Raw genomic sequence first — 68,686 nt, 5'->3', positions numbered from 1 at the left:
TGACATTTCTGCCAGAAAGAAGACAAATTGTCTAAGGTCAGCGTGCAGATCAGCTCAGAGTGTAGGAGGAAATTGTGGCGGATCAGGTAAATTGTGGCGGGGCTGGCGGGCAGCACGCCGACGGGCAGCGGCAGCGTGGCCCCCCTGGCACGGCAACGCGCAGAGAGAGCCCCTCGGCTCCCGAACGCCGTCGTGGTGTACTTTGTCCAGTTTGGGCTGGTCTTGAGGTTGTAGGGTTTTAACCAGTGATCAGCGTAGCTATCCTTCCAGCTTCACGTTGACACGTTCGCGGGTCCCCCAGACTCCTTGTATCAAACCTGGCAATTACCCGGCCGTATCCAACGTGGTCACGTTTACTCTGCAGATGTTACAAGGTGTAATTTTCCCTGCACCTTCCTTCCCGCTCATTCCTGCAACCTTTGAAATTGTTGTCTCACAAATAGTTGGGAGCCGGCACCTCGCAGCCGAGTCTGCCCTCCTAACTGCCCAGCGGCTGCGATGTTGAGTTTGTTTCCTGATGTGCGGCATCGGGGGACAGGACCGAGGGACCTGGCGCAGATCCCATCGTCCTGCGCCCCGTGAATTTGATGCCGTTCTATACGCGTGTGTGTATGTATATACGCGTGTATTAGAACACATTATGTTCTGTATAACACATGTTAAATAGAACATGTTATCTCTATTACATATAAAATATATTCCTTGTTTTACATATATATAAAAACATAAATATGACTTGATGGAGAATGGTTCTGCTGATGTTAGTGGCCTTATATCGCATGAAATTTATGGTAGGAGAACCATGAGGGCTGCAGGCACGGATCAGAGTGGCACCAAACCTGTGAGTTTTGCAGAGTTCTTAAAAAGCAAAGCTAGAACTTGCCTCCCGCCTGTCTCATGACATACTCCGGTCGTGGAGGGGGGGTTAGCCCGCTCCTCTGATGCCTCGCTCGTTGCTGCACCGTAGCCCTAGTTAAAGTGCACCTCCAAAGCCCCTGCGCACGGGGGGGAACTAAAGCACAACTGCGTCATATTTAAGACGACGGAGTTAGCTTTTCCCTTTTCAAATTCTTCTGTTAATTCTGTGTTCTACAAGAGAAGAAATATAAAAGTCTCCTTTTAATTAAGCTCTTTATCCTTTGAAGTGAATTTTGGATTTTTTTTCCACGTTGGTGATGTAATTTATGTAAATAATCATCTATCTATGAAAGGAGTGTGTCTGTCAAAAGCTAAAATAAAAAACATCCGTCATTTTGAAGTGATTAACATTCTCCAGATGTTTAAATCATCAGATTTCAGGAGTTTCCCTTTGTTGTGATAATGATATAGTATCCAGAACAAGAATGTTTACTTTTTTCTATGGGTCAAACACAGATTTTTCACAATCCTATTAAAGCATGCAGTTTATTGTAATTGTATGTGCAGATGAAAGCATATGCAGTTATTATTATTTCCCTTAATTGTAAACTGCTGCTGGTAATTTTACTGTAAAGCTGAAACAAAAGGAGCGTACTTGAAAGGACCACCACTGCCCGCTTATGTGATCAATTTATGGATGTCAGGGCTGCACAGCGATGGTTATCCCTCTGCGAGGGGACCGGTGACACGCTGCCACCCTGCAGCGCTCCCCCCGCGCTTCGGGGGGTTCTCGGGCGTACAGTAGATGTAGCTGATAATATTAAGTGACAGTTCTGAAACGCTGTAGTCAAATGTGTTCAGCTTTAGACTTTGGGGAGGAAATAAGACGTGCATTCCCCTCTAATGCCGTGGACCTCGTGGCTGATCAAGAGAGCTTGGCCCGGCCCCCGCCGGCCAGCTCGCTGTGGTAACTGGAGCCACAAAGCCCTGCTGGAGGAGAAGGGGGGGTTATAGTCGAGGAAAATGGCTACACATGTACTAAATGGATCGTTTCCTTTCCCTTCTGCAGTCCTTGCAGAGCAACACCCTTCAATTCGTATAACCCAGAAACGTGGGAGAGGGATGTACGGATCTGGCGTGTCACCGCGCTGGCGAGCTTGTCTGAGAGCTGACAAGGTACACCTGGATAAAACTCTGAGTGGGCTGACACATGATGGCAACTAGCTGACATGTTTGGTTTTAACAGAATCTCTCCCAAAATACAAATTTTGAAAAAATTTCCACAAAAAATAATGAATAGTCGTACCAGATAAATAACCGCATTTTCTTCCCCAAGATTTCATTTGAACTGAAACCTTAACCAAACAATTGTTCAAGATTTTTCATTTTTTTCAGTTGGTGGAAGGTTCTTGTCAAGCAAATGGGTGCACGGTGCGGGAAGGGGGCGTTGGGTGGCAAAGGCGGCGCGGGCTGTGGCCGGTCCTGCCCTCCAGCATCTTCCCCCGGGGCTTCTCTGACCCCCGTCCCTTCAGCAGCTCCCTCCAGGCTTTCCTTGGAAGGAGCCCCGAACCTGTCGGAGTGATTTCTTCTTTGTCCCACCCAGAACTCGCGTTTCCCTACGGCTGCGCTTGGCTGGGGTCCGGGCCGGGGGAGCGCAGCCTGTGCCAATCTCCAGCGCCTGCTGCGGAAAACGCGCTGTTTCCCAAGCATTATCTCATCCCCTCGCTGGCCCCGACACCGCTGCGGAGGGGGAGATAAGTGAAAGCTACGTTTTGTGGAAGATGAGAAACCAGAATTTCTCTCTGTTTCTCTCCAGGGGGCCCCTAAGACACTATACGTGATTAACTCTCTAAAATGTTTGTCTGATGGTTTTTTTTTATCTGGCTCCTCAGATCTGATCTTGCCTCTGGCAAGGTGAAAGAGAAATCTCACCAAAGTACGGCTTTTTAAAGGTCTAAGCTGTTCCAAAGTAAGTTTTCTGTGGCATGCGACCTTTACAGGGTCATCGGTGTACTTGCTTAGGGTGGCCAAAATAATTTATTAAGGACTTTAAGATGTATTTGCAAATAAAACAGCTCATTCCACCAGAGACTCGCTCTGCAGCCAAGGGGCTGAAATGGTGAGCCAGATCGGCCGAGGAGAAAAAGTACACACATGGGCTCCAACCTCCCTCCGGGTGCTGCTCCCGGGCGGCCGGAGAACAGCGGGGACATGGGACGGGGTGGTGGCACGGGCAGGAGGGTGGCAGGACATGGGGACAGCAGGGGGATGAGGCACAGGGAGACGGCGTTGGGTGGGGCTGGGGGAGCCACGCTCCTCTGGAGGGATGGCCTGTCCCCCGCTGTCCCCACACGGCCTGTCCCCCGCCGTCCCAGCCCCGTGCGTGTGGCCTGGCTGCAGCCCTGGCAGCATGTCCCTGCTGCGGGGCAGACCTGGCCGCGCCACCCAACCGTCCTCGCCAAACGGAGACTGCTGTGGCCGTGGGGTGTGGGCAACACGCGTGGGGTCGCGTTTTCAGAAGAAGGTGCAGGATTTGGCTGGGAAGGAGCCTCCGGCTCGGGGCAGACCCCGGGGTCTTGGGGTAGCCTGGGAGAGCCTGCTGCTCCCAGCCAGCTCCCGGGGCTTCTCAGAAGCGCTGAGCAAAGCCTCCCACTGGGAGTGTCGGAGCCTGATGCTTCTTCCCAACCACGTTGCGACATTTTGATTGCTCTTACGTTATTTTTGTTGTGCCAAACTTGCTTGTAATTTTAATTACCTTAGACAGGAGAGATGGACAAAGGGCAATTCTTCTGCGTCGTGTTTTGCATCATTTTGCATCGCTTTTTCTTCTCCAGTTCTATTGGCCTGATTGTAATGGATGCATGAAGCTCGTAATGAACGTCTGGAGCTGGCTGTCGGTTTCCTGAGCCCTTGCACCTGGGCGAGACGCTGTGTCGGGGACCCCGGCAGCAGCCCCCGGCTCTGCACTGCTGCCCATCCCCAGAGCTGCCGGGGGGCTCCGCTGCTCCCCCAGCCCCGCCAGCACTGAACCCTCCCCAGTGCGCGTGGGCACAGGCAGCGGGCCAAACTCGCCCCTCCCAGTGTCCTCCCTAGAAACCAGCGCACTTCAGAAAATACGTAATCAATTATGCAGATGTGCCCGTTACAGACTGGGTGAGCCTGAGCCGCTCCATGGGCATGTGAAACTGGGCACGTTTATCTAAGTACAAGGCAAGCGGGTGGGTGGGTTTGGTTCTTAGCGCTGGGATCGGCTGGGAATAAACCCGTTCTCAGCTGGAGAGTTGTGCTAGCGCTGTCTCCCGTGAATGAAGGATGAGTTAAAGCCAAGGGCTCTCTCCTGTCTTTGTCCTGCCTTGGTATTTTCACATAACAGTCCTGTGCGGTTCACTCCGCACTCTGTGCTAGCTAAAAAGGTAAATGGAATCGTAGAATACGATGCAATGCAGTTTTTCTGAGTCTGTATTTTGGGTTTAGGCGTGGTTTGTTAATTGCATGTAATGTCCTGGTCAGAAACGTGCAGTTTTTCATCACTGGGTAACTACGTACCCGGTTGCCTTTTCCCGAGCTGGTTTGGGGCTGCTCCCCACCCCTCCTGACTGCGACGAGCTCCCTGCCCTTGTGATCGCAGCGGAGCCGAGCCCCGGCCCTGCCTGGGAGCCCGGGGGTGGTGGGAGCAGGGTGGGATGGGGGGCGATGGGGGTGGCGGAGTCCTGGGGAGAGAACGGGCTGCGCGCGGGGGGGGGCCAGAGGGGCAAACCCAATGCTGCTGGGCCTTGGGGGGAAAGTGGGTACCTGGGCCGTTGCTCACCCCGCTGCAGAGATGCTGTGGTGGGATGACTGTCCCGGTCGGGGCAGCGGTGATGCCGCACCGGGGGTGGGATGCCAGGGTCCCCCCCCGCCCTCTGGGCAGGACACTGGGCGGCAGAAACGCCCCACTTCCCTGGGCAAATATTTCACCCTCGCCCCCCGCTGCCTGACGCTGCTCTCGGGGAAGGTGCGCGTTGGAGCTCTACCAGAACCTGCTGTAAATGCAGGGGGAAGAAAGCAAATAATTCCTGTCATTGCATTCTGGCTTCGCCGCGCGTTCCCTGTGCGTCTGGCTAACGTGGGTTTTTCCTGGATAATGCTGAAACAGATTCTTCCCGTTTCTAAAGTAATTTCTTTTTGTGAGTCTTCCATTACCTCATGCACATAAGCTTGCTAATTGGGCTGAAATAGGAGCTGGTTGTGTCGCTAATTTTCCCTTTGATATACCGGACCCTCCAAAATGACGGCTTTGGAAAACAAATGACTGCTAAGCAGAAAGCGAGTTACAAACCCCCACAAAAATACTGTTCTGCTGCATTTGCAGTCTCTAGCACCCGGAAACATTAGTTCTGTTATTTTTACTCTTCCTGTTTGTACACCCGGTAGCGAGTACTACCTTTCTAACGCAGCATTACGTTACATAGCACGGCCTGGCTCTTGCGCTCCCGAGGGCCGTCACACCATTGCCGTCGTGGATTTGGCAGCAGTTCGATGCTGAACCACTAGTTCTAGGGATAAGCCAGTGGACCATGGAAGCATGTTCTTCTGCCTGCAAACGCACTCCGAAGCAAAATTCATCTATTTCAGGGCAGTAGCAATTAAATAAATAAATGTATTTGTTTTAAAGGTAATTGTGGCTTTAAAACAAATCACCACGGGTGATTGTATGAGTGTGGCTGTGTGTGTTTCTGAGCCCAACGTGGTTCTGTGCCGCCTTCTCCCTGAGGCGCTGCCCACCGGCACGGGCTGCAGCAGCCGGGGGTCCAGTGGCCTCATCCCTTGCCCGGGGCCCTCCCGCTGGGCTGCACACCTCTGGGGCAAGGCTGGGAGGAGGCACAAAATGCGATATGCCGGCAAAACGGGTGATTTCTGGAAAGACATGGTATAAATCTGGTTTTCAGGCAAACAAAGCTCTAAGCGCCAGCACCCAGATGCCCGTCGCGGCTTTTGGTTGACTCCTTTGAGCAAGTCACCTCACCTCTGCTTCTGACGTTACTGCAGATCCGGTATGTGCTGTGGAGTCCGGATGACACCCCGGCCAGCCTCAGCTCTCTTCTTTCAACTTCATACTTGGAATTAAAGTTCACACAATATTTTCATTTCTCCCCTCCCCAGAAAAAAGGAAGGGGAAAAAAAAAATGAAAGGAAAGAAAAAGGGTGAGGAAGGCAAGGGGCGGGAGGAGAAAAGACAAACACAAAATGCAGTTCACTTAAAAATATCTCTGCTTGATGGAGGCTAAAAGGTGGCAGCTGTGCCAAAGTAGTGGACCCTAAATCGCTGAGCAAAAAAGAGCAGGGAAAGCTCTGATTGCTGCTAGTACAGTTGTGAATGTGCGCTCTCAGCCACAAATCAAGCAAGCTTTAAAAAAAAAAAAAGACTCAATCAAGGCAATAATGGCCTCCACTTCACAATCAGACAAGTGCTTCTACTTCAGAAATCCTACCATTTATGGCTGATTGCTAACCCTGGCCTCATTTCTAATCTAAAGGGCGAGTAATAATTTGGAAAAGGAATTATAACAACTTCCCAACCATTTGGTAAATCGTTATTATTTTAAAGGGGTGTTGGGAGGCTGTTGCTGTTTGTCAGGTATTTTTTTCCTGCTGCTGCTCTACCGCTTCCACCGCACTGGTTCTCACCGATGTCGTACTGGAAGGAGAGTCATGTACAGTGAAAATATATAAGAAAGAAAAGCCCGGGGCGATACTCCGATCACAGGGCTTGGGTGCGTTAGAAGTTTATACAAAGGCTCACAAAGAGGTGAAATGGCTCTTTGCCTTCGTTATGGCAGTGGTGCCCAGCGCCTCGCGCCGGGACTGGGGCTGTGCTGAGCAGGGACGGGGACACTGTCCGCCCCCCAGGAGCTCTCCCGGGGATTGTCTCAGGTGGGAAGCCCTCTGCCTTGGGCGCTTCCCGAAGGAAGGGGCGAGGGGCAGCGCTGCCCGTGCTGCTGCGGGAGCACGCTGCGGGCTGCGTGGGGGGCGAGGGGCTCCCTGCGGAGGGGGTCTCTGGGGAGAGGCTCCCCACGGAGCGGATCGCAGCCCCCGCTGTGCTCAGGGGCTGCCCAGCCCGACGGAACCGACGCTTTGCTGTCCTAACCCTACCCGCTGTGGGCAGCGTCACGCGAGACAGCAGGAATCATGTCACCCCCAGCGTAGGTGCGGGTGGTGTTAGTTTAGAACCCTGGTACCTTCATTGCATTTACTGCACTTCTTTTCCTGCTCCAAGCATGCAGAACTGCATGTCTCGGTATTTATGTAAATATTTATTCAGACACCTTCTGCAAGGCTGTTGTGGTTTTCACATATGCATTTTGTAGGCAGAAAACACGGAAAGGGAGGATTCAGACAAAGTGCCTCCATCCGTGAGCGCGGGGAGGCCACAGCGGCCCTGGGCCAGAACGCGGGGTGTTGTCCGATGCCTCTGTTCTAAATGACAAAGCGTTTAAAAACGGATGCAATGTGACGCAGAGCGAAAAAAGCCAAGGGGGACCCGTGCGTGGCTTCACCTGGGTTAGCTAATCCTGTTGAAATCATGGTAGTGTTTTGATAATAGCAGGCATTTGTGATCAAAATACCTCTTATTTTAGTGAATCAAGGGCAAAATGGGATGCCGTCATTTCCCTCGTGTGTTTTATGAAAGGGACGATCAGTGTATTTTGGAGGGTGGCAAAATTTCATTCACTGAATCGGGAGGAAATGCAGCAACAGCTTTAATGCAGTGTTATTTGTCTTCTCCCTGGTTTGTGTTGGGGAGGTATCTGTTGCCGCAGTTACTTAAGTCCCTATTTTAAATATGATTTGAAGAGAGACTGATTCAAAAATTTTCAATGACCCTGTGAAATCTGAACTACTTATTGCAAGACAGAAAGTATAATGCTTCAATCAAAATAACCACTTGGAATGTGTTTTATTAAATGGAGTTCATTTAATATTACCCTGGAGTGCTGTGTATTTGAAAGCACATTATTGAATTGGAACTTTCTAGGTAATAGGAACGAGGGGAAAATGTTTGTTTGTAATATTGCACATTTTGGGCCAAATTCTGATCCCATGTAGAACTAGCCATGGCATTCCTGCGTATATTTTCCAAAAGTGGCATGTCCCTGGGTGCTGTTGATCATTCCGAGGTGAAGACGGTGCAGGGAAAACACATAGAATCTGCACAGAACTCCACATAAAATTCTGCTGTATTTTCCTTTCTCCTGGCCGCTGTATTTCTGCGGTATTTCTGAGGTGAGTGTATTTTCAGTGAGAGAAAACAAAACCAGGTTCAGTCTCAGTGCAATCGAAGAAAATTCTGTCTAACGTATGCCACCGAGGGATGAAAAATAATGGGGGAAAAAAAGTAGATTATATGCATAAACTGCGGGTGCATTTCACTTGTAGATATTCCTTAATTTTTGACGGCAATGTTATGCAAAAATATTTAAATTAGCGTGTTATAAAAGAGCAGTACTGTCAGTTTAACGTTGATACGGAATTGATCGCGGAGGGGGGAAACTTCTTAGAAAGCAATGGGATCCATTTACATCTCTATTAGTGGAAAATTGGTGGTCGTTCCAAGGAAAACAGGTTTTTCCAGTCCAGGTGTTTGCGGAGTTGAAATGACTCCTGCTGTCAGCAGGCAGCAGCGTGACACAAATCACCAGGACGGGTTTTCTCCTCGCAGTCGGGGGCGGGTAAAACGGGCCCCAAACCGCCGGTCCGGCACCGGGCGACCCCGGGTGCGGCGGGTCTGGGTCTGGGGCGGCGACAGCCCCGCCGTCCGCGCCGGGAGTCCCGCCGCCAGCCACGGGTGTTCCTGCCCCGCGCCCGCTGCGGGAGGGACAAGGTGGCATCGCACCCTCCGGGCACCGCGAGCCCCGGGAATTAGAGCGGTTTCCGTGGAATACACCCGATGAAAAACGTGCCGGGTTATGGAGGTGGCAGTGAGTCACAGACGCCGGCAGCCCCGGCTTAAAGTTCCGGTGTCGCCCGTGAAAGCGCTCCCCGCGGCTGGGTTCAGGCGTTTCGAGTACCAAAATGCGCTCCGCGAGCGCCAGGCTTCACGTTTTCTGGAGGCGCCTTTTCCATTTTCCGCGCCGTGGGCGGAGGTGTTATTCCTAAAAGTCTGTCCCGCAACGAAACTAAAGCCCCGCACGCTGCTGCCGGGGGCTGGGCTGCGGTCTCTGGCGGGCGGCCCCGGGGGAGGCACCAGGCACCGGCCGGGAGCCGAGCGGAGCGCCGGGGACGGGCCGGCCGTCGGGCGCGGGTCGGCGTGGGGCGGCCGAAGGACCGGGCGAGCCCCCGGCCCAGGCGTGGGGGACGGGGCCAGGCACGGCGGCACCGGCCGCGCTGGGCGGCGTTCGGCGGCCCCGGAGCTGCGCGGGTCCCGGTGCGGGTCCGTGTCCCGCCGAGCAGCCCCGTGCGGCACCACAAACCCAGAAAGTTCGGAAAACTTACGGGTGGCACAAGGAACAGAACAAACATCTGAAACCTGCGCTGTCCCGGTCGCGGCGTTCCCTGTACGATGTTAAAAATACTCAAAAATGGCACGTACTGAAAAAGCGATGCCTTAGAGAAACGAAAACGCCGGTTCTTTTCTGTTCGGGGCACGCTGTGGGGCACACGCAGACGGTCCCGGGCTGTGCGCTCCGGCGGCTGGTGGCAGCTCTCGGCAGCGGCCCCCCGGCGGGCAGGGGCTGGGTCCCGGGGCGCGCCGTGCGGCCCCCCCGCGGCACCGGCCCCCCGGCGGCACCGGCCCCTGCCGGGCTCCCGGCGGAACAACCGCCCGGGGGAGCGCTGGGAGCCGCGCGGCTGCCAGCGGGGCAGCGACCGAACCATTACGCAGTCAAATTGTCGGCTTTTAGGGTCCCTCTTCAAAAAAATCTAATTGCAATAAGTATAACATTCCATTACAGTGTTATTCGAGGAAAGGAATTATGTTCTCTTTGATAAAAATTCAATTGGCTTTGAGAAAAATATTTCTCTCTTCGTGGTGTTATTCAGAAAATGAAAACAAAATAAGATTATTTTTTTTTCCCCATAGCATAAAATTGACCGAAGTATTGTATCTGCTCAGTTACCATAAACAAACTGCATCCAGAAAGCAGAATAAAGGCTTATGTGTAATTTCTATATGGAATTTGGATGTTGTTCTGTGGTTTTGAAAAAGAGCTGAAGATAATCCCATCTTGCTGTTTAGATAGTTGCAGCTCTGGTGGGACGCAGCAGGCAGGTTTCATACAGTAATTCCTACAGGCTTTACTTCCTCTTGGTGTAAAGGTGTAAAGATATTAAGTGGGCAGCTAGGAAAATTTAGGCACGTGATTATCTATTTCTTTAAAGACTCATATTTCCTTTCAAAAGGTTCTTTTAAAAAATGCCCAGCATGCTGCACTGGCGCTATTTTCAACTGCTGGTACCTCAGAAGTTAAACATTCTCCTTAGTATCATCACATTATGTAAAATCAAACTGACAAGATATTGTGAAGTAATTGCATATTCTCAGTAACCAGAATTACCTTCTAAAACTCCAGGACACGGTATATTTAATAGGACAAAGTTATTTAAAAAAAAAACCAAACGAGATTAAATTTTATGTATTGCACGTTGTTGTTCAGGGCATAGCAAATGGAAGGAAAGCATTAGCGGGGTGGTGGCTGAGGACTGATGGGCCGCCCTGCCCTGGGAGTTTGGGCTCCTGCGAAAGCACCGATTTCCACTGCAGTCTGATGCCGTTACTGTTGGGCTCTTATGCGCTCATTTACGGACTTCAGTTTCAGAGGAGGAAGCTGTTCCAAGCAAATACTTGTGCTTGCGACTTGCGATTTGCATGTAAAGAATTATCTTGGCGAATGGGTGGGGGGACTGATGCTGAAGCGCTGCGGGCTGCCGTTTCTGAGCGCTGCGGGCTGATGCTTTGCCTCTAATTTGGGGGGTGATGACTTCAAATGATTTTCTGGCATGGATGCTGAATGTTCTGGGTGAAAAAAGACCATCAGTTATTGGAGTGAATGAATACATCTGCCTCGCCGCAAACAACTGAATGCAAAGTGAACAAAACTGTAATTTTGAATGTCCCAATATTTTAACATAGCAAAACAAAATATGAAAATTGGGCTGAAAATACCTTTTTGTTAATCAAGTGGCTAAGCACACTTACAAATGGTAAAGATTTGCTAATTTTAGGAATCTTGTGGCTTATCAGTAATTTTTTCTGCTGCCGTGAAGCCCGGAGTTACTGGGAAGCTGCTGCCTTCAGTTGCGCGTGGCCACGGGGCTGGTTCTGCCCAGGGTGTGCCTGCAGTCCGCAGCTGGGTATTTCACTGGACGCGTAACCGGATGCTATAGGAGCTGGAAATAAAACACAGCTTGACAAAATTGGGCTCAAAAGGAAGTTGTGAAGCTGGGGTGAGGCTGGGTGAAGCGTGGCCGTCCCTGCTCTGGGCAGAGGTACCAGGGGAGGGCGGCGCCAGCGCTCACGGACAGCTAAAAAGCTCAGAAAAGCCTTGCGAAAACTGTTCAGTATGTTAAGCAGTGAAGTAACACGATTCCCTAATCTTTCACTGGGAATCACACAACAGTTTATTTTTCTTGTTGTAGGGTCTTGTTTTGGTTTTTTGTGTGAGGTTCCCAACAGTCTTCAGTAATTGGAGTGAGCAGGCATAAAGTAACAGGATGGCAATAGTCAGGGTAACCTTTCTACTTTAGACTGACAAAAAATCTCCCTGAATTTGCTGTGATTTTTAAGAGGAAGGCGGGATCATACCACACAGCAGTTTCTGACAAACCGTATTTCTAAGAACGTAAATCCTGTACATGCTGTTACACACTGTAAAGGTTTGGGCCATTATTGTAGTGCCTGCATTGAATTAAAAAAAAAAAAAGTTAAAAGAAAAAAGAAGCTTCCCCCAAAATGAGGTAGTTGCACTGAATACTCCCAATACATGGCCCCATAGCTCTGCCCTTGCGAACACACTGAAGTCCTGGCTTATGCACAAAGCGCGTGTCTGTGGTGGCATTCGCCCCTGCACGCGGCTGGAAATTAACCTCTGAGTTCCGAAACCACCGCCTCTGTCCCAGAAATATGGACTCTTTGGGCTGGGGTTCAAGTCCGATGCAGTTTTGTTGCATCGCTGCTTTTTCGGTGCTGAATTGTATCTTCCCGGGCGCGGGGCACGCTCTGGCTGCCGCGGAGCCTGTGGCACCCGTACAGGGTCGGTGCTGGCACCTGCAGCCATCGCTGCTGGGCTGGGCCAGAGCCCCCGGGGACCACGCCAGCGTGGGAGATGGGTCACGCTGCTCCAGAAAATCTGAAACCCACTCCCTGCTGCCCCCTCCGCAGGTAGGAGCTGCCCCCCGGGCGGTGAGGGGTGAGCTGGGGTGGGACCCTGCCAGTGGGGACAGGGACAGGGACAGCCAGACAATGGGCTCCACAAGAAGGGAAAAACAGGAGCATGGAAGGGCAATTGTATCTCCTTCACTTGAGTAACTGGAGAGGGCTGAAGTGGTGCTGTGGAGCTTTCCTGTCGTTTGTGCTGGAGGACGGACCTGGGCCTGGGTGTTTGGGATGACTGTGCATCCGCGCACCTCGGGCTGCGGGTTTAACTTCACGGGTCTGCGTTGTGCCAAAATCCCTTCTCCATCCTTGTCTTTTCCTCTCCGACTCCATCAGCCCGGTGATGGGAGCTTCGGGCTTCGGTCCAGCTCGGCTCAGAGGGCAGTCATGCCTCCCAGCGAGCAGCTCTTCAGCATCAGACACGATCCCTTGAGCATTAGACATGACTGCAACCTTCTCGCAAGGACGGAACTGTGTTGGCCTCTCACCTGCCCAAACCCCAGCCAGGTGCCGGGGTCTCTCAGGCCACCAGGACCAGGATGAAGGCACCGAACCGTTCAAGCTGCCGGTGAGTAACACAAACAAGCAACACAGAAGGCTCAGGTTTCTTTTTTTTGGCATGCCTGTGCCTGGAAACACAGCCCAACAGGTCTTTCTGAGGCTATTTAAAGCCCCCGATTACTTTTCCCTTTAGCTGCCACCTAGTATGTCAAACTTTTACAGTGGAATGAAAATGTCCCCAAGACACAGGCTGACGTGATGGAAAAAACGGCGGCTCCCGGCTGATGTGAGCCGGGAGTCACAGTACCAAATAAACCAGTTCCTTCAGCCGGGGTCTTGTTTTCAGAGTTCACCATCACGCAGTCATGAGAGGAAGGGCTCAGCATCCATTGTTGCTAAGGTTTATAAATTCATTATTTTTTCTGAAAAATACGAGTATGGAGTGACTTTTCCAGTGGTACAGTACAGGAATGCACAAATTATTGCACTGCTGTGTATTTAACATTTATTGCAGGTCAGTGGTTCGTAGGCTGGTGGGAGCCTGTTACTGCACACCTTGGGGGCCTTTCTGCCCAACGCTGGAACTGAACTGGGTGCTGGCCGCAGAGCGATACGTCAGTGCGCTAATGAACCCCACGGAGTCAGTGTGCTAACGAACCAGCAGCACACGGCGCTGGCTAACAGATGCAAAGAACAGTAACACTTAATGGTGTCCGGTCGAGGGAAGCAGAACACACAAACACAGCGGGGCTGGAGCCCGACATGGAGCGAAACGTAGGAAAACAGCAAAACCAGCATCAGCTTCGCTGCCCAGCGCCACAGCCACGACGGATCCTGGATGCACCCGGCTGGAGCTGGCAGAGCAGCGCGTACCTTCTGCTCCTCCGGTCTCGGCGTCGTACCAGTCTGCTTCTGGTGAAGCCAGAATACCTGGCTTTGTGCCATTCTGAAAGGGCCATCGATATTGGGGCACAGTCTTGCAGAGGTCCTACAGGGATTAAGAACCTTCAAGGACAACAACCCAGTTTTTAGAGTTTCTCTGCTCTGTAAAAATCAGAAGGCCCAAACCCAGCATTTGGAAGTGAAATGCTTCCACAGAGAACATGGCCAAAGGCAAACCAGTTATTTCTGTGATAACTGACAGAGTAAAAGACTGTTAATTCAACAGTGCTGTTAAAGAAACCCCCAAAACATTGTAAGGTTTTGTTCTTTGTGCTTCTGTGGCATTAAACCTGCTCGCAATTCTGTTTAATTAACCTGTTTTTCTGGTAAACATCCATGACAGTGTTACTACTTAGAACAGAGCAATATTTATATCTCTTACAAAGAGCATTACAATAATTATTCAGTTTGCCATTTGCTTTCAAATGCCTTAGTCTATATTGTGATTTCAGCAAAAATATCCAGATTGCTTTCTGAATCATCCTCCGGCTCCAATTCCTCATTGCAATCCTTTGGAGAGGCGTCTACGTCTCGTTCTTGAATGGTCTTCCTCTTTCTTCTGCGAGTGTACACAGAGCGACTCTTCCCTGTCTCCTCACGGGGAGAGTGGTCTGCGCTGGCGGCAGTTTTCAAAGCTGACTCCAAGTGTGTGTAGAATCTAGAAAGAAACAAGTGCATAGTTATTATCTTTGTAGGTTTGCCCAGGATCCGCAAAACTACTCTGAGAAACTAATGGTTTTGTAATATAATCAAAATGTGCTAAGAGAAGAAAATCATTACTAATGTTGAAGTGTTCTAGCCAATACTGTAAGAAAAAGAGAGAAGTACCAGCACGCGTGCCAGTGCATGCCATGCCACTGCTCTCTGCAGGGCTCGTATGTCAGAAATCAGGTACTGACTTTACTTACACGCCATTAAGACCCTGTTAATCTTACAGAAACTACAAAATGGTATCAGGTTAACCGGCTGACGAATGATAGCATTGATGATAGATGGACTGCTACTATCAGCAATTACTGTTAACAACAACTGCAGAGATTTTCAATGGACATAAAGAACGAAGCGGTGTGAGTGCGCATAGGTTCTCTCCAGCGTCCTTTAGACCCTCATGCTCTTTGGCTCTTCTGCTTATTCCCGTCCTTGGCTGGAGACAAATGTAAAGACCCAGAGAGTCTTCAGAAATCGTCAGTTTTGGGAACTCTACAAAGCATTTAGTAGAGTAAAGCATGCCCTGCAATCTGCGTACTCCTGAAACGCTTACTGTGTTAGAATAACAAATGCTGGTATCATTAGAAAAAGGAACTTAAACCTACTCAGTAACAGTCTGCAAACTCATGTTGTTTATAGGTTTTTGCTTAAACAGTTTATAGCCTTCAGAGCTCAAAAAATTAACTGAAATTGTATTTTAGACTTCAGGGGGGTTGTCTGGTTTTGGGTTTTTTTTTGTTTGTTTGTTTTTTTTACATAACGTGTCTCGCTTTTGGATGTAGATGTCATGAAAAGGATTGGTGCGCTCTTACAAACCTGTCAATCCTCCTTATGTTTTCTTCCATTTTCTGATTAGCTACATGTATCAGAAATTCAATATATTCTTCGGAGACCATCAATTTCCCCTTGTGGCTCAACGGAACTTCTAAGCAATGCGTGCTCCGGACAGCCTAAAAACACACGGAGAAGGATTTATCTAGAATGAAGTTTTTTACTTTATGAGGTTATTTAAATAATATGGGGAGTTCGGTACAGGAAAAGCAACACTTATCCAAACAATTGGTTAGTTTGCTGTCAACTAAGGCAGAAATAAGCTACAGCATGCCCTGTGATAGCTGTCAATCACTTTACAATGCAGATAGTGCCTCGTAAAAAATCAAGGTTAACAGTAACAGTATGATTTTGTTACATTCCTTATGGGTAAGTAGAAAAGTCCTTACCATCATAATTTTTCCTCCTCTGCCGACTGTAATACCAGAGTTCCTGAATCCAGAGTCGATAGCCACTGAATGCTGCAGAACACATAAATGCCTTAAACAGGTCTTATACAACACTTTCACAGCCAGAAATAATGATGGATGGGTTGCAACGCAGTTTACAGTCTCAGTTTTGCAAAAAAACTTGTCCAAAAACATCTCCCCAGATTAATACAATAACAGTTCCATTACAATGTTTTTAAGATGAAACTCACATAGTATCACAAATTGTGGCTGGTTCTCAAAGAACCACAGTCAGTATCGATTGTCTCATCTTAATCCGTTTGTGCAGACAGGACATTAACGCCCCTCTGGGCATGGTACTATTGAAGAGCTGGTGACCACACAGACAGTCCTGCAGCACTTTATAGCTAGGAGTGCAGCAGTACTACAAAAGCAGCTCGTCAATGCTCTTCTACATTAATGAAGGAACAAATCCATCGGGCATTACTCTCCGGAGTCACTCTGGAAAAGCAGAAGGTGAATGTACTACTCAGTTGAAACACTGGAACCAAATGACCTGGCGGCGTCCAAATGACATCTAAAGAACCGTCGCTTTCAGGCAGCGAGAGCAACCCAGGCTTACCGGGAGAAACTTTTTACCAGGAAACCCGCTTCAGCTCAAACACGGAATTGTAGTTGGGTAATTTTGTTTTCTAAAAAGTACAGCAAAGTCTCTACTAAGTTTAAAGCTGTGTTTTCTTCATCAGATTACTTTTACTACCCTAGTTATTAAACGTACAGCACATCTGGGATTACTCCTAAGAGCTAACGCTTACTCAGGAGCCAACACTTGTACTTTTCCAGCAAGGAATATTAGGGGACAACAATGTAACATTGTTAGTTGATGTAATTTTACCAGAAGCTGTGCATCTTGCAGCTCTTGACATAGCACATGAAGAACAAATGGTTCAAACTTGAGCACAACGTCACCAGTGGCTTTCTCTAGTGCTGTCATCTGGAAAATACACCAAAATATTTATATTAATACCACAAGTGCCTACTGTTACTACAAAAAAAAAAAAGGAAAAAAAGAAAATAATAGCTTGTGTGTGAAACAAGCATTAAAAATGCAGCAAATGAGTTCCCCGTCAGGTTTGTTCATCTGCTTTTGATTTTTCGTTGCTCATAATACGTAGAAATTCCATGGATTTCCCTGATTCTATTTGCTAGACTGATTAGGTTTGATAGAAATTCATTGCAAGATAGACTTTAAAAACTTGAAAAAGTGTGCGTCCCTGTTTATTTCTTTGTACATCCAACCAAATCGATACAGTCAGTGCAGCATGGGAGGAGGAGTGTTTTACTGCAATCAGATGAAACCTGAGCAGCTTTTCTTAGTGTTTTTTAACTGTTCTTTAAAAATCAAAGACATTTAGTTTCTGAAGTACGTTCCTCAACTTCAGAAAACTTTCTGGGGTTCAGCAGATTAAATTCATGGCCTAACATACTTGATCACATTTTAATCCTAGTGCAAATAATAATGCATAGCCTACTGTATGAGTTATAAAGATAAAAAAACACAGAGGTTGAAATTAGAGGCATAAACCCACAAGACGAGAAAAAAAGAGTAACTAATTATTAGTAAGTAATAAGTAACATAAATATTTATAAGAAATAATCATAAAATTCAAGAAATCGCCTTCAGACCCCTCAATTCTGCTAGAAGACCGAGTTGGTAGTGGTAATTTCTCCTGGATTTGCGAGTGTGGAAAAAGGTATGTGACATTCTGCACGGCTTACTGTTACGATTTCTCTACTGTTCTGTGCTCTCTTTATGCAGAGAAATCTTAAGGGCTAACATTACTTTCTTCCCTTCAGAAAGGTTGCTTTGAGGCAGTTTTATTATTTCATTGTATGATTATTTAATCATAAGCGCTATTTGCTTCCCCTTCTTCTTTGCTTTCACTTGCTTAATTCACAGCACTAAAAATTCGCTATGTTGAGAAATTTCAGTTGTTTGCCCATACTCTTCTGTCCTGTCTAGCTCTTCTCATCTTTCCCGTAAAGTGAAAATATTCAGTAAAATCTTCCAGGAAATAATCAAATTCATATGCTTTTTTTTAAGACATGATGGTATAAAAGAAAACTCTCTCCTTTCTTTTCAACATCGAAAAGTATTTAAATGTATTTATGCAGCATCTCCTTCATAAATGTTCTTATTTTAGGTTGAAAGGAGGTCTTTCTGAATGGCTAAGTTTGTAATTCGTGCGCCAGATTTTACAAAAATGCTCAAGTAACCACAGCTGTGCTAAAGCTGATGAGAAACAGAAACCATCACCGTTGCACAATGCGGCGTTGTGCAGAAATACCTGAGGTAACTTATTTAGCGTTTGCCGGGGCCTGGAAGTGAGCGGTGCTGACACAGAGCTCACCGAGGTGAGTTCAGCTGCCCGAGAGCAGGGTGCCGCAGTCCCACACTGCCGTACCGGGGTGGGCTCTGCAGGTCGGTGTGCTGGCTGGCTGTGTGCACCCCGGAGGCCCCCGCCCTGCGCCCATGTTCCCTTTTCCAGCGTGTCTCCCTCACCCCTTTCCAGACGCTTTCCTATGCTCGAGCACCTTGTCCCAGCCATCTGAGCAATTCCGTCTCCTGCTCCAGCAACATCATCGGCGTCCGTTGTGGGTGGCAGCCGAGTTAGACAGACTTGTCTCCGAGACAAGCAGTGTAACAGAGAATGCATTATTAGCTGCCTGCGATACCGGTGAGGGTGTTTGTAAGGGTTTCTGTTTCTGAAAAGGCTAAGCAATTTAGCAGATTCTCCAGAGGTAGCTTTGCAGCGAGAATACAAGTAGTTAAGAAAGTCAAACTGACTGAAATAATGTGTGCACGTTAGCACTGCCCCAAAGCTTTCCTACAATATTTGGTTCCTTAAAAAGCTTATTAATCAAACAAAAGATTTTCAGTTAAGTTTTTTTTTATTATTATCTTACTGTATCTAAATCATTAATTTCCTGTAAACTCAATTTAATAGGGCAGTAGTGAAAGTAATTTTCTATTAAGTCTATGAAGTCTGAGGCCCTGATTTGCTCCCAGTGAAGCTGATGGGAAAACTCCCAATGGGAATAGGATTAGGCCCCTCATCTCCAAAGAGTGAAAGTCGTGAAATGACAGAAAGTACCTGTCAGTGGTGTGTAAAAAAGATCACACAAAATTCCAGTTTTACACTACTGTGTAATCATGGGATTATATTTGTGTTGTACCAATAACCTTGCAAAGAGGTACTTCGCAACATGTGATGCTTTTTCGCTAAGCATTGGGGGGATAAAGGGATAAAAATAAATTTCAAAATAAATACCCCAATAGTTGAGGTTAATAAACACAGTGCGGTCAAATGACCTGACAGCTGAAAAGCACAACACACAGCATACGTGATCCCGACTTCCCTTCTCATGTCCCAAATACTGCACTAGCAAAGCTTTACTATACGGTAGAGTGTAGTAGTTTAAAAATTAATCAAAGACATTTTTCTTACATTCGCAATTCACACACTTTAAAAAATCCTGTCTTCCTGCTAAAGGGAACAGGAAAAACGATGAGTATTTACTCTCAGCAACAACCTAATGCATCCTACTCGACCCGAAATTTGCTGGTGGAAATTTCAGCACACTCTGCTTTGCTAGAGCAAATGCTAACAAAGACAAATATTTTGGAGGAGATTTTTTTGTGCACGCGTGAGAACGCATGCACACAGTAAAGTGAGCTACGAATCAAGTGAGAGATTTTTGAGCTTGTAACTGCTTCTTTTTTGTGACAGACAAAGCTAAGCGATGTATGCAGAGAGCAGACTGTTTTGAAAGCACGCTAAAAGAACCTTGCTAGGCATATTTTTTTTTTTTTAATTTCAAGGATTTTAAGATAGTAAAGTGCAATGTGAGAGATTCACTGTTAAAACTAGTTTCAGGTGTCTGTAAATGAAAAGCTGTTAGCACAGCAGCTAGGCTCAAGGCATTTGTAAACTCAAGACAGGTTTAACTGTCTTGAAGGAGTTATTACTTACAAAATGGACATGCCCACTGGCATGCTTACTGCAACACATCTGCTTTTAACGGAAACAAAGGAATTAATTTTGGTCACTTCTGGAATTGCTGACCAAAACAACAAAGCAAGAATGGCCACGGTTTACAAAACAGGTAATGAGGACAACACAAAGTATTGGTGAATCACAACTGACCCATTCTGAAAGAGGTGTTGCAATTACTGCACTAATGTGTACGTCGGGCTCCAACTGTTGGAGAACCGGATAAAGACCATGTTACCCTGGACCCACAACCTGCAGGAATGCTGCTGCTGGAGCAAGCACCTCAGGTGCTGCCTGACCCAGAATGTTTACTAGGAGCATGCTGAACTTCAAACAGCACTTGTACCTCGGTATTGACAAGGAATATACAGCTTTCATTTAGCGTAGTCTGCTAATGACTACATCAGCACTGTCCAAAGACCAGCAAGTATCCTACAGAAATTAAGCTTATTTTTACTTTTGGACAGGAAGGCTTTTAAATCAGATCTAGTCCCAAGTTGATACCTTGCTGGCAATCCAACCAGAAGGGAAAACAAAGAGGAGATAAAAAGCTGCAGAAATGAAAAATACTTTGTTATATTGACAGTAATTCTTCAGGAAAAGATCACTTGCTTAGGAAAGCATTATTCTTGCTTATTCTGAATAAGGGTTGCAAAAATAAGAATCACTGTACGTTAGATTTTCAGAAATTGTTTTTTGAAAGACAGCCTGCTGTATTGTCTAGAAGCAACAGTAATTACTGACATAGAATCACAGAATTCTCTAGGTTGGAGGGGACCTTTCAGATCATCGAGTCCTACCACGTCTTGTTGAGCTGTTGTGAGGTGGAGATTATGTGCCGCCAGACAGGAAGAAATTATACAAGTTTCATATTAGCTGTGCTTACAACTATGCAGAGAATTTGGTATTAGGATTAAAAGTATTCTCTTCAAAATGGGTCTTAAGAGTTTATTAAGTAGAACACCTGAAGTTTATTTTGAAATCAGCATCATTTCACCTAAGTAACAGCAATGAAAAGCCTAAAAAGTTTATGTTTTACGTGTTTTCCATGACATTAGGCACATTAAATTAAATAAATACAAAAGTTGTATCGCATTGTCCTCTTACCACATCACCTTTGCTACACAACTCGTGCGTTACCATGAGCCACGTACAGCTTTTCTTCGGGATCCCCCCGCTGCTTATATCCTAGCAATGAAGAGACAGGATTAGACCGGTGGGTATTGGATTTGAGGTTGTATAAAAAAAAGAAAATAGAATAATAATATTCCCGCCTCGGCCCGGCCCACTCCAGAGCCGGGGCTCCCTCACCGCGGGGGGGCCCTGCGCCAGGACCAGGCGGCCGGAGCAGGAGCTGGTGGTGCAAAACTGTGTCCGCCCGTTCAAAAGGTGCACGACGCCAGCCGCCCTTTCGTCCAGGCCGCCTTTCCTGCTGCCGTCCGCCCGCCCCAGCCGCTGGGCCTTGTGCTGAGGGAAGGCCGCCATGTTGGACGGCGGCCCGCCAGGGACAAACCTCGGGGGGCGGGGCAGTCGGGGGGGCGTGGCGCGGCGACGTAAGGCGCCGCGCCACGCCCCCGACTGCCCCCGCCCCCCGGTGTTGACCCCGCCTCTCCACACGAAGGGGCGTGTCAGGGCGGGGCTTAGCGTCTTTAGGGGCGGGGCTATGGTGGTCTGACAATGATGGGCTTGGCAAGGGGCGGGGCTTGGCGATGAGTGGCACGCGAGGGGCGGGGCCTGAGGGCACGGGAGCCCCCCCAGGGGGCGTGTCTTGGGCGGAGTCTGGCAGTGAGAGGCGGGGTTTAGAGGCGAGGGGTGGAGCGAGGCGCTGAGGGGTGTATCCGCGGCGGGGCCTTCCTGTGGCGCTGAGGAGGTGGCGGCCCCGCTCCGTCCCCTCGCCTCGGTACTGGTCTGTGGCCGCCTGTCCCTCCTGAGTAGCCGGTGAGCCTCTCCGGAGTTGGGACGGACCTCTCTCGTCCTGCCGTGCCGATGTTTGTGGCGGCGGAACGGGCTCCGCTTCTCGGCCGCCCCGCGACCTGCGGTCTCGGTGGCTGCGCTGAGGTGGGGGGGGGGGACCCCGGGCGGGCTGGGGCCGCCGCGCTCCCTTCCCCTCAGTCCTTCCGGGCACTCGCCGGAGTCCATTGCGCTGCTTCACTCAGCCCCCGTGGCCCTCCCGGCCCGCTCTCCGGTGCGCTCTCGCCGCTCGCCCTCTCCCGGCTGGTCTGTGGTGGGCTCTGAGGGAGCGTGGGGAGGCTGGTCCTGGGCTGTGCCCGCTCTCGGGCTCCGCTTCGCCCCGCTTTCCCCTGCCCAGCTGCCAGCGGGCCGCTCGGGAGCCGCCTGCCCGGCCCGTGCCGCCGGCGGAGAGCGGGGCTGCGGCCCGGCCTCCCCGTGAGCGCTCACGCTGCAGGGTTCCTCACAGAAACCGCCGGGTCCGGGTTTTTTCCGCGCAGAACAGAGGTCTGCTTTTAATTTGGTTTGTTATCGCTACATATAAAAGCGACCTATACTGCAGAAATTCGCAGTGTAGGTTTTTGTCAAGGGAGATGTTAAGAGTCTGTCCTCGTGAGTGACACTTCTCCTGACTTGGGACAGGCGACTGGACGCGTGAGGCCTTGCAGACTGTATCAGGGGAAAAATATAATGATTAAGCCAGGTAGTTCTGAAAGCTGTAATCATTTCCATGAAATAGTCCACCTCTGACTGCAGCCCCAAAGCTCTTCGGCTGGAGCTGGCCGAGAGCAAGACCTCGCGGTGTCTGGGAGCTGTCTGCTGTGTGCCTGGTGGAACTCCGCTGTCTGAACCCATCAGATCCCTGAAAGAATTGTGTGTAACTTTCCCTGTGTCAGGAGTAACTTGCTCTGGCTGTTTTTGTCAGAACGTAATAGTAACGTGCCAGTGTTTTTCACCAAAGTGCTGCACATCTCTGCATATGCGATAGCAGTGCAGTGTTTACAGGAGCTGCTGTAGAAATACTTCTACGGATATATTAATTGCATGTGATTCTCCTGATACCCATAAAGTTCTGCAAAGGGTAGGGTTGATTTTCTGCCTTTTGCAAAATTTGGGAAAAAAAAGCCCAACCCCCCCCCATCCCCTGCCCCTGGCTAATTTAAATCAGGAATGAGGCTCTGTTTAGTCAGTTGCTTGACAGGTGGTTGTTTGACTTTTTTATTTATTTTGACTGTGTAAAGTGAGTTATGAAGGCAATACAATAGTATTGTTTGGTGGTTTTTTTTCCACAGATATTCTGATCACTATGGCAGCCACAAGAAGTGTGATGAGAGCTGTCAGAGTTTTTGAATTTGGTGGCCCTGAAGTGCTTAAACTCCAGTCAGATGTCTTAATTCCTCATCCAAAAGAAGATCAGGTATGTATGAGTTCTGTGAACTGAAATAATGGTACTGACTGATAATAGGTACACTTGAAACAGAATGAATAATACAAAACAAAACTTTTTGTCTTGAAGACGTAGTTTTTTATTGGCGTATTTGTACTACCTGAGGCATCGCATTTAACAAACGTGGGCTTTTTACTGTTGTGTGGGCTACATATTCCATATGAAGGATTTCCTGAAAATAGTTTCAGCTCAACACTGAATTTTTGCTGACTCTATTTAAGAATTAAGTTAAAATGCCACAATACTATTCTGTGAATTCAAGTTCTAAATATTTTTAATTGTTGCTTAAGAAGCATCTTTTCTTTTAGGTGTTAATTAAAGTCCATGCCTGCGGGGTAAATCCTGTTGAGACATATATTCGTTCTGGAAATTATGCTAGAAAACCAGCGTTGCCCTATACTCCTGGCTCAGATGTAGCTGGTGTAGTAGAAGGTGTTGGGGAGCATGTGACTGCATTCAAGGTATTTATACATTGGATTTTAATTCATTATTGTTTATTGTATCCTCTTTGTATGATTGCTATACTACTGTTCCTGGTTTTATTGCTCATAATCATGTAGTCTATTCGGGGGGGAAAGTCACCGTCATTGACTGGTAGAAGCCTGCAGCAGGATCATATTGGCCATCCAGTCTGCAGGTGGAACTCTGGGGAGGACTTCAGGGCTGTTGGCCTTCAAGAGTTAAAAGGGCTCGGAAGAGGCACTTTGGTTTCTCTGCTTAAAGCGATGATATCGGGCGTACAAAGTTGTGGTTCAGAACTGTTTTTATGGCATTGCAGAAATATTTGAAGTTGGATACTTCCTGCTTGAGGTAATAATTTCACGCAGAACTGAAAAATTTTCTGTAAAGTTTTTTTTGGAAATGGAAATAGCTTTTATGTTACTGACTTAGAAAACCCCATAAATTACATATTTGTCATAAAAACTGTTCAAATACTTTATTACTCCAGTCTAGTAATTTTACTTAGATTTTGTCAGGGGGAAAATCTCAGGACAGGAGAAGGCAATTATCAGTTTCCTAAAAGATATCTATGAAATTTATTTCGTTTTTAAATCTGTTCTTCCTTTCACGTCACTAGACTGTTGGTCTCGGACAGGCAAGAAAAATGTAGTTAAAATAGTGTTGGAGTTTCCTGACTTGGAATTTATGTAACCGTTGTGGGAGAGACGAGAGATTTGGGTATCTAGAGAGAAGAATCATGTTTTTTTGTATTTTCTTATCAGTAGTTCACTCTTATCTGCTGTGTGTGCGTTTTGTTTCTTATGGAAAGCGCGATGCTCTTTACTGAATGCAGGAGCGAGATGCGGAGGTCAGTGTGTGCCACAGGCAGACACCAGTGGCCAGGCTCCGTCATTTGCCTGCTCGTAATGCTTGAGACACGGCTGTGCTGACCTGCAGCCCTCTGCGCCGTCATTATACCCGATGCCTGCACACCAAACTGGCGTAGGCCACGCGCTGTTTGTTTATTATGATCAGCGTGCAAATAGTAGAAAAACCAGGGCCTCGGTAGCTGTGGCTGCTGACGGCGACCAGGCACACATACGTACGGCACGCTGCCTTTCCTCCCTCACCGCCTGAGTCGCTCCTTTGAGCTTTGGTTACCTTGGGGTATATTAAGAGTATATCTCTTTTCCACATTCAAACAAAATTAACTGACAAATGTTGCTTTTGTATTTGTAAAAGCTTCTGAGGTTTTGCATTTGGAATCTGTGGATGGAATTCTTCAGTGATCAGGTTCATTAAGGTTAATATTAAATGAGACAGTAGGTTTGTGTGTTATGCTGGAGAGCGGGGGGTTATAATTATGACACTTAAATCTAAGTATATGAAATTATATAGTTTGTGTTGCATTGATTGTATGTATTAGCATTTATAAAAATCTTCTCTGTGACAAATATAACTGGTTATTTTTAATAGGAGAGCTGTTAGAAATAGCATAAGCTTCTGTGAATAGATTCTTAATGTATATTCAGGAAAAAATAAAGGAGATGTTTAATTTCTCTGTTTTCTTTCCCTCCTTTCTAGAAAGGTGACAGGGTTTTTACCATCGGCACGATCTCTGGAGGATATGCAGATTATGCAGTTGCTGCAGCTAATAGAGTCTTCCCTTTGTCGGGTAAATTGGACTTTAGGCAAGGAGCAGCCATTGGAATACCCTACTTCACTGCGTATCGTGCTCTTTTCCAAAAGTAAGGTGCCAAATCTAAGTTTCTGCATTTTGCTTTTGAATATTTAAAATCTTAAAGCCCACATTGTCCTTGTCCTGTAAAATGGGGGCGGTATCAATGAGTGGTTTAAAACACTCGAGTTAAATTTGTTATGCTGATGGAATTGTCAGATAATTGTTGTCTAGAAGCCAGCGACTGTATTTTCCTGTTAAGTATTTATTCTTAAAAGAACAGACCTGGAAAGGCTTCTTCAATAAGTATCACATAGTAAAACATGTAACTCTTTTTCAGAACTCATTAGTATTTTAGCTGGGGAAGGAAACCAGGAATAGTTTTCATTTCTTAATTAAGCGTCAATGCACTGTAGAGCAGAGCCACTTCTTTCCTTCGTGAGCCTCTGCCGGGAGATGCTGTGTTCAGTTGCCGCGGGACTGTATAACGAGTAAACACCAGAATTCCGTGTCAGCTGGGTGAGAGTTCAGGGCTGGAAATCTGGTTTTGTTTGGCAGGACAAATGATGAGAATTAGTGTGCTTTATTTTAAGATCTGTGAGAGGTGAAGATCTTGAACTGAGGTTCAGCACCAGACTGTTACTTGCTGCAAGTTGCATGCTGACATAATTGCATGTTACTTAAATTCATAAATGATATGGTTTATTTTGCCTCCTTGTTTTCCCAAAGAGGCTGATTATACCTGTTTAGCCGTAACATACATTGGAAATAATACCGTGTGAAAGGTGAGATTTGATGTCAGTATACGCAATCTGACGCTTAATGATTATGTGCTGCGATCCTAATGACAGTATTTTCTGTGTTTCCCTTCAGAGGGCGTGCCAAAGCAGGGGAAAGTGTGCTCGTGCATGGGGCGAGTGGGGGAGTAAGTATTTTGAGGCAAGTTGCAAGAAATGCTGCTTTCTGTCCTTGTATCTCCTTTTGTCTACGATGTGATTTATGGTCACGTTTATATCGATTAATGGATTAACAAAATGAGTGTTTTATTTCAGACACTTTGAGATAGTTTTTGCTTCGAGCAAAGCCTGTTACTGCAAATAGTGATGAAGCTGCATGAGTGATGGTGTAAGGCCCCTGATGCAGAGGGTCACGTAATGAACACGCTGCTGCAGTCGGAAGCTACTGCGGAAGTTTTATATCTGGTCTCCCTGAGATAAAACTAATAGCAGGAAGCTGTAATTTTAAAATATGTACAAGTTGATCTCATTTCTCTGGGTAGCAATCACTGGTGCAGAGCAACGGTGCGTTTCTGGGATATTTCTGCCTGTTGGCTAACAACTGGGCGCACAGGGAGAGATACTGGGATATATAAAGTTGTGACTGAATATTATGTGAAACTGGAACTATGGTTTTCTTTTGTTTTACGTGACAAGCTAACTTCAGATCTTTCACACAACATTCTAGTTGAATTTGTCCCCCATACTCTGCACTTTGATGCCCAGCTTCTGCTGATGCACCAAACAGCTGCTGTCAGCGGGCAAAATGTCCTTAATTATTTGGTAGACAGCAAAAAGGTGATTATGGCAGTCTCACAGGAGGAGGAATTCAGATCTCATTTGGAGATACTAGAATGACATTCAGCATCGTAGCCTCTTTTTTTTCCTTAAACTAAATGTAGTCTTTAAGTTCTTATTTATTTTATGTTTCCTTGGCTTTGTGTCAGATATACACGTCCCAACTTTAATAGGCAGACAACATTCTACATGGATTTATATCAAATGCTGATAGCTATTAAAAAACCCACAAAACTTTGCTATGCCTCTAAGTATCTTTTCTTTTTTTTAAAGACTATTTGGCTATCTTTAAGATCTAAATTACCTATTATGGCTAAAAAAAATGTTTCAAGGCCAGCTTTTAAAATGGGTAAGTTCCGAGTTGCTGGTAGAATATGTAAAATTCAAAATGCTAAGAAAGAAAGAGAAAAAAAGATTTCTTTTTTTTTTTTACCTTTTCCCCTCAGGTGGGAATAGCAACATGTCAGATTGCCAGAGCTTGTGGTTTAAAGGTTTTGGGTACCTCAGGCACCGAGGAAGGCATGAACATGGTTCTGAGAAATGGTGCTCACCAAGCATTTAATCACAGGGAAGCCAATTACATTGATAAAATTAAGGTAAGCGTGGATCAGAGCTAGTTGATGCAGTATGTATTTGTCTTACAAAATGTGAACAGTTGTTTGCAGAAATTCTTTAAAGCAGATTTATGTAGGCGCAGTAGCGTACTGCCTTTTTCATTTCTACACAAGGAAAATCTTTTCCAGGCTGGAGAAGCTGAGCTTTCTTCACAGGCAGTGGCATTTAGAACCTCTTGCATTCCCGCAAATTCCAATACGGTAGCATATTGTAATTCAGCATATCAAAATATGCAAAAATTAAACTTATTAGCTGTCAGTCTTAGTATAAAGGCTGTATTTAAAATGCAAACAATAAACTGTAAAATGTCTGTTATCTGTAGCATATGAAATAAACAGTGGCACCCAAGTACTAATTGGAGTGATTTAAATAGCATATTATGTCGTGTATAGGAATACATGGGGACGGAAGGAGTTGATATAATAATAGAAATGCTCTCTAACGTCAATCTTGCTACTGACCTGCAACTGTTGTCCTACGCAGGAAGGGTGATGGTGAGTACTTTTTGTCACTGACTTCAGTTTGTGCATTTAGCAATGCAATTCAACAGTTACAGCTTCGCTGTCTTTTAACTCGTTTGTACCAGGTCGTGGGCTGTAGAGGTCCTATTGAGATAAATCCAAGAGACACCATGAGTAAAGAATCCAGCATAATTGGAGTTAGTCTGTTTCTTGCAACTGAGGTAAGAAGCATTTTTATTTCAAAGAGTGTTTTGTTGGTTTGTTTCAACATCTCTCTTATTTCCAGTTAAAATCATTTGTAGGGATGAAGGCACAGTTTCGCTGGAAGTAACTTGTTTGTTCATTCCTTTACGTTTTGATTTAATCTTGGAACATCATAAAATATTTTTGTGTTGTGAAGTTTGATTTAACCCTTGCATTAAATAGTCAATACTTTCCTAAAATATAACGACCTTGTGGTAAATGTTGTCTTTATTACCTGCAGGAGGAGAGGCGTGAGTGTGCAACAGCGCTCCTTGATGGCATAGAAGCTGGCTGGCTGAAACCCATTGTAGGCTCTGAATATCCGCTGGAGAAAGTTGTGAAGGCTCATGAAGACATCATTCACAGCAGCGGTGCGCGAGGAAAGATGGTGCTCCTTCCGTAAAGCCTTTTTCCAGTTATTTTGTAGCTGTTCTGACTGCACCTTGGCTTACGTGATTCATTGAACGTATGTTATAAAACATACTTTTGATCAGGCTTGACAGTAACAGCAAATGCTAACTTACATTAATTAATTAAGAATTTATTTTCTTTTTGTAACAAGCAGGGTTGCGTATACTTTAAAGTATTTTTAGTAGCTTTTTTGTCTGATGTGGAAATAATAAATTTTCTGTGCTGATGTGGCGTTGTGATGCAGGGGAAACTATGTCTAATTTGGTATCGTGCTCTGCGTGACGTCAGAGCGAGGCGGCTGTAGGCAGTGCAGAGTGAAGCCTGCTGTTTAAGCAGGTGCGCACATGTACATGACTAACTATATGCATATAACTAGGGCTCTGTAAATTTTTTAGCCACAAAATTTGTCTTATTCAAATTTTGTCGCATAATTTACTTGGAATAAAAGCTTTTACTACCAAACTAGTTCACTTTCCAGTTCCAAAGATGGCCAAAGAATCTGTCAGATAGGAAGTGTTTGGGAGCAGAGGCAGTTTCGTTTCACGTGCCTGACTTGGTGTTGGAGGTGAGAGTTTCCCAGTTAATCCAAAGGCACCATCACGCTGTGGCTGCATGCTGATCTTTGCTGCTTTGCAGCTGATCCCGTTGGCGGAAGCAGCTGGTTCCTTGCCGGTAAATGGCTGGGTACAGAGGGTTTCTGTTCTTCCTGGGACCTTTATTAAATGTAAAGTCGCCTGAATCCCTGCTACATCGAGGAGAAAAGAGAGGTTGTGCTGCTTTCGTGGGTACTGAGAATTCCTGCTAGTTCAGAAGTGAATGTGTCCACGTTGTTGGCTTGTTCCAAATACAGTCCAATTAAGGAAGGACAGTTACTTTGATATGTTGACAGTTTTTACACTCAAAAATACTGTTTGGTATTACAGGCACTTCCTTTTAATGATATAATTCTTTAACAGGCAGTGAAGGCATCTTCTCTTGCAGAAGAGTTTTCTCAATTTGAAGGATAAGCTTTTCTATTCCTTTGAGGAAAAGTGAGTCCCTACTAAAAAGAAAGTTTTTAGAAGTATTTTTGACTGTGAAGGTTACTTGCTTTTTAACATTTGGTCTGGATTCGTTTGGTGTCATACTCTCATAATTCAGCACATGGGCTCTGAATTCATGTGTGGTTTCCTCAGGGTGGAAGCTTCATCACACCACCATTTTCTAAGTTGTGATTTTTTTTTTTCTGAACAGGCATTCAGTTCTACTGACATTTTGCTTAATCTAAGCTAAGAAAATAATTGGCAAAATCTTTTGAAATGTCTGGATTTCTCATCTATGTTTGTCATCCCTTGTTAAAATATAAAGGTAAGAGTGGGCCCCTGTCTCTTTATAAGCCCCTCGATCAGGTCTTAACATCTTGTTTTAGTGTTTAATCGACCACGGTTGTTCTGCGTGTGGTTGGGAGAAATCAAATCCTGACACAGTGCTTGTCTCCGGAGTCTGAAATGGGTTCATTACTGTACCTGGGTGGCCTCGAGGGACAATTGGCTCCTTTCAGAAAATTGGACACTCTTCGTGTTGAACTCTTGCTGTCATTCGAGTGTCTTCTTTGGTCTTGGCAGACGTGTTCAAAACAAACCAAAAACCTGTGCCTCATCTCTGCTTTTGCACAGTGGTGGGGTTTTTAAATTTTTTTTATGAGAGTAATTGGAATTGAAATATTTTCCAAGCTTGTAGACACGTTAGCACAGAAATGCTATATATACTTAAAAAAGTGGTAGAAAATTGTCGACTTATTTATTTACACGGAAAACATTGTGGGTGATAGCATCTGTCACCTCTAAGAGCCGCCTTCTTGCCAAGTGGCTTCCCCTTGGAGGAGACCAGGAATGGTTGGATCATTCGAACTCACGCAGTGCCAGCTTGTCTAAAATCTGCCTCAGAAAATACCCATCCTTTCTGCTTGATTTTTCTCTTGTGCATACTACGTGAAGAGAAGCAAAATGCTGGCTGGGAATTGAGATAATATTGCTTTACTCCCTCCTGCTTTCCACGTGCCGTCTCAATAGACCCAGGAGTGGGTCCTGGGCTTCACGTGGTCTTCTCCGACAGCCACGACCCCTGTGCTGTCACTGATACGTGGATGAAAATATTTTGGCAACTTGCTAATGGAAAGTGGACAGTTTATGGTAAGTGGATAGAAATCAAGAGAGAATTTTCTTTAGAGCTCTATCAAAAAGACTTTATTTTTGTGTCATTGTAGTTGACTTGGATAACAATAGTTGAAGTGTCACGGAATCGTAGAATGATTTGGGTTGGAGGGGACCTCTAAAGATCATCTAGTCCAACCCTTCTGCCACAGACGGGGACACCTGCCACCAGACCAGGTTGCTCTAAGCCCCATCCACCCTGGCCTTGAGCCCCTTCAGGGATGGGGCAGCCACAGCCTCTCTGGGCAACCTGGGCCAGGGTCTTGCCACCCTCAAGGCAAGGAATTTCTTCCTCACATCTTATCTCAATCTCCCCTCTTCCAGTTTAAAACCATCGCTCCTTGTCCTGCCAATACGGGCCCTGCTAAAAAGTCTTTCTCCATCTTTCTTGTAAGTCCCCTTTACATCTTGAAAGGCTGCAGTAAGGTCTCCCTGGACGGAGCCTTCTCTTCTTCAGGCTGAACAACCCCAACTCCTCAGCCTTTCTCCAGGGGAGAGGTGATTGTGGAGTACACCAGCCTTTTCCCTGTCGGTTGCCACGAGCTCTCCTGGCTTATTTACTGGAGGTCGCACATTCTCTTTAATCTTCCTTGTCTGGCCAATGTATCCGTAAAGGCTTTTCTTACCATTCTTTGCATCCCTTGCCAAATTGAGCTCCAGCTCTGCCTGGGCTTTCCTAATCCCATCCCTACACATCTGGGCAGCGTCCTGGTATTCTTCCCAGGACACCCGTGGAAGCGTGTGTGCTCGTGCTATGTCAAATCCAGCTAGCAGAGTTAATGAGGCTATGGGGAGCTATTCTCGGCCCAGTCGCATGTTGTTATTTTCTAATTTGAGAGAATGTGAGATAAATACTAAACACCGATATTTTTTCTAAGTAACTGAGTATAGGTAGTAATCCTTTTCATATTCTACATTTTAAAATTAATTCTAGTGCTCACACTCCCTTTTGGGTTAGCAAACAGCGATAGCAAAGACTGGTGTCAGATGAAAGACAGGTGGCATCTGTCCTTCAGTTACACCTAGATTAGTGTTTTCTTTTTATTCACAGCCCTAGTAAGGTCTCGTTGGGTAGTATTTTCATCACTTCTCTGAGCTGGGCACTGAGGCTCAGATCTGAGGCTGGGGCCGTGCTGGAGACAAATGTCGTGTAATTGTAGTGCATTGGGGGAGGAAATGAGTATGGTTTTCAAGAATATGAACTTGGGAGCAGTAGCCAGGCATGTATCACAAAAAAGGAAAGAAGATCTTTACAGTGAGGCTTATGAAACAAATTCAGTTAATACTGATGATAAAAGAGCAGGGTCTTAGTGTCAAATGGGGAAGGAGTGTTTTCTAATGCAAGGTTGAGTCATGGAAGGAAGACTTTGTCCAGCACCACATGGGTCCCTGTGGAAGTACGTCTCCTGTTTTACATTAACCTCTTAGTAGAGAGGAAAACGCTCTAAGTTCAGGAGTCAGGTTTGCAATGTCAGGCTTTTTCAGGTACAGAAAGGTCTCTTTTAATGCCATGTGAATTTATTTTGGGACTGCCACGCCAGTGATAATTTAAACTTAGAACTGAGTATTTTTTTTAACATACCATAAATAGATATACATCTCTATACATATATATATGTATACACACTTTTCCCAACAATATTAATTCAGCAGGATTTAAGTAAGTGTTTGTATTTCTGGGGGGGGTGGATGATGTTAAGATATTAGAACTTTAAGTCTTGTTATTAAACACAGGACTAAAGGAATGTGCTGGATCACTGAGTTAAGTCCTCATTTCTTTCGAGCAGTTTGTCATATAATTGGTTTTGTGAACTTCTAAAGCAGGTGGACCACAGCACTGCTGCTTCTGTGCAAATGTAAACGGGAGGTCATTCTGCTATTATATGGAGTCATTTCATTGTTTCTTGCTCTTATAAACCTTAAATCCATTGCATCAAACGGGTTGTTTTGCCAGGGAAGAAGCCCGAGTGTTTCGGGAGCTGCTGACTGCAGTAAGTGCTTTGGAAAGCGGTTGCTGGGGAGGAGAAGGGCTGGGCAGAGTCCGCTGTGGTGACCATTAACGGGGTCCCTGCCTCGTCCCCCTGCACAGGAGACCCTTCGTCCCCAGGCCGTGCGGATGCCCCGTGGAGAGGAGCTGGGTCCCTCCGGCGCTGCGCTTTCCCCAGGGGCAGGAGCTGCATTTCTCCTTAGCCCCGGTTTGAAGGGTTAGGGGTGACCGGGCAGGTGTGAGCCACGCGGGCAGGTAACGGGTAGTGTTGAGCTGATTATTGAGGTGAGAGGCACTGACGACTCCTGTGCGTTGAGGCAGGGCGCAGTGCGCGGCAGCGGGGGCACAAAGGGAATCTTTGATTCCGCGTGGCAGCGCTGTTAGGAAAAGTAAAACACTTCTTAATATTAAGGTACTAAGTAGCAGGTTAAGAGTAACAGTTACCGAGCGATATGATTATGGACATGATGTGTGTGTAAAAAAAAAAAAAAAAAAAAACAAAACAAAAAAACCAAAACCTTTTCTTTATAAGTTGTATGTATTTATTTTATTTTTAATGTGGCCTTTGGTGCGAGGGCGTTACATGAACAAGAGGTTCATGGTATATGGTGGCTCCTTTCTGGCTTGGCGCTGCCTCCATGCGGTAGCTGATGCGCAGAGATGAGGCTGAGAGCGGAGCTGTCTGGGCTGTGGCAGCGCTGCGCAGCGCCTGTGATGGGCGTCTCACCAGGAGATGTCAGAGTGGTTCTGTTCTCATCACATTGCAGGCTTCCCTCTGCAAAGGTAACCCGGCAGGAAGAGACAGCATGACTTAGACTGCTTTGTGAAGAAATGTACTAGAACATTTAATTCTTTTGTCCATTTTTGATGTATCGTACAAAGGGAAGGCATTGTTTTAATTTTGGAAAAAGTCTTTTGGATATAAATAATGACGTAGCACTGGACACAAAGAGCGGGAGCAGCAAGGAAGCTGTAGTGGGTGCTTTCGGGCAGGAGATAGCGTAGTGGAGAGTCGGGTTGTATTGCTGAAACAAGGTTGGATTCCAGCTGGTGGCTGTAGCTGCAGCAGTGCAGGATTTCATCACCGCTGTCGTGCTGGAGCTGGGGACACCGGTTTGCCCACGGCTCTGTTACCGTAGTCCCAGCCTTGTGTGTTAGTGCAACCCCACCCTTGCTCACCTGCCAGGGGAGGTGTTGAGACGTTCACAGCTGTTTGGGCTGTGCTCCCTGCTAGAGACACTAATGGCCGGTGGGGGGAAATCACCTGGGCTAGGCAACTTCTTCAGCTGCGGCAGCTGAATTGCTCAGAGCTGTTATTTGTCCCATTTCTGGATAATCTTTCAGGTGTGTCTGACCTGTGCACACCACCCGGCCAGAGACTCTGTCCCCCTCGAGAGTCCTTGGTTCTGCTTTTCCTTTAGGAGCTGCCTAGGGGAGCTAGGGAAGGGTGGAGGAAGAGGGTGAGGATCACAGACAAGCAGACGGGGCAGGATGACTCTGTCAGGTGGTTTGTTTTTGAGTGAACTGGCCCCTGTGTTGGCAGTTTGGGGCTGGACACGACTACCGTCGTGTGCCCAACACGGAAAAGGGTGGAATTGTTCTGAAAAGCCATTGCCATTTGTTAATCGCATTATGCCCAAAAGAAATGCTGCCTCCGCCTTCTCGTCATTAAAAGCATCCCCTCTCTCTTGTAATTACATGGTCCTGTGTGTATTCCTGACTTCATGTGCTACAGCGTGATACAATAAATTAATGAGACTTTAATTGCAGAGTTGGGAAGATAAAAAATCAAGAGGATATTGATGTTTCTGATAGTTGTTTCCTTTACCAAAGACAATTCCCTGTAAATGCAGATAGATCATGGGGACAGTGTAAGTCCTTCAACACCTTGGATCAAGCGTGCGGGGGTGGGACAGCCCTCCCTGTGCCCCGTTCAGGGGTACTCTGTGCCGCCAAGGCATCACCGTAAGATTGTGCTTCAGCTGGAACCCACAAGAAGGGAAGAATAGCATGGAAGGGTGATTATATCTCCTTTACCTGACTAAATCTAGAGAGGGCTGAAGTGGTGCTGTGGAGCTTTCCTGTCGTTTGTGCTGGAGGACGGACCTGGGGCTGGGTGTTTGGGATGACTGTGCATCCGCGCACCTCGGGCTGCGGGTTTAACTTCGCGGGTCTGCGTTGTGCCAAAATCCCTTCTCCATCCTTGTCTTTTCCCTTTCCCCTCCCTTCCCAGAGCCCGGTGTTACCGCGGGGCCGGGCACCCCCGCCCGTGCCGGAGCGGGGCCTCCTGCCGGGGGCTGCGGGGGCTCGGAGCGGCGCGGGGGCGAGCAGGGCCGGTGCCGAGCGGGCGGAGGGAGCCGCGGTGCGGGGCCGGGCCGCGGGTGCAGCGGGCCGGCCATTGGCGGCGGGGAGGGGCCGCGGCCGCCCCGCCGTGTCCTAGCGACGCCCGGGGACGCGGCCGGTACCGCCGGGCCCCGCACGCCCCGCACGGCCGCCATGAGCGGCCCGCAGCCCGGGTGAGTGCCGCCGGGCAGGGCCGGGGGACGCGGGGGGACTCGGGAGACGCGGCGCCGCCACCGGCGCCTGCCGCGCCCGCGGCCCCTGGGCCGGGAGCGGGGGGAGCGGGGCGGCCGCGCTGCCTCTGCCGAGCGTTTGCCGTTTCCATCCCGGAGCCGGGGCGGCCGAGGGCCCCGGGTGTTCCCGCGCCCCCGGGCTCGGCGCGGCGCGTTGGGCCGCGCTGCGGTTGCCGGGGGGAGCCGGTGCCGGCGCGGAGGTGGCGAGCGGCCGCAGACCGCGTCCCGCAGAGCCCCCGCCGCGGGGGTCCCCGTGTCGCGGGAACGCGGGCGCGCAGGGAATGGGGCACCCGGCTGCGGGCGGGTCCCTCGGCTCTTGTCTGGCATCAGAGCTGCAGGTGTGAGTTTCAGAGCACCCAAACTGCCCCGAGGCAGCGTGAATTACAAACGCCGAGGAGCTCTGCAGATCCCCATCTCCATGACAAAATTTGGCACATCCTGTTTTAGGGGGCGATGCTCCGAATGAAGCCATGATGTAACTTGCTCGTGGCCATACAACTGATCCGCAGCAGAACAGGAGTCTTTTGGTTCCCATTTCCCCATCTAGTTGTGTTCAGGATTGGAGGAGGATTTCCATCTGTCCGTGTTGAACTCCGTACTTGAACTTTCTTAATGAGGAAAAAGGAAGAGCTGGCTCCAGTGAGAGCAGTTTATGTTTGTGAGTGGTCAGTTCAGGTGTTACCCTGGGAGCGCAGATGATGCCGAAGCGCAGGTGGCCACCACCTGGCTGCTGCTGCCACCCAAGGGACGGGGGGCCATGTCCACACTGCCCATCAGCCTCCCAGGTCCGTGGCTGGTCCCGCTGTTGGGCACGGAGGTTCCCCAGGGTGTCCGCAGAGAGCTCGTGCTCCACGCATGGTGGTCTCCATGTGCCCCGGGGAAGGAGTCACCGGGCTTCGTTCCCTGCACTTCTGGTCGCCCAGAGAGTCCTCAGCTGAAATGGTGATGGATGGGACCCATGGCCGGTTTCACCTGACAGGAGAGCTCCTCCGCCTCCTCCCTGCCTCCGCAGGTCCATCTCAGCTGACTCCAGAGGTCTGCTCTGTTTCACTGGAGCTGGGTAGTTAACATAAGGTCCATGTAAATTGGGGAGTTTTCCTTTCTCCTATGGTATACGGTCCCTCACTTTAAAATTCTAGTCAGGCAAGAAGCTGGCAGATTTTTTGACAGTGATCTTTTGCTTTTATAAATTCAAAAAAATGTAATCTCTAATGTAAAGTGTCTTCTCATCTCTGATAGTCAGCAAGATAATCTATTAAAAAAAAAAGTGGATGCCCATTGAAAAGTTATTGTTAAAATGAGATGCTGCTGTTTCTCAGTGACTCCATAATAAAAGAATTGGAGGAGACTGCTGCACCTTATTCAGTCTTGATTGGGCATGAATTTGGGCAACTTGGCTCAAATTTAGATGCAAGTGAGGGAGGATTTTGAGCAAATTAATTAAAAAAAGAATCAGGAACAAACTGTGTACATCCAAGTGTTCTAAATAACCTTAAATGTGAAATTACTGAACTAAGAGTGATATGTAGTCGCTGTCTGTGATGCCAGAAAAAAACCCGTGATACTAATTTTGAGAAGAGCTTCAAAACCAGTCCTGGAAACTACAGATCAGTCAGTTGAGCTTCTGTGCCAGGAAAATTGTCTGCAATTATGATAAAAACCTAGAATTCATAGGGAGAAGAATAAATAGGATAAACAGGCAGAGAAAAAGGAGTCCCATAAATATCCAGATAAATGGACTTTTTGGACTTACTGCGTCACAAACATTTTGTACAGTACTATTAAGACTGATGCTTTTCCTTTGCTGGGTGTTTTTCTAACATGCATTTTTGTCAGTTCTGTGCTTCTAGCTGTGACAGAGGATTTAGGGGTGACATTTGGATATAGCTCTTAAATATTTAAATCTCTGGGAGAAAACTTCTGATGTGAACTTCTGTTATCTCTCTGTTGGTGCCGTGTGCAGGAGCAGAGGAATAAATGGGGCCGATGGTCTGCTTTGCTGAAGAGCTTCTTTCTGACAGTGGTTTCTGACATTTCTCAAATAACTTGCTATTAGGGAAACCCCCCTGAAGCCAGAGGCTGCGTTACTCTGTGAAGCTCACAAGGACTCCCCTCTGTGTCACAGCAGTTCTGTCACTGCAGCTCTCTGAACCCTCTCCCTCCCTGTCTCACCCCCATCCTTTGTAAGCAGCGGTCTGAATTTTACCTCCGGGCGGGATCTGTGGGTCAGCAGAGACGGAAAGGACCTGGCTGCTGAATGGGGAGCGTGCAGGGGTGCTGCCGGGGCCCTTCCCCAGCACGGCACATGTCGGTGCCACGGTCGCTTGCGGGCACATGGCAGCATGAGTGTCACCTGAAGCTTGGGCTCGAGGCTAAGTTGTGCGCTTTGAGAGCGTGCCATGGGTTCCGTTCAGAGGATAATGTCTCCCCCGGGCTGCCCTGGGGCTGGAAAGCCTGCCTGCACCCGGAGCGCCCAGCGGCTCTGATCCCCGGTGCCAGTGGGATGCTCCAGAGGGACCTGGGCCAAGCGTGAGGAGGGCACCGGTGTGTCCCACTCCCAGCTGAGCTTGCCTGAAGTCTCCTGGGGCAGGGCCAGCTGGGCGGCTGAAATAAGGAGGAAAACCGTCAGAATCTCCAGGAGGGCACAGGCTTGCGGGATGAGCCCCTGCTCACTGCACTGACTTCAACCCGAGTTGGAGTCGGGAGCTGGGAATTCCGCCTGGCTCCCTCTGTGCTGCTCCTGCCGGCAGCAGAGGGCAGGAGCCCGGGCTGCCCTTGGCTATGGCACTGCCAGAGCCCAGTGGACCCCGTTGTGTTCTTCCCAATGGTTCAGTGGGTTTTGGATCAGGCCCAAGACATTTCCTTATTTCCTCCAATGCCCTTTTGAACTTTGAATGTAATTCAGCATTTTTGAGGACCAGCCTGTTCATAGTTTAAATGAGAAAATACATGTACAGAGACTTCGTTGGAACTGGAGTTGCTACATCGCTGTGCTCGGGCGGGAGTTGCATTTTAACTAGTTATATGGTCCATGAAATATTAGATGGAGGGAAGTAAATGAAAAGGAATTGGATTGAGTTTCTCCTCGGCCTCCGTGTGCAATTGCCAGGTGATACCACGAGTCAATACTTCGCACAATTGATGTAATCTGGTGGTTTCAAATGCACATGCAAACAGTGGATTAAAAAAGTAATGTAGAACAGTTGCTATAGCAGCAGTGTTTAATCAACATGCATAACAGGGTAAGCTAAATTGTTTGTTTAAAGTTTAATTTATTATTGGTAGGCTACCTGTGAGATTATTGTGAAACCCCAGATAAAATTCCTGTAAGTCCACGATCTCTTTGGTTTTTTTGGATTCCTTTTTTTTTTCATTCGCTCTTTTCCTTGAGTATACTTTTGTGCGTGGTAATTCAGCCCAGCAATAGACATTTGTCTTGAACTATCCTGTTGAAAGGTGCGTGACAGAGGTGCAGTGGCGTTCAAGCCAAAGGAAACAAGAGAGATCAATCTCTTGTTGTGTAATTAAAATATATCCTGCCTAGAGAGCCCAAAGGTCAGGCTGCACACGTTATGCAATAGGTACCTGAGTGTATAAGTTTTACAAACGTGAATGGATTTAGAGTATTCAGCCTTAAGCCTACTGTCACTTACTTTGTTATTCGTCCTGTTTTCCAGAGGCTGAAATAAGATAAGGTTGTGCTAAGAACTATTTAAAAATGTATCTGCTCATGATGGATGCTTCAGCTTTTGTGTTCAACTCTCATATCTTATGTTCAATTTTTGGAAGCTCTGGTCTTTGGTAGCTGCGATGCTTTATCTCTGTTGGCTCTCCAGAGGTGGGTGGAGCAGGGGAGGACCTTGCTCAGACGGTCTGCGTGGTCTGGTTCTCCTTGGTCGTTGCTCTTACAGTTTTTCACCAACAGAAAAAAGATGCAATTTCTTCACTTCGGATTGTTCAACGTATGCATTAAAGACAACCTTTTGTGTATTGACTTGGGAACTGCAGAAGACTCGAGAGGTTCTTGCATTTCGTATCAGGCCCGTTTTATTGCTCTGGGTGCAGGAGGGACTCGTGCCCCCTGCGTCAGGGGTTCAGAGGCTGAAGACGAGCAGAAGGTAGCGCAGCCCAACTGTCCTGGCCACTGCAGCAGCCTGGTCCCGGGAGCCCTTTAGACTGAACGGCACTCAAGAGCCCTCCTCATTCGGCTGCTTGGTCTCTAAAATCTCGGGAGTGCGGTGCGGCAGGAGAGAGCCGGGTCCGTGTCTGCCCCGCGCAGGCTGGTGTCTGCCCGGCCATGGGTCGTGCGGTGTCTGTGCTTCCTGCCCCGCGGGGCCGGGGTCACGCCGGAGGCACAGCCACTGCTCAGGTGTCCTCTGCTGCCCTGGGAGGGGTGAGGACGTGTCCTGTCCCGCCACCACAAAGCGTTCTCCTCAGCAGGACCTGCCGGTGGCGGAGGGGCAGCATCCCGGAGCCGGGATTCGGGCAGAGATGGGGGGCTCGCTGCCTCTGGTGCAAACGCTTCCGTTTCCCACGGAGTGCATTTGGGTTTTGTTTAGCTGGAGGAAATGGGTCACACAGAGTGGATCTGATGATTCTTGGTAAAATGTAGTAGCTGTATTTAGAGAGGGAAAAAAAGCAGTATTCTCCTCAGTGCACGCTGCACTTCGGACAAGCTGCTGCCATAGAGTGACAGCCAGCAAAAATGTACTACAGTAACTTATGCTTTCTAGCCTGTAAATGCCACAAAAGTTAGGAATATTGCCCTGTACAAGTTTTGTGCAATTGAATTTATGAATGCGTTTGTGGGACAAGCATTCTTGGCCGTTTGTGTAAATAATATTCTAGAGTCACTGCTGTGTTCAAATAAATGGTCCCCGAGATAGACGGGGCAGCTCCTGATCGTGCCGTCCTGGATTAGTTTTCCCGACAGGTTTGTGGGTTCTGTTGGTGTAAAGGCCAAATGGAGAACTATTTTTTGAAACAGACTTTTTTTGTTCATGAACAAATGAGTGCTTGGCCAGGCAACAATTTAACAGGAACCGAATCCCAATTGAGAAAATGGTTCAAAACAGGAGGGAAGAAAAAAGTGTATTTTTTGACACTTGAAATCGAAGCCACTTAGTTTTCTGTGTAGGTGTTCCAAGCCATGAATTTGTATGCAGTCCCTCTGACGGTGGGAACATTGAAGAAGAGGGAAGCGCCATAAAGCAATGGATGAAAATGTGGATGCTGAAGGAGGCTTTGGCTGAAAACACAAATAAGTAGTCTTCACCAGAGCAAAATTTGCAGCCAAGTTAATAATGTATATGCTAACTTTCAAGCCAGCGAAAATACTATGGAAACAGTGTCTTGTCTTAAAAATATGTTTTGGTGCTAGCAGTTTCTGCTAACGTAAGTGGGCTGGAGGAGGCAGTTGTTTATGTCAGGTACCAGGCAGTAGTGGCTGAGGGCTGGCAATGGGGACCACAGGAAAACTCCTTTGTGCAGGCGAAGTCTGACAAGTGACGTGCTGGAGCCGGAGGCTGGGCCAGGCGTCCTCTGGGGCTCCCTCCCCACACAAGTTATTCTTACGGGTCTTTACAAAAGCTGCTAGAGGCTCCCTCGGTGCCGGGTCTGTCACCAGTGGATCTGTCTGGGGAGGCTGTCGCGGGAGTTGGTCTCGGAGGCGACGTTCAGGGCTGGGCTGTGTTGGACCCCGCGCCCCGGCCGGGGTACGCTGTTCGGTGCGAGCTCTGTGTCTTACGGACAAGTCTCTTGTTTCTGATACAAATCTTCCAGAGGCGATAAGATGTTGCTTTTACATAATCCAATGGGCATTTATCCGACAAAATGCTGCTATTGGATAAGTCTTTATAATTTACGCTGTAATAATTTGGCTGTCACGGGGATTATATGCATCTGTGTTGATTTTATTTCAGATTTCTTGCAACCTACAATAGCCTTACAGACAAACACCTGGCTGGATATTTCAGCAATACCAGGATAAGACGACATCTTCGGAGATCAGGACTGGTGAGATTGAAAAGTTTCCTTTTCTGAGGAAATAAAGAAAAAAATTCTTTGTTTCTTTTAATATTGCAGAAGTCAAACCACTGGTGGTTCTGTTGTTTATTTGTTAGAGGTATGTGCTGTCGCTGGTAAGAATTGGACCAGCTAGCCAAACGCATGGAATCGTGCGGTGCCAGATCAAAGCCACGCCATCACACGTAGAATAAGGGCGGGTTTGTTGGATGCAAGCATTTCCCACTGCTTTGTCATCTACCCTTGGTCAGCTGGGAATCGCAGGGACGCAGGGCTGTGGTGCACAGGGCTGCGCTGCTGCAGGCAGAATGACAGAGAGACAGGTAAAACTGAGCTCGGAGCTTGGCTCCCTGTGGCAGCTGAGGGAATAGTGTAGCTGGCATGGAGCATGCTTCAGGAGGTCAAGGCCCAAGGGCCACCAGGGCTGTGGAGATGCTGGCCTGAGGGCTGCTGGTGGATGGTGGTTCCGCACGAGACATGGTGTGCTAACAGCCGAGTGGAGGCCATTCTCCATAGAATATCGACCTTAGTCTTCCACTGCACCTACTGTAATGCAACGGTCACCATGCTCATCCGCGTGACACTGGGAGCGGTGGCTGACAGGGACTGGTGATGTGTGTAAATACCAGAGAGCCTTGGCTCAGCCCTGTGCTTCCGCTCGGTCGTGCAGTTTCAGTAAGTTATTACCGCACAATTACGGTGATGTGAGAATGTTTGTCAACCTGCTTGCACTTCATGTCCAGGCAGAAGAAGATATTTCATGGAGTTTTTGATAAATTCAGAATGTTTTTATGTTTTTACTCCATATCTCTTTTTGCTCATGGGAGCTTGCCTCTGCAAAATCTTTCAGCTTGCAGATATACAGAACCATATTAATTCTCTTAGTTTTTTTAAACTGTGAAGCCTAAGCATTGCTGACTCTACTAGCTGTTTAAATAGCTTCAGTGGTATTTTCCAGAAGTGTTTAATGGAAAACTGAAGAATTTGGTAAAGGTGAATGTGCTGGATTTTTTTAAAAAATACTTATGCGCTCTTAGGTGTGACTCCGTTTAGCACAGGGACATGCAACCCTTACACAGTAGGACATATTGTGTATTTAATTACACAATTTAATTTCCTTTAATTAAGGAAGAATAGTATTTAATTCCCCCCCACTGACCTGGGCAATGGCCCATGATGAGTAAGTCCAAGCCCTCTACTGCTCCCTTCCTCTGGCTGATGGGGCTCAGGGGGCCAAAGGAACGACAACTCTGTGCTGAGAAGGTGGGTTCCAGCTCCGCGGGGGAAGCAGAGGTGGTAGCTCACTGGGAAGGGAAAGTAGTCTTTCTGGGAAATTGCACTTTGTTTAAAAACATACTTTATTCTGTCTTCTTTTTAGTTACACTATATTTGTTTATGACAGATCTCAAGGAGTGGAAGAATAATATCTGAGAAAGAATACCGGCTAAATGCAATGAAGAGAGATCACCAAAGATATGTACAGGAGTGCCTGGCTCAGGCCATCTTTCATAAGGTCCTTGACATGGAGGTATGCATTTACTGCTGACTATAAGCTTTTTCCGAGACTCCCCTGCTGACAGCCAGAGCCTGTTCACTCCTACTGGACTGTTCTCTCTAGCTGTGCCCTCCTGCTGCCCTGAAAGGCGCGCTCCTGCTGGGAAAAAGGACAATCTTCATGCTCAATGTCCCCCACGTGAAACCTCCGCTGGCCTCTAGCAGTGAAACCGTAGTGTCGTTAGAGCATACGCTGTCCCCGCTCACTGACCGCACTGCGGCACTCATCGGATTATGGGGTGATATTCACAGGGCTAGTTTGTGTATAAATTGTAATCAAAACAGAATAGTTTGAACATGGTTACGTATCTTATTGGAGTACAAAATTTGGGCGCATTCCTGTTACATATCAAGAGCGGAGTTGGTCCCTACAACTTTCCAAATGCTCAGCTGTTCCCTTGCCAATGTTAATATACACAGGCGTAATGCAAACCGAGTCAATCAATCATAGTTTCATAATAGAGCTCAATGAGGACCAGGGAGCAGGCACGTGATAAGCAGAACAGAAGCAAGTGTTCTTAGACTCCTTGACATCTCAGAGTGTCCATTAATGAGGTTTCTCTTTCTCTTACATTGACAGCGTCATCATCAGCTGGAAATCAAAAGGAAACTTGAAAATTCCGTGAGGAAGGAGAAGGTGCGGAAAATCAAGGTAAAGCTTGAGTGGTACCGAGCACTGGTGGGACACGGCAGTTTTGCCCTGTGTTAAATAACGGCCACGAGTCAGGCCAGAGATTCACTGAGCCAAGTGTCCTGTCTCTGATGTTGATGGAAAAGTGCAAGAAACAGGCAGGTAGAGGATCATCCTGCCCCAAGTTACATCCCCTTCTTCCTCTGTCCAGCAGTTTGGGAACTTCCGTTCATGTGCAAGATTCCTTTTGAATCTACTTATTGTTTTGGTTCTGCAGTGTTCTTGGTTGTGGAATTTAATTCTGACTTGTCTGAAATGGTACTTCCTTGTATTTCTGCACAATAATGAAGGTGTCTGCTGCCTGATAATTCTGTTTGATGCTCCACTGTTCTCGCTATGATAAAAGTTAGTAACCGTTCCTGTTTTTCAAGGCATTTTGGGGTTTACATAGCTTTTTCATATTCCTTCTCAGTTTTCCAAGCTGAAGACCCTCCATCTCTTGAATCTTTCATACATGAGCGATTCCAGTCTTCTCATTACTGTTGCCTTTTTTTTACCTTTTCTAGTTCTACTATTTCTGTTTTGAAATGGGGAACCAGAACAGGATGAATAATTTAAGATACGTGTTGTAGTTCTTCTAGTAATTCTAGACACTGTCTGCTTTTGACTGCTGCTGAGCACTGAGCTCACATTTTCAGCTCTTTGCCTCTCCACATGATATTTGGCAGAACCAGCATGTAAGTAATGAAAAGAGGTTTCAGGAGTCTTCCCTTTGGTGTCATGTAGGTAGAGTTTGATTCTGTAGTTGTTAGTGTCGTGGAAATCCCACAGAAGTCAATGGTTCTTCTCCCCATGAAGTCACTCGGACTCATATGGGAAAAGTTGTTCTCATTTTAGCTGAAATATACTCAAAATCTTATTTCACAGAATCACAGAATGGTTGGGGTGGGAAGGGAGCTCTGGAGATCACCCAGTCCAACTCCATGCCAGAGCAGGGTCACCCAGAGCAGGTTGGACAGAAACGCGTCCAGGTGGGGTTTGAATGTCTCCAGAGAAGGAAACATTTCGTTGTTAGGAGCCTGCATACACTACACTGAGAGGAATGCATTGAGAAGCTAGCTGCTTCTTTGAGCAGTTGAAAAACAATGTCAAATCTTTTTAATTTTAAATAATGCTTTTGTGAGCAATTCATCAGGTAAAGAAAGGACAAGATTTTAATGAAAAACACTGATCACTATGGTAGTTGCAAAGGCATTATTTACTGACTGAACTCCTGAAATTCGCCTGAGTGGAAGCAGTGACTACGGCACCCTATCAAGGGATTCTGGACTTGGATAGTTTTGGAACATAAACCAAAGCTGCCTCCTTCAGTGAGGAGCGTAAGGGAGACGCCTGCAGATATGTGATCTCTATCTTTGCTGTGATGCCACACTGGGACACAGGACCCTGGCGGGAATTAGCGGTGTAATTTAATTCTCATCTCATATGTTCAGTGAATTTGTCTAATGTAGAAGGAAAGGAGAAAGACAGAGGGCTGGGCAAAAGAGGATGAGAAACATAGCTAGCTATTTACAGAAGGGTGGTCAGCCCGGTGTGGAGCTTTTGAGAAGAAAAGGTAGGGAGAGGCAGCAGGCAGAGCAAGGAAGTGCCAGATGCACTCAAATTTAAAAACGAGGGAGACCTTCAACCAAACCAAGAATTGGGAGACAGGCAGAAACAGGCAGATGAGTTGAATCCGGGGGGATCCGCAGCTGGAGAGGGCTGCAGGGAAATGAATTGGAGATGGGAACAAGTCTTTTCACTCGTCCCTCTCTCATTCTCCCTTGATTTCCTTTCGTTCCTTAACCAGGTGTTCCATGGGGTCTAGGCAATTTGATCATCATCGCTGGGTGGAAGATGGAAGGCAAGCTCAAACATTGCTGTTAATTGTATTTAGTACCCCAGAGATGTAAATTTCTGTTCTTGTAGGTGCAACAATCCAGAAGATCAGTGGAAGGTGCTAGCTGTATGCGCTCCCCACATCCACCACTTGGGCCAAAAAATCGTTATGGGCTCCATCCTTTAGTGGCTGGAGAACCAGATGGTCACTCACAACTGGTGAGTTTCACCAAGAACTCCACGGGCTGTAATGTGAGCACACACAGCGTGCACAGGTACCCACGACATCTGTGCTTGGTCTGGAGCATTGACTGCCCTGCTTGCTCCAGACTAGGGCCTCATCCTTCATCGCTTGAGGCTGAGTTCCTGTTTGCAGGGTCGTGTCATGGAAGAGTAATCTCGAGAAGCCAATGTTGCAGGAATGGCACATCAGAACGTATTAAAAAATAGCTTTACTTGTGATAAATCTGCTTTAATCTTTCCCTTTTACCTGCCTTATCAGCCAAGGTCAGGCCGATATCAGTACATTAAGTATGGTCAATGAATACCATGCCTGTAGGTAAGTTTACGGATGTTGTAAAATCCTGCAAGCAATGGGGGTCTTTTAGAAAACAGAGTTGAAGGGGTGCAGTAAGACTAAAGCTCATTCCAGAAGGCCGTGCTTTGGAGCTATTGGCTCCGCTAACAGGCAGAGGAGGAATGTTAATATACTCTTGAAATATGATGATACTAAAGTCTAAGGTCAAATATATGGTCTACTTTTAACCGGTTCTGCATTTCAATAACAATAATTGGTGCAGGTTGAAGAGAGACTTTCAGTCCTGAGCAACCTTCTCCTCTCCATCCCATGCAGAGGGCACCTGGACCTGTGGTTGGTTATAACGGTGGACATCCTTCTCAGCAACACCGGCCCAAGGAGCCTGCCTTTTCTAAGACGGTAAGGTAACTGAGTTAAACAGGTATTTTAGGGTTTAATATTTTAATTTGGTATTCTGAAGGATATACAAGGAAAATAGAAAATAAAAGAAAGTAATAAACATGCTGAGTATTGAAGAAAAATAGGCACGCATTTGTCATGCGTTCTCTCAGTGTCCGTATGCCAAAGTCACCAAAACATTCCACACTGCCACAGTTCCTATGAGTTCATTACGTTTGCTGCACTGTGAAGAGACAGTCGTAAAACCTAGATTTATGCCCAAGAGTTATTTTGAATGCTCCGGTTTTTGGATGCTCAATTAGAGTTGCCTAAAGGGTCTGGCTCTTCAGGGGAGACTAGAAAATTTCATTTCCTGAAGGTTACCTGAGAATCACTCATCACTTCCAGATATCTTGATCAGTGCTATTTTTATTTTTTCCTTTATGATGCTGCCCTGCACTGGAAGCCATACACTGAGATTTCGCGGCGGTTTGCTTTTCCCTCCCCTAGGCTTCCTGGCGGCCAAATACAGCCCCAGGACACATGCAACGCCCGCTTCGCCTCCAGCCGCTTCGCTGTGCTGCAGCCGGGTCTGTACCGAAGACTTCCAGCTCAAAACAGAAGTGCCAGGCACTCAAAAATAATCAGCAGTTTGCTGGTGAGGTGAGGCCATATTTCATTCTGAAAATAATATAATTTTAGAGACAGCTTTATAATGCTGCTTTAGTACTGTAGTTCCCAGAACTGAATACTGCAGGCAAGGTGCCCACCAAATGGTTATCGGCTTTTATTTAAACTCTTCTTTTCAACCTCCCTTGAATTTTCAAGACATTTTCTTACTGGTATAATGCCCGGTTCTTTATGACAGCCAGGAAAAAGGTGGTGACTTCTCTTTCATAGTATAAAATCTCTCTGCATGTGAAGTTTTCTGCCTACATAGATTTTCTGTTAGGTAGAGAGGGAGGCAGCCACTTGGTTAACACCAATTACTCAAGAATATTTTCATGCTGTCTTAGAAGTTTTCATCTTCATCTACAGCTGCAAAGTAGCAAAAAACTAATTTGTTTATTTTACCGTTCCTCCTACTAAGTCACAGTAGTGGGTTCAGAGAATGCGAGCTTTTGGGAGTAGCCAAACATGATGTACGCAGTTACTTTCAGGTGAGATTTGGACTTGTCTTCTGTTCTAGAAGAACATGATGTAGTTGGCTCCGTGTTAGGAGTTCATGGGACTGGAGGATTTTGGAAGGGGAGGGTGGCCTGCTGCCCGTGACTGGCGGACACTGTGTGAGTCGCTCCCTTCTGCTGCGCGTTCGCTCTGCGTTGTGATGGTCACAATCCTTTCTCCAAGAATTTCCTGGCACTATCTATGTCTACACAAATTACGGGTGATTTAAATGGTTTCTTTAATGCTCACTACTGACAAAACACCTAGATCGGATCCAGAGCATGCAACATCTGCAGGATTTATTCTCTAGAGATGTCTTGCTTTTCAGGGCTCTGGTCCTCTGTTTGTGTTTTGTCCTGAGGGAGGAATAAACCTCCACTACAAATGAGAGAGAAGCGTTTTGAACCACATCTTGTATAATTGCTGCCAAATGATGTCACTGTTGGGAGATTCCGGCTGCTGTGGAATTTTCTGCCAGCTGAGAGCGGCAGCAGTGCTGTGGGGATGTGCCGCCTTCTCTGCTCGTGACCAGAACGCTGCACTGTTACAAGCCGTACGTGCATTACAGCATTGTGTATAGCTATGAAAGTGGCATCATCAAGCATTCTACCTGTTGCTTTGCAATTAAAAGAAAGGGTTTTAGCACAGAAATGTTTTCATGAAAAAAATTGCAAGCACCATATTACGGAATTGTTCTAGAAATATGTGCATCACTGAACGTAAAGAGCAGTCAAACCTCGGTTTGTTCAATATGCTCGGTAGCTATTTTTGTGTAACCTATTTAAGCTTGGTAAAATGTTTTTGCAGGAGGAGAGGAGTGGGTTAAGGCTTATGAATTCGACGGAATATGTGACTGGACTATCCCCGTATCAACTCCCTGTCGTTAGCAATCATATGATACCAGTGCCGCCTCCCCCCCTGCAAAAGGCAGACAGGAGTGTAAATGCAGTGAGAAACAGGGTGCCCAGAGGCAGACTATTTCGTCCCACCACGGCACCAAATGGCTTAGAGCAGCTTTTAGCAAAGGTAAGCTATCTCTACTTCTCAGTTGCTGCATGGGTGTATTACTTTCCTCATTGATGGACTCACCTAGTGCTGAAAGATCCGTATTCTTAGTTTGCACAAAGATTCACCAAATTTTTGAAAGAAAGTAAGTTCATAACTATTAAACTATATAACTGCCACCCATCTCTCTATATACTAAAACATTTGATGTTTTTCATCAGCTGGGGGAAAAAAAAGTGCTCGAACAGAAAAAACAGAGCAACTCTTATTTGCAGCCTTCCATCTCAGTCAATTTGATCCTGTGTCTGACCATATCTGGTACCAGGACTTCAGAGGGACATACAAAATGCCTTGAGTGTGTGAAAACTTCATCCTTCATAAACACTATAGCTCCAGCCAGTTTTGACTCCTGTAGAGGAAATTGTAGGAACCCAGGATTGATGATATGGGTCATTAAATCTGGTCCCTGCAATTTTGGGCAATTCAATGCAATGGATTTTTAGTCCAAAATTTTCTACCCTTCTGCATGTCACAAAACACTCTCCAATTTAAGAAGCTCGAGGCGTCTCTTAAAAGACTGTAAGCCTCAAGTGTATGCAGCACATACACTGTCTTTGTGCTCACCCTTCATTAGAGTTGGAAGCTGAATGCATTTTTTGTGTATTTCCCACTGCAGAATTCCGGAGGATTCCCTAAGCCCTCGTTACGCAGCAACGCATTTGTTACCATGGTCTTTCTAGGAAAAAGTGTGCATTTATCTTACGGTGACACTGATTACAGGGATGAAATCAAAGTCTATCAGCAGCATTGTGGAGGAGAAAACCTGTGTGTCTACAAAGGCAAGCTGTTGGAAGGAGGTAAGGATAAGGAGTCAAAGAGTTCATATGGATTCTGGCAACATCTTTTTTTTTCTTTTGGCTAAAATGTTGATGTGATACCAAAATTATTTCAGCTGAGCTCAGTCAAGATCTGTGCATCCAGGTGTTTTTATACTGTCTGCCTCCACACTACATCTGGATCTGCTGTTTCATGATGGAAAGTGAGGTTACAATTACTTTTGCAAATTATGGTAGAATGAATTTAGAGAACTGATTTAACAAAATACTGTAGCTTAGATTAATTTTGTGGATGGATGCATGGTTAATAAAGTCGTCGTAGCAGTAAACTGTCCTTGAATGGGGGTTACCTGTGTCTGACTTGCTATAATAATACATCAGTCTGTGTTGCTTATTATTCCAGAAGGAAACGTACATAGTGGGAGCCCAGTTCCCATCTCTTTTACATGAGCGTGATTCCATCACTCCAGTAAAAGGCGAATCGTGTTCTGGGAAATCGGGAAGAGGAAGTGACTGGGAGGTTTTCACGTAGGAGGAAGAGCGATTCCAGAGATTGTACCCCTCATTCCCGCTCACAGAACCCACCGCGTTTGCGTTGTGTATGGGGAGATGGCGCAGAGATGCCTGCCCGGCCCCGGAGGCCGTGGGCGTGCTGCAGGGTGCCCACGGGTCTGGTTTGGGCGTTTGTCCCAGCTGTGCAGAATATGGCCTTTGGGTGTCTTTTGGGTGTGCTCCTGTTGTCCCGGGCCCCGTTCACACCCGTGAGGGAAGCTGCTGGACAGAGGGAGCTTCTCCCTGCTGCCGCGTGCTGTCTCCTCTGGAAGGACACTGTGACTGGCGGGTGCTCCGCAGTGCCTGTACGCCCCGGGTGCCAAACGCCGCCCTTGCAGAGTTGCCTGAAACGGCTCCAGAAACAGCATCTTTCACCTGCTGAGCGTTGCTCGGAGTACGACCGTACTCGTGCAGCTCCCGAGCTGCCGACACTGCGGCTGTGCTGCTGCGGAGCCTGGCCGCACTCTGTGCGGTGCTGCGCTGAGGGCGGTGTGCGTTGCGCTGTGGGAGCTCTAACGCACCACTGCGCTGCGCCATGCAGACACACACCAGGAATCCTAAACCTCCTCTCCGTGATGTGCCTCCTGCAGGGCGAGCGGCAGAGCTGATGTTTTGGAGGCGGGAGGCTCTGGTCTCTGCCCCGCCGCAGCAGCGAGCCGCCACACTGGCTGTGTGTTGTGTTAGCTGGTGCAGGGGTGTCCGGCTTGGAATGCTGGGTCGGAAAGGGACAGAGCTGCTGTGTGGGGAGGAGGAGGAGTTCTGCCGACTAATTAATACAGCCAAGAACCAAAGTGCCTGACCTCAGAGGGCTGGGTGCTTTGGTGGTGATGCGGAGGTACCACCATTGCAACAGGCTGACAGTAAAACATAACCTTTTTCTTTGAACCCCTTCCCTTCTGTGGTTGCAGAGACCTTTCAGTTCGTCTCAAAGAGGCACCATGGTTTCCCGTTCAGCCTCACCTTTTTTCTGAACGGGATGCAAGTGGACAGGCTGAGCTGGTGCTGTGAGTACAAACACCACAAGCATTCCAGGCTGGGAGGCAGACACGGATACTTCAGGTTTCTCAATGTGGAGGGAGCATCTCCTTGCTACAGGTATGGAGACGAACACGCTTTGCTCACAAGGACTTAGCAGCCCAGTTTTTAGAGAGTTTATCACTTGTTTCCTCTTTTTAAATCTTACTGGCACTGCAGAGCTATGCAGAATCTTTAATTTTCACCTGTAAGTGCAGACCGTATTACTCTCCTTCAAGGAGGAATTGCGTCTGTGTTTGTGGAGCGCTTGAGGATTTTAGGGGGCTTCTCCAAGTGAGTCATTATCAGTCACCTCGTTGTCTGAGTGGCAATGCAGAGGCAGATAGGGACCTGGATTTACTGCCGATAATGATCTGAATAGCTCACTGTGTCTTCTGCCCTTCCATTGTTCACAGAAAGAAAAATGTGATACTTTCCAATTCTCTGTGTTTTTTTTCATAGATGCATTATTGCAATGGGTCTGGACAAAAAGCCATCCCCTCCCAAGAGAAAGATGGAGGCCCATGAGGAAAAGCATGTGGGTTCCCGGAGAGATGGAGTGCACCGAGAGCCAAGTAAAAGCACCGTTGAGCAGAAATCAAGCAAAGATTCATTGTTAGTCATCATACCAGGTCATGAAGTGAGTGTGGAAACTATTGAGGACAAAAGGGAGACCGGACAGGAGTACAGAAAAGAAGAAAGGGAAAAACTATCTGATCATGAAAGTGAAGATAGTCAGGAAGACACCGGTAAAAATGGTACAGTATTGCAAAACACAAGCATGGGATGAAAAATGGGAGAGGATGATTCTGGAGAAGGTAGGGGATTGTGGGCTTCCAACTTCACCTGGAGCATCCTCTCTTAGGACACCTCATGTGTGAGAAATGTGGTGATGCCTGTGTCTGGGCAATAAAATCAGTGGGTCTTCTTTCAGCCAAGCGCCAGGATGAGAGGGTTTTGCAAGAGCCAAGCAAGTGAGTCAGGAAGGTCTGGAAGGCTGAAACGGGAGCCTGAGGTAGGTGGGAAAGCAGGAGGAAAGTGGGGAACAGTGAAGGGACAGCAGTGGAGAAGGAGAATGGCGGCAGGGGCACGACAAGTAGGGCAGAAGGAAGAAATGGGTGTGGGTGGGCAGAGAACGAGTCTGAGGTGAGCTCATAGGGGAGACGGGACATTGGCATAAGGTGAATGGAGAGAAGACGGTGGCCATAGGGGCAGGAGGTGAAAAAGGGCAGGGAAGGCGGGAAGAGCACATAGCAGCAAAATGTCAGCAAGATTCAGCGCCAGATGAGCTATTTCGGTCTTTTCTCCTGTCAGTTGCCAGTGGGAGCACGATGCTTGGTGCACCTCAGGCTCTTTGCACCACACTGCCCTGGGCGCCGCGTACCTGACGCCTGCCCAGGCCTCCAGCGCCCTTGCTTGTCTGAGCACTTGTTCCCTCTGCTCCAGCTCTACCCGCTCACCTTTCCTGCCTTCTCTGCTCCGATCCTGCTGGGGCTGTCGTCCTTTCCCTTCACCAAACGCTCCCGCTGCCTGCTGTAGCTGACCTTGCCCCTCTTGAGTCCTATCTCGTTTCTGTTGTCAGAGATGTAAAAAGAAAGACCGGAGAGAGTCTGCCCTTGCTGAAAGTTTGCCCAAGGGGTGTTTCTTGTGGCAGACAAAGATAATATTTGTGGTGTAAAAGTGATGTGTGGCAGCTCCAACTGCACGCTCAGAATGTGCCATTTCCCTGGTGCCACTGGGCTCCACTGCCTGTCCCCGCGGGAGGAGACGGTGAGCCCAGCCCCTGCCTTCACACACTCTAACTGTAATGCCTTTTGCAGAGCAAGTCAAATTTAGAGAGAAATTTTAATTCCTACTTTCCATTCCTATTTTTACTTTCATAATTCTGCAGTGCTGCTGCTCAGCTTCCGCGTTAGTCCCTGTGGATGCGTGTTGTGATTCATCAAGCCTTGTGCCTTCCAGGAGGTGGGCACCTTTCTGACAGTTACCTAAGGAGGCCTCGCTTCCAACAACGCAGCTGGAATCTCAATTGATTTTTAATACAGAAAATAAATCCCCATATTCCCTTAATTCTCATTGCCTGGGTAATTGTTTATTTGCCTAATTGGTTCTGCATCAGATACTCTTCATTTCTGTCCTTGGCGTTCTGTCACTTCGGTGCTTTAGAAGCACTGATGGAAAGAAAAAGGGATGAGCAATAAAATCTGACAGGTGGGAAATTATGGCCACGAGGGACAGGTGGTGTGTCGGCGGTGACAGCTCTCCTTCACAGTTTAGGTCTGTTGGCTCTCTGCTGCGTGCGCAGTGAGCTCGTGGTACCCGTGGAATTGCTGGATTTGAAATGGAAATCGCTGACATTGCTGCGTGCTGGTGCCTGGGATTTCACATAGCGCAGCCGTGGCCGGGAAGGGAAGGATTCTGTCATGCATATGCACCAAGGCAGTCTTTACCTGTAGATCTGAGCAAAGTTATCTATCAAATGCTACACCTTGTCAGGCTGGCAGCCTGGGAGGGAAGCCAGACCGTGGTGATGTACCAATGGTAATTCTGCCGTAAGCTTCATTTGTACCAGGATTTCTCCTGGGACCTGGAGGAGCGTACTAGAACCATGCGATAGCAGACGCTTCCTCCGCAGCACCCTTTGGCTGGATTTCAGTAATTCATTTAGTTTGTAAGCCACTTCTTTGCTAATTAGCCATGTCAATCCACACTTATCTTACTTTGTGCTACAATATATTACCTTTCTCCAGCTTTCCCTGTTGCTTGTATTTTTTTTCATCGCAGCAAGTTTTTCTCCTGTAATGATGCTGTCTTGCATTTTATTTCTGAGTTTGTACAGCTCTTAAGTTTTCTGGTTCTTTCAGTGGCTAATGATTTTTTGTTTTGTTTTAAGGTATTAATCGTACTTGATGCATCATTCAGTAGCTCTCCTGCATTTTTGCTGCTCTGTCTATGAAGAACATGATGCTTTTTGTGATAATGTGCTCTCATGATTCCTATCTGTGGTCTTAGATTCTCTCATGGCTTTAAAAAGACTGAGCAAATGCAGAGGCAAAAGGAGATTAATGGGGTTAACCTCTCTCTGCTTAAAAAGGACTTTATTAGTTGTGAATTCCGTTTCCTGTCTCACAGTATGATTCTCTTGTTTTAGAGTACGATGAAGATTTTGAAGCAGATGAAGAAGTTAATGAAGAGGGACAGACTGGTGATCAAATGAATGGAATGCCAAAGTCATCCTCAGGCAATAAGAAACGTAATTTAGACTATGAAAAGGAGAGTAAAACCTCATCACAGAAGGCACTGCAGACCTCTGACAGTGAGAAAGAGCAAAGCGATGGTTATTCTGACAGGGACTCCGAGGATGATAAACAAGGTTGGGTTTTTTCATAATGAGGCGTAGAGAAGTTGCCCTGATGCGTGTTTTACATTTTGTGTGTGTCCAGTGCATGTTTGTGTGTGTCCATGTTGAGTCTGCATAGGAAACCCCATGGAGTCCTACTGAATTGGTGACAGAGAGCTATTTTATCTGTTATTAATTCCACCCACGGGCAGCGTAAGCGTGTGCCAGCTCACAGCAGACTCCACTGAACCATTCAGTTGCAGAAAGGGAGATGGAGCCTGTCAGCACGTGAGCTCCAAGTGCTCGGGGCAGGTCAGCGCTTGATGCTGGTGGTCACCAACGTCCGTGACGCTGTGACCACTGACACCTGCTGAGCGTGAGCACCTTTATCTGAGAAGCCACCAGGAAACCCAGCCTTGTACCACCTTGTATTTTAGAAGTGCTGTCTTTAAGGGCCCCAGTTATTCCCAACCTGAGCTTTGTGCCCTGGTGCATGATGGGCTCTGCCTGGGCCGGGGACAAAGCGCTGTCGGCTCAGGCATCCCCTGTCCCCACCGTGGTGGGCAGCTTGTGAGGGTCCTTGTCCGAGTCCGGCTGAGAATGAGTGAGGGTCGGAGTCAGGAAGGTGGTCTGGGATTCTTGATCCAAACGTAGCTACAAAAGTGTGCAGTGAAGTGCCCAAGGCCATTATTATTATTATTAATTCAGAAAGATTAAACTGTTCTGGAATACATTTTTGAAGAATAAGTAGCATTTTCTGTCATTCGATTTTTTTGGATCAGCACTTTTAATGTGTAGTGTTTTAACTATTGGCCTTTGTGCAGGCCGAGCCGTGCATCTTCCTAAATAACCCCAGAGAAAACTTGCAGAGAATTTCTCATTTCTTAGACAAGCAATAGAATTCCAGTCATCTGGTGGTGGATGAGCCAGGAGTGAGCTGCCTCTTCCTTCTGGCGCGGTGTTTGATCTCGCCAACATTGCCCCTCTGTGGCTCTGTTGGATCCTGACCTGACTCGCGTGCCTCTCGCTTGTCATCATGTATCAGGATTTCTCCGTTTACTGCTATTTTAAATTAATTACTTTGTCTTCCTTACATTTGACAGTCCTATTGTGCAAACTGCTTCTCAAGTTAAATGGAAACATTACTTTCACATTTGTATTTCTAGGTGAATTAAACAAAGGTAATACAGCTGTTTGTGAAAAGGTTGCAGCTGCAAGAAAGATCCAGTCTTTTTACAGAAAGTGTAAAATCCAACAGAAATTCAAATCAGGTTTGAAACATCCTTGCTTATAAAATCATTGCAGTGATCAAAAAGAATCTTAATTTTTGTTTTCTCGCGATAATCAGAAATAGCTTGTGATCCATGAATAATCAGTACAATTAAGCATTCTTTTCTGCTTGTTAGCATGTGGCATTACGGACTTTATTGTGGCTGTAATCAGCTGCTCCTCAAGCTCTGGCCGTGTGTGGTGGTCCAGTGGAAGTGTGTGGGTGCGGAGGCGTGTGTAGACGGAGAGGAGCGGGTAACTGGGTAACTGTAGGGGCCTTTCGGGGCTGCCTCTGCATGAAGGCCTTCGTTAAGGGCCACCCTTACGCACCTTTGTGCTGGGATGTAATGGTGCTGCGTGCACCAAAACTCACTAATTCAATATGAATTTTTCTGTGATGAAAACGTTGTTGGGAAGCCATCAAATCTTGAAATACAGACATTTAAGATCAGCAACTAGTGGTGTAATCCAGCCGGTGACGGAGGCAGGGCCCCTCACCCACCATGGATGGGCGCTCGGTCTCCTCTGCTGTGGTAGCTCAGGGCATGCACTTACATCATGGGCGTTCTCTGGGGGTTTAAATAAGACAGGTTTAATCCTCTTTCTTAGCAGCCTGGTTTGCTGCTTCTGTCTTTCACGCCAGCGCACCAGTACAGTGTTCGTCGGTCATTGCTTGCCTCCCCCTTGGCAGCCGGCGGTGGGCGTCAGCGGCGTTGCCACCCTGGGAATGGGGGAAGCTGCTTCCAGAGATGCCTCTGGAGAAGCTCATGGCTTGGAGTCGCTTTTCCCTTAGGCTGACGTGAGCTGTGACTTCCCACCCTTTCTCCGTGGCTCACACAGGGTGTGTTTACAGCCAGTAAGTCTTGGGGGCCAGTGGTGCAGGGCAATGGGCATACACCTCCAGGTGGCCAGCAAAACGTGTTCAGCTAAAACGTTTAGGAGAGTCCTGCTTCCAGCCTTGTCATTTTTTTTCTTCTTCTTTTTTTTTTTTTTTATTATTTTATTTTGTCGTTAGGTGAATTTTTGAAGTGTAGGTGAATTTCTGTAGGGTACGAAACTTGTTTGGTGCAGATTGTCCTTACCTTACCAACGCAGTGGTGCGTTGGTCACTGGCAGCGTGAGCTTCCTTTCTGTCAGGCTCCTCGAGGCAAACACAAACCTGTGGCCACCTGGAGATTACCCACACCACGTGTTTCTGCGTAATTCAACGTCAGTTGTTGCTGGCTTCAGCTGTGATCTCCCTGTGACCTGAAATGAGCTTTGAACATTTACTGTGCCTTGAATTCATTTGCTGAGCCTTGGACCTGTAATTTTTTTTTGAAGAACTCACTCGCTTTCATTAAGGACGTGTTCTCAGCATTGCTGCCAATCCCACGTGTTCTCATCACTGCTGCCCGTCTCTGCGGAGACGTCAGTCACAATGAGCGTACCCTGAGTACCTTCCCCAGAGATGCTGGCAGCTCCCCCAAACCACCACTAACGCGTGCTGGGAGGTGGAGTTGCACTCGGTTCTTTTTCCTTTGCTACTTTTAAGGAAAACTGAGGAGTTTTCTTGAATGGATAGTCTGGCGTCTATACGAGGCAGTCCATTAATTTAGAATTGCATTTTCCATTCACACACCTGCTTTGTTCTTGTTTTAAAATTAATGGGAGTAATTGATGTATTTTAGGGAAGTTTTTGCTTCCATACTGGAGGTATTTTTAAAAGCAGTCCTGCAAAGTTTTTGTAATGCATTACAGATGAAAAGGGTAATTTAAAATATTACAAAAAATTGCAATGAGCCTTCCTCAGCTGCACAGAGGCAGAATCGGTACAGACGCTGCTGGAAGACTGTGGCAGCAGGAAGAAATAAGGTGGCACAGATTGGCTCCTGGGGCTCTGGGAATAGCTGTTGAGGGACAGACCGTGGGTCCAAATTCTACCTCTGGCCTTTGGCTGGCAGGAGATGCCCAGGAAAAAAAAAGAACAGGGGAAGAATGCAGTGCTGCTTCCCCGGTGTGTCGTCCCACCCCTGTAATTAGCTGGTGTCAAGGGTGGTCCCTGTTAATTATTAGGCCTAGCTGGATTCTTCTTCCTTGAGTTTGATTAATGCCTTCTTGAGTCCCTGTCAGCTTTGGACACCAGCAATGCTGTGTAGCAGTAAGCTCTTCTGTTCGCCTCAATGTTAGATGAAGAATTATTGCTTTTTTTTTCCCCCTCAAATTTTCTATTTATGAATTTCATACGACGGTCCCTGCGTCCTTTTTTAGAGGAGACAGTGAACTTCATCTCCAGTTCAATTTGAATGGTTTACACGTGATTTTGGAGATCTTTGTCATATTCACTGAGCTAACAGGAGTGTGCTAAAGGACTGTTGCTATGGTTGAAATCTTTTATCAAATGAAGGTCAAGAAACTATTCTAAAACCTTTCTGAGTCATATCTAGAGGTGCTTTTGGAGGTGTATTTCTGTGTGATTGATGGAGCTAATCTGGTTCGTTACCACTATCAGAAGAAAATATGTTAAATGGCTATAATTTTAATACTTTGATACATCTGGGCAATGTTCTTCTATTGCACTAATAGGAATTTTGTCACGGTATCCTCAGGTGGTGTAATTCAGAAATTGATATCAGATGAGCCAATGAATGCAGATGTTTAGTGACAAATGCTAAACCAAAATTATGTTTGCTCTTTCCAGAGAGGAGGCCTGCACGCTCTGTCTCATCCATCAGTACTCAGTATAGCAGCGAAGATGACTCTCATGCTGAAACGATGGAAGACGATGTTAAGGGCAAAGAGGAGTATAATATCAGAAGAGCATCTGATAACACAGCACATGCACAATATGGAAATGAGAACGGGGAGAATAAACCACTCAGAATGGAGGAAAATCAGGAAAGTTCTACACTGGAAACGGAAGGAACAGATGAAGCAGAAAAGGCAAAACCAGAAGATCTAACAGCAAGGGAAGATACCGGAATTTGTCATGAAAATATAACGGCAATACAGCTTCACAGTCCTGAAGTTAACAGGGAACTCAAACAGGCTGGGTCAGCAGAAAGTAACATCGGGGAAGAGGGGGACAAGAATGCAAGTACCAGGAGTGATGGTGGGGACGAAAGTCTTCTGGAGCCTTTGGAAAGCAATGTGACGGAAGCGGAAGACAGCAACGAAGAGTCTCTGCAGAGTGACGAAGGAGGTGGTGAGTACGGTCCCTCTGCCCAGCTGTGAGTGACTGGTGTGTGCGAGTGTCCCGTGTTTGCCTTCACACCGAGTCACGGTGCAGTGTGGGGAATGTGGCTGCCAGGCTGTTCTCCAGCTGCCACTGCCGTGAGCTGAACAGCCACCGCGGCGTAACCCTGGTTCATCGTTTCTTTCCTAGTGTTTCCAGTGGAGGGCTTTGGCTATTCTTTGTAACTCCTGTAGTTGGGTTTCACGTATCATGCAATTATTATAAAATCCAAACATGATTTGTTTCCTATAGGAGAGTCTGTATGCCAGATTGGGGGACTCTGTTTATGATGTTGAAATACTAGATTCAAAACAAACACCAAAAATCACCATGGGAATCATGGCGCAGCAGATGAAGATCACAAATGTGTCAGTTGATCCATGGTTGTGTTGCTTCACCCTGTCATGGATTTGTTGTCAAGGAGCAAATCAGTCAGTTGTGTGACACCTTGGTTTTACTGTTGATAAAATGGGCATCTTGCAGTTTCAACCTTGCCTTTATGGATAATGGGCAATTAGTAAAAGGTTGGCCACATGAGGAAGGCTTTGCATTATTATATCTGGACAACGGGAAAAAAGGTAAGCCTCTGCTTTGCAATGTCATCCAGGCCATGGGGGAAATGCCTTGGATGGGGTTAAATCAGGCAGTATAAAAGGATATTCGTCTGCCTGGTGCTGACGTAAAGGAGAGCCACAAGCCACAGTAGATGAAATTTCCAGTTGTCTTTCCGCATGCGGGATGTGCAGTGGAATATAGAATGGTCTTCCTTTATTTTGATAGGATTTTTTGGTTCTGTTTCTGTTGCCTTCTGTTCACTGCAGTGCATCTAAGATAGCCGTGTCTGGAATAAACGCTTTGAATGCTGGTGCTTAATGCTTTGCGAGTCTGTTGCTGCCGGGTTACTCAGACTGTCTCGTGCATTGCTTTTGCTTTGTTATGCATTCAGAATTGAGGCAGTAAAGACAGTAACATACTATTCATTGAATAATGCTGAAGTCTTCAAAGACGTTTGCTTCTGGAACCCCTCTCTTCACTTGTGTGAAAGAAACTTCAATTTAAGCGCCTTCACCTCTAGGCTCAGATGAGTTGAGTAAGGACTACTGAGGAAAGAACTTTAAAAACCTGTGGGACAGAATATTATGCTGCAATACAAAGCCAAGGAAAGATCAATCGAATGTGGCAAGCTAGTAGTCTGGTACTGAGTTAGCCTAAGACAAGAGCGGTGTTCTTGATCAGCGCAAATCCCCCTGTGCTCACATTCAGCACACGTGGTTTCGTGGCTCTAGGTTTGAACAGAGATCCTCTGTCAAATACAGATGAATTGTCCAAATGTTATGTCGATAACAACGTTTACTTCTCAGTTAAGTCCTGGTTCATCTCTGCTGCCAGCAGACTACCTGAGATTCAGGGACAGTGCAGATCAAGGAAAGACAAGAAAAATCATTGAATTGTAAAAATCACAGGTAGGAATGACTTCCTAAATTGTGTACAGATTTTTTTCCCTGTCTACATGGGGGTTCTCTAGGTAAATTTTATAGCAAATAGAGAATTGCCAAGAAACTGTGTGTAGAGCAATGAAAGAAAAAGATAATGTCCTTTTTGAGATTTAATGAACGTGCTGAAGAAATATTGTGGTGTAACAAAAGTCACATGGGAATCTTAGCTTCTTCTAGGCTCTTAGCACAGTTGCTGCCATGATAGAGATTCTAATTCAAAAATTCAAGGATGTCTAGAGTCTTAAAAGAAATGCCAGATGGTTGCAATTCCAGCTGTTCCAGCTGTCCAAAAGGCTGAGGGCTAAAAGCCTCCAGAGATGCCCGAAGGGCTGAGGGAGCCCAGTCCTTTACTGTGACTGCAGAGTTGGTTCTCGGCCCCTTCTTGGGCCTCCCTGACTTCTTCACATGAGCTTCTCAGTGGGTCTGGTCATTCTCACCAGCCGTCCAGCCTGTGTTTTGATGAGGTTGAGATGGCACCATTCTGGTTTTGCTCCGGTAATGCCCGTCATGCCCTGCTCGTGGCAGGATCTCTCCTAAGCAGTGCTGTCGTTAACAGTGCAGAACTAATTTAGCAGAGAAAATTGTATTTGCTGAAGAAAGCAAAAGGTGCAGGATGCTTCTCTGGGGTTGTTCAGTTGCGGGCTGAGTCTGGGCAAATCACAACCGGTGGCGCGAGAGGACCTGTCAGAAGTGGAAATACCTGGGATGGACTCCTGCTGCGCGCTGTCTGATCTTGCTGTGCTCTTGGTGACAAGGAGATATCGTGGATCCCGAGGGAGAGAACTGTTGTGAGCAGCGTTTGTCATCCTCCCCGGGGCTCTGCGTTTTGATAGACTGTCAATTCCCTTTTGTCAATTGTTACGCAGGAGGTAAACGGCAAAGAATGGGAGCTGCCAGCTTGTCAGGCTTCAGGCCCGTAATCAGTCAGAGTATGATAGATGCATGCACCTGGCAAAGCACTTGGCATTTCAGCAGGTCAAAGAACGCCCTGCCTGAGCCTCTGTGGGAGGCAGCCCAGGGGTGTCCTGCAGCAGAAAGCTTCTTGTCCTCTCTGCAGAGCTGAGACGTCTGAACGATTCAAGCAGGCTCTGCGCTATTTGCAGAGACCTTTGTCAGGACCTTGGGTCCCAGGAGGAACCTTATAAATGCTCTCCTGGGACATTCCCTGCTCAGTTTTCATGGTTCCTTGCAGAGCAGATCTTAGTGCTTCGTCCAGGTGAAATGTGACGGCAAGGAGTGAAGCCATCGCTGCCCTTTAGGACCTGTGGCACAGGCAAAAAGGCGTTCAGGCTGAGCAGGGGCCTGTCGTAGTGTAGACTGAAATGGTCTTTTTGAAAGTCACTTCCATTTCTGCTCAGAGCTGTGTGGGTGCAGGGTACTGCTGGGTTAGGAAGGATGGGGGAAAGCATAAAGTAGGAGGAACCACAGGAAGAAGAAAAAATAAAAACAGAAGTGAAAAAAAGAAGAAAAATAACATACACAAGGGTGAGTAGAAAGACAGAATCAACAGTGTAGAAAAACCCAGGCTCATAGGAAGAGGTGAGAGAGCACAGGGTGCGCACTGGCAGGAGAGAGACAGGGATCTGGGAAGGGAAGAGTGCAAGGTTGTCGCAGGGAGCACGGTGTTAAGTCTTTGCCTCACTGCGAGCGGGACCAACACCTCTCCTGCTCCTGGACGTGTCAGTGCCCTGACTGACTGAAGCAGCAGGCAGATTAAATCCCAGACACACAGCTACGTGTATAAAAAAAATGAGTCTCATGAAAATTGATAGCCATTTTTCTTAATAAATTGCTGGAGGGAACATTCTGCTACATACAAGTATGCGTGGTCACAATCCATGGTGCCCAGAAGTGATGGCGAGACAGAATTTCTGCGGGTTAAGAGGGCAATTCGAATGAGAGCAGTGTTCATGTCGGTCACTCTTACTGTGCTTATTTTTATGCAACTGATTTTCTTCCAGCAGAGCTCCTGTCAGCTGCGGACGTGCCCGACGGGTCAGCCCAGAGGCACATCTCCCACAGTAGTCTGCGTCTCGCAGGGGCGAGAGAAGATGCTGTTCACAAACACGAGAGACACTGTCTTCTGAATTTCACTCATTCTGTAGCAATCCCACACTCTGATCTGTTCTATAATAGCTGTTAGAAAAGAAATGCCTGCCTCATCATTTTGTCTCCACTTATGGATTTGATGTCCATGAATTTGTCTGTTCATGCAGGTTCCCTGCTCCTGTCCTGTCCATTCTCTATGAAGCCCAATATTTTGGGTACCTTTACTGCATACTCCACTGCACAGTGGCCCGAAGTCAGCCGGTTCCCGAGTGCAGGAGCATTAGCTTTTTACTTGAGGCTCCTTATTTTTATTTTCAGAGAAATTGAATTGAGGCGTTGCTTGAAAGTCAGGATATCATACTGTATCATCACCAGCTTTATTTAGGCTGTGAGTCATGATTCAGCCAGAAACACGTTGGGTGGTTTGTTGTGGCGATTGGTTGCAGTCTCTCTATTTTTTAATAGAAGACCAAGTCAGGATTCAGATCTTTTTTCTCACTGGCTGAAACCCTCATCCTCTACCCTCAGACAAAATGCTTTGTCTAAATAAAGTGGCACAGGCTGATTCTGGGAAGATCATTGGTGAAGATGTTGGAAAGTGTCTGTGCTCTCACTGAGCCTTGACGTAGAATTTGTCTGTAGACGTTCAGAAACTGAAACTTGGAACAAGTGTCTCTGCAGCCCTTCCACTGCGTAGATGAAGGTGAGCAGTGTACTGCTTCATGTCACGTACAGTAATAAGATCTAGAAATGCTGTGATTGTCTCCTTTATGATCCGACAGTTATGTCTGACATAAGCCTTGAGTACAAGCAATTGACTGAGTTACTCCCTTTCGGTTGAAGCCTTGATTGTTCCAAGCTGCAGAGGAGCAGTCTGAAACGTGTGACCACTGGCACCATCCAGGCAGCAACAGGAGTTAAAGGAGTCTCACGCTAACAGCCATAACCCAAACGAAAGCTGTTCCAGAGGTGTACCTGAACGTCTGTGGTTCCTCATGGACGCAGTATGTTGGCAACAGAGAGCATTTGGCAGTAAAACCGAGTGCAAGGCTGGACTTTATGCTGTTAGTCCATACCAGTGGCAAACTGGCAAGATCTTTGTGTAAAAGACTAAGCCAATAACTGCAACAGAAAAGGAAAGACACAGAAAACTGATGGAACTTGAAGGGAGAAGTCTGGGCTGTGGGAGGGAAGGGCTGTCAGAGGAGATGCTGAAGGGGTCGGACTGTGTACATAGCTGGAATACTGCTCATGAAGAAGTTGTTTAGGGTGAAAGCCATTCACGTAATCATCCAGAAAGTCATAAAGCAAAATGGAACCGACAGCACAATCTTAACAATAATATCAAATGTATGACTTGAATGCGAAGCATCTCAATCATTGCGTTTACAGAGCAGAAAATACTTCCCCACTTATTTATAGATAGGCACAGGTCATTCAGTCACTTAGGTTAGTTTGGGGAGTTGGGAAATCATCAGAACTGGAGTTGGGAACTTAACATAGATTTTTTTCTTTTTTAAAAGTATTCACAGAACAATAACAATTTTATTTCTATAAAACAATGTTGTTGCTTGTATGTTGAACCCCCCCTCAAACTGCCTGACCAAAGCAATCTCACTGTTTCGTGAAAATGCTGTGCAAGATTGTCGCTCTGTGTTTCAGTAGATGCTCCTGCACGAATTTTCCCTTGGATTTTTAATGATTGTCTCCATTTGGTTTTAATCTACTTAAAAAACTTATTGCTGGTGAAGATTTACATGGCTCCAATCAGGTTTTCTCTGGCATTTCAAGTTCCAAATCGAGCAAAGATAGCTGGATGACTTTGACTCCCCTTTTGCTTTTTAGCAATTTCTCTTTCTTGCTTCCTCTTTTGTAACTTTGTGATAGTTTTTGAAGATTGCAAACCAGTCCAGAAGGAAATAGCAACGGCGATTGGAAATGATCATCATGTGAACTCTGAACCTGAACCTAGTGATTCCCCTGCAGAAGAGGAAGAAGAGAATGTAACAAGTACAGAGCCTGCTGCCAACGAAGGTGAGATTGGCCGTCGATCAGGGACGTGCATTAAATCTTCTTCATCTGAAGTCTATTTATAGAAGTGTTTGCCCTTTTCTTTCTAGGCTATCAAAATCCAGTGGTCTTCATGCGTGGGTCTCCCCAAGGATCTGTGTCTGTGATGCACAGACCAGGGGAGAACATGCGGTTCCTGGGCAGCCCGACTTCTGGGTCAGTTGCCCCTGAAAGGCAGGAGGGGAGGAGTGGGGAGCAGAAGGCCAGTGGAGGGGGTGTGGGCGACCGGTCACGAGCTCTGCTCTGCTGGCAGAGACGGGCCAGACAAATAGTGTCCCCTTGGCCTGTTTGTCACCTGGAGTCTTCTCTGGCTGCCGTCCCAGAGGTGGGGTCTGGTTGCACAGGCTTCTGTGCAAGCAGGCAGCAAAAAGCAGTAATTTTGGAGTGCAGAGGTAGCGCAAGAAGGTAAAATAAATCAAAACCAGCGTGAGATGATTTGGGGCAAGACAGCCTTCACCCAGTGTGAGAAAGGATGGGTTGGGAAAGACATTGCTCCTTGCTTCTTTCAGTGGCACAACACTTCTCATTTTCTAAAGAATAGAAACCTGCCGGGGTTGGTAGAAAAGTGTGGTGCAGCAGCACAGGCTGCTGGGGTCCCTGCCCGGGGACACATCCTGCGGCACTGAATCCAACAAGGGCTTTGCCCTTACGGGGGGGGATTGAATCCAGCGGGCAGGATTCGCCCTGTATTATTCCCCTGATGTCATTACAGACTCCATGGGAAACAAGTGCCCGTTTTACATGAACAGCTGAGTATTCTTCTTCCTGTGTGTGCATATTTTACATGAGCAATTTACCACCTATTTCTGCATTCTTTGATTGTTACTGTCAAGCTTATGGCTGTCTGATACACCCCCCTGAGCTCCCTGCAGGGCAGGTGAGCGAAGGAGGGAGCGTAGGCAGGGCAGACAGAACGGTCAGGGTTGAAAGCTGGTCATGTGTCACCATTTTTGCTTACATGAGTTCTGCCAGATGCCAGAATGGCAGCACTAGGAAGGTAGTCAGAGCACAGGTGCGCGATGAGAAGCAGCACAGCAAGTTTTCTTCTTGTCACCGCGCTGATGTCCCTTCATTGCTTGGGAGAGATAGCATCTTTAATAATAAACCTGTAAAACAGCCCTAACACTAACACAGTTCTCAATAAAACTAATGTTTTGATTATTTCTTAATAGCACCAGATGGAGCTTTCTTGGCAGAAGGAACAAGAACACTTGACGTGCAGAAGGCAGCAGAACAAGTGGTACGAGAAGGGCAGATGGTAGGGGAGAGACAGGCTCTTGCAAAGGAAGATTTTGTTGCTGAGGGAGGCGATGCTCGCACTGAAGAGGCAGGAGGAGAAGTGGCACGGGCGGGAGATTTGCTGCCTGAGGAAGACGCGGTGGCTGTGCTGCGGGTGGAGGAATCTGCACCTGGGGAGAGCGCCATGGCAGGAGAAGATCCCAGAGGAAAGGGGACAGGGAAGGGAATGGAGCCTGGCGCAGCAGTGTCACCCGGGGAGCAGGAAGGGGTGATGGAGGGGATGGAGAGCGAGGCAGCACTGGGAGAGCAGGTCCCCAGAGGAGAGGAGCCAGCAGCAGCAGCGCTAGGCGGGGAGGAGGACGGGGCGGTCTCTGAGGGGCAGGAGCTGGCTGGGGGGGTCTCTGGGGCAGAAGAGGCTGCGGAGGAGGGCTCAGGGGTGGAGGAGGCTGTGGGAGCCACAGGGCCCGCGGTGAAGGAGGTGGTGAGCGAAGCCATGTCTGAGGCAGAGGAGGCCATGGAGGAGGGAGGTTTTGCAGGGGACTTCGTGGCGGGTGCTGTGTCTGAGAGAGAGGGGGCTTTGGAGGATGCCAGCGTGGCAGAAGGGATTGCTGGGGTCGTTGGCCCTGAAGGAGAGGAGCCTGTAGAGGAAGCCGTTTCTGGAGGGGAGGATGCTGTGGAGGAGCCCGGGGCTCTCCTGGGAGCATTAGAGGATACAAATGTTTGCACAGGAGAAGCAATGGTTGGTGGAGAAGACTTTGGAAAGCCAAATGAGTTTTCCCAGCTGAAAGCATCAGGGGAAGAGCAGATGGAGATGGGGAAAGCTGCCATAGGAGCAGCAGGATCTGAGGCTGGCAAGGCATCAGAGGTAGAAGGGAGCTCTCTCCTGAGAGCAGAGGACACAGTGGAGGAGTCCGTGGAGCCTGGCAAGGGTCCCGTGTTGGAAGTAGCACCTGGAGTAGAGGCACTGGTGGATGCTGGAGGGGATCCCATGAGTGAAGGGTCATCTCAGTTGGAGGAGACCACAGCAGCGGTGGAGGAGGAGGGCTCAGCAGGAGCACTTTTGGGTGGAAGCCCATCTCTAGGCAGCAAAGGAGAGACAGAAAGTGCAATGGAAGGAAAACCTGATGGAGGGGCGATGGGAGTATCTGCGGGGACGGGCAGAGCAGCGCCAGGAGGGGGAGAGGAGGCCATGGGTGGAGCAGCACGTCCAAGGGAGCTGGCAGCTGGGATGGAGGGATCGCTGGAGCGTGCGGAAGAGAGAGGGAAGGGGAGGCGTCCTGATGAGGCCTTGGATGAAGTGCTGCCAGCCGCGGTGCTGTGTGTGAGCCGGACTGGGGAGGCCGGGCTGGTGGCCATTGCGGTGGTGGGAGGCCAGGCAGGGCCAGGGGCTGGGGCTGAGGGAGAGGCAGGGGAGCCGGCGCTGCCGGGGGTGGCGGCGGTGGCCGGGGTGTCCCCCCGGCATGGAGAGCTGCATGGAGCCATGTCCCCTGGGGAGCAGCCGGAGTCAGAACCCCCCCTGAGAGCCCCTGCACAGGGGGTCGGGGCAGCAGAGCTGAGGGACAGAGGGTCTGCAGGAGGCGAGGGGCTGTGCCTGGGCCCGCAGCTGGCAGCTCCTGCAACAGGAGCAGTGGGGGACGAGGGGGGGCCGCAGGAGGGGACAGAGCAGGCGGGAGTGAAGGCTGAGGGGGGACAGCCAGGCCCCTGCGGAAACACCGGAGAGAGAGAGGCAGCGGGTACCCTGGCGAGCGCCCGGGACGCGCCGGGAGCCGGGGAGCAGAGGAAGGACGGTCTCCCCGGAGGGAGCCCAGCCGCCCCCGCAGCCGCCGGCGTGGGCGAGAGGAGCCGCGGTGCCCCTGGGGTGAGTCCTGCACGGGTTGGCCACTGCCCCCCGCATCCCTTTGGGTCCCCAGAGGGGTCCCTGCCAGGAGCAGAGGATGCACCGCTTTGTCCCGCTTCTTACACTTTCCTTCAGTATCTGCGGCTGGGGCGGGGGGTGATTAAATCCTTTTGGGTGGCAGCTTCTGTGTTCTTTCCTGTTCCCAAAATCTCGTTGCAAATCTCTGCTGTGGCGCTGATGCTCGCAGCCCCGCTGTCCACTCGCCCCTGCAGCCGCGTGGAGCAGCTCCCAACACCCAGCGACTGCTCCTCTGCCTGGCGCTGCTGGCAGCGGGTGACGCTCTGGGTCGGCAGCGCTCCCCGGCTCTGGTGACTCTGGCATCTGCTTGTAGGAAACCTGTTATAGCGGTATCTCAGTAGCTCAAAGTTTAGCACATTTTCTGTAAAGCTAATGTTTTTCTCGTTGCTTCGTAGGATGTTGGAAACCCAGACGCAGTTGTCATGCCCTCAGTACAGCCCCAGGATGGGGAAGAAACTCTCTTCTAAGCCTTTTCTGCAGCTCCTTCAGTGCTGTGTCCGGCAACATTTACACAAATTGCTGTGGGTTTGTGCCTGCTGGGATGTTCACTCCTCCTTTGATTTACTCCACGAGTACCACAACCATCTGTCACGTTCTGCTAGAGCAGCTTCTCAGTGTGCAGCAGACAACTGAAATAAATCTGTGTATGCCGGCCCGGGAAACAGCACTCCTCCCTCATTATGAAGACAATAATCGCAACGATTGTTCCACTGCTGTCATGCTTGTTTTTCCCAAAACATGGAAGAATATTGGACAGGCTGAACCTCCCCTCGTCCCCCCAGCACGGCGTGGTGCTGCTGGCGGGAGGGAGGGAGGGCTGAGGGGGGATGGGACTGTTCCTGTGGATGTGTCTGTGCAGAGTGCCTGTGTCCGCGCCTGTCTGTGTCAGTGTTCCCACTGCGTTTTCCTGCGTGTCGCTGCCGTTGTGAACTGCAGCCTCCTCGCTGCGGTGGGGGCTGTGTCTGCGTCGCTGTGCACGGGGCACTCGCGCACGTTAATGCTTTGATGCTGATGGAGCAGCTGGGGGTGCTGAGGAGGGAGGTGGGTCACGGGGGGCAGGGTGGCCTCGCAGAGGGGTTTGGGGGGGGCTGCCTCCCCCCGATACGGGCGGGCGAGCCCTCCAGCTGCAGCGGCACAGGGAAGGGGCTTCTCCCCGGGGAGCCAGGCTGGTCGCCAGCCACGCTTTTGAGGGTGTTCCTGGGACTTTGAAATGCTGTTGGAATTTGCTAAATCAGAACAATTCTAACATGTATTTTTAAATGAGCAAAGCCTGGCCGTTTGCTGTCAGGGGGCTGCAGGAGGGGTGGGGGGTGT

General features: G+C 47.7%; 3 protein-coding genes across 13 annotated transcripts; 2 read left to right on the top strand and 1 right to left on the bottom strand.

Annotated features, from left to right (window-relative positions):
- Positions 1-11,325: 11,325 nt before the first annotated feature.
- Positions 11,326-21,147, bottom strand: TYW3 (tRNA-yW synthesizing protein 3 homolog). 2 transcript variants are annotated; one of them, XM_054212842.1, is made up of 6 exons: positions 20,946-21,147; positions 20,742-20,822; positions 16,475-16,573; positions 15,580-15,651; positions 15,176-15,309; positions 11,330-14,309 (listed from the first exon to the last, which is right to left on the bottom strand). In XM_054212842.1, exons 1-6 carry the CDS (start codon positions 21,117-21,119, stop codon positions 14,087-14,089), a joined length of 783 nt encoding a protein of 260 aa, XP_054068817.1. In that variant the 5' UTR covers positions 21,120-21,147; the 3' UTR covers positions 11,330-14,086. The 2 variants fall into 2 exon arrangements, with proteins under 2 accessions (XP_054068816.1, XP_054068817.1); XM_054212841.1 differs by lacking the exons at positions 20,742-20,822; positions 20,946-21,147 and adding an exon at positions 17,928-19,600 and having other exon boundaries at positions 11,326-14,309.
- A 313-nt stretch (positions 21,148-21,460) lies between these two features.
- On the top strand, positions 21,461-28,677 carry CRYZ (crystallin zeta). Of its 3 annotated transcripts, none has more exons than XM_054212374.1 (9): positions 21,461-21,572; positions 22,874-22,998; positions 23,337-23,489; positions 25,054-25,217; positions 26,021-26,072; positions 27,168-27,317; positions 27,729-27,830; positions 27,923-28,018; positions 28,282-28,677. In XM_054212374.1, exons 2-9 carry the CDS (start codon positions 22,888-22,890, stop codon positions 28,441-28,443), a joined length of 990 nt encoding a protein of 329 aa, XP_054068349.1. In that variant the 5' UTR covers positions 21,461-21,572; positions 22,874-22,887; the 3' UTR covers positions 28,444-28,677. The 3 variants fall into 3 exon arrangements, with proteins under 3 accessions (XP_054068349.1, XP_054068350.1, XP_054068348.1); XM_054212373.1 differs by having other exon boundaries at positions 21,479-21,692; XM_054212375.1 differs by lacking the exon at positions 27,729-27,830 and having other exon boundaries at positions 21,476-21,692.
- A 143-nt stretch (positions 28,678-28,820) lies between these two features.
- Positions 28,821-68,390, top strand: ERICH3 (glutamate rich 3). 8 transcript variants are annotated; one of them, XM_054212371.1, is made up of 18 exons: positions 28,821-29,798; positions 41,125-41,218; positions 42,630-42,755; positions 43,362-43,433; positions 45,381-45,509; positions 46,144-46,227; positions 46,717-46,869; positions 48,181-48,399; positions 49,055-49,235; positions 49,331-49,417; positions 50,675-50,861; positions 51,243-51,538; positions 53,932-54,153; positions 55,287-55,391; positions 58,070-58,573; positions 64,036-64,182; positions 65,391-67,315; positions 67,768-68,390. In XM_054212371.1, the coding sequence occupies exons 3-18, from the start codon at positions 42,681-42,683 to the stop codon at positions 67,837-67,839; spliced, it is 4,458 nt and encodes a 1,485-aa protein (XP_054068346.1). In that variant the 5' UTR covers positions 28,821-29,798; positions 41,125-41,218; positions 42,630-42,680; the 3' UTR covers positions 67,840-68,390. The 8 variants fall into 8 exon arrangements, with proteins under 8 accessions (XP_054068346.1, XP_054068340.1, XP_054068345.1 ...); XM_054212365.1 differs by lacking the exon at positions 28,821-29,798 and adding an exon at positions 35,027-35,146; XM_054212370.1 differs by lacking the exon at positions 28,821-29,798 and adding an exon at positions 35,293-38,445.
- The last annotated feature ends 296 nt before the right edge of the window (positions 68,391-68,686 follow it).

This window comes from Rissa tridactyla, chromosome 8, assembly GCF_028500815.1.
Source record: "Rissa tridactyla isolate bRisTri1 chromosome 8, bRisTri1.patW.cur.20221130, whole genome shotgun sequence".
Taxonomy (NCBI): domain Eukaryota; kingdom Metazoa; phylum Chordata; class Aves; order Charadriiformes; family Laridae; genus Rissa; species Rissa tridactyla.
Note: the sequence above shows the minus strand (reverse complement) of the source record. Positions and strands in the feature narration are given on the sequence as shown.

Excerpts from the sequence above, each read along its gene's own strand:
- TYW3 (XM_054212841.1), bottom strand. The coding sequence starts at position 18,296 with ATGCATTCTCTGTTACACTGCTTGTCTCGGAGACAAGTCTGTCTAACT. Across the intron at positions 15,310-15,579 it reads GAGGAGGAAAAATTATGATG|GCTGTCCGGAGCACGCATTG; the intron begins GTAAGGACTTTT and ends GTGTGTTTTTAG. Across the intron at positions 14,310-15,175 it reads AACATAAGGAGGATTGACAG|ATTCTACACACACTTGGAGT; the intron begins GTTTGTAAGAGC and ends GTTTCTTTCTAG.
- CRYZ (XM_054212374.1), top strand. The coding sequence starts at position 22,888 with ATGGCAGCCACAAGAAGTGTGATGAGAGCTGTCAGAGTTTTTGAATTT. Across the intron at positions 27,318-27,728 it reads ATTACATTGATAAAATTAAG|GAATACATGGGGACGGAAGG; the intron begins GTAAGCGTGGAT and ends TGTCGTGTATAG. Across the intron at positions 28,019-28,281 it reads GTCTGTTTCTTGCAACTGAG|GAGGAGAGGCGTGAGTGTGC; the intron begins GTAAGAAGCATT and ends TATTACCTGCAG.
- ERICH3 (XM_054212364.1), top strand. The coding sequence starts at position 38,941 with ATGCTTCAGCTTTTGTGTTCAACTCTCATATCTTATGTTCAATTTTTG. Across the intron at positions 43,434-45,380 it reads AGAAGGTGCGGAAAATCAAG|GTGCAACAATCCAGAAGATC; the intron begins GTAAAGCTTGAG and ends CTGTTCTTGTAG. Across the intron at positions 55,392-58,069 it reads CCAACAGAAATTCAAATCAG|AGAGGAGGCCTGCACGCTCT; the intron begins GTTTGAAACATC and ends TGCTCTTTCCAG.